The 72,089-nt window shown below is 40.2% G+C and overlaps 1 protein-coding gene and 1 pseudogene across 1 annotated transcript; both read left to right on the top strand.

Moving 5' to 3' along the window:
• Positions 1–41,276: 41,276 nt before the first annotated feature.
• Positions 41,277–43,229, top strand: LOC148014057 (uncharacterized; annotated as a pseudogene).
• A 1,021-nt stretch (positions 43,230–44,250) lies between these two features.
• Positions 44,251–50,924, top strand: LOC148014056 (uncharacterized). Its single transcript, XM_087667338.1, has 5 exons — positions 44,251–44,733; positions 44,869–44,938; positions 45,125–45,252; positions 45,461–47,612; positions 49,911–50,924. The coding sequence occupies exons 1-5, from the start codon at positions 44,631–44,633 to the stop codon at positions 50,494–50,496; spliced, it is 3,039 nt and encodes a 1,012-aa protein (XP_087523464.1). The 5' UTR covers positions 44,251–44,630; the 3' UTR covers positions 50,497–50,924.
• The last annotated feature ends 21,165 nt before the right edge of the window (positions 50,925–72,089 follow it).

Here is a 72,089-nt window from a genome sequence, read left to right as displayed (position 1 = left end):
GGTCTCACAGTTATCCACATGATGGATATAACTGTCGTCTAGCTCCAGTTTGATAATGGTCTGGGCTCTGTCATCATTTTTTTGCCAAGTAGTTGCAAGGTCCGCGTCTCGAGGTTTCTTCTCTTTGCCATTTGTGATGGCCCAGAGACCCTTTTTCATCAAGATGAGCTTGATGCGGGTTTGCCAGGTGTGAAACCTGACTCCTTTAAATCAAGCATTTGGAGAGTCTTTTCCCATGTTGAGGTTTGCAAGATTAGCAGCAAATCAACACCAGAATCTTGAGATTTTATTAGTAGAAGAGCAAAATGCAGTGTGTCAAGAGACACAGTTAGTGACAGTGTGAAAACACACTATATTAGTGTTGATGTTGAGCTTGATTCTTCTTGTTCGGGATCGTTCGGTCGTTCTTCAATCTTCTCAGGTCCTTCCCCTCCTTGATTTGATGCTAGGTCAATGGATTAGAGTGACAGAGGCTTGGGTTGAGTGTCAGGAGAAAGAAAAACTGAGGAAAAAAAAACTTGAGAAATTTTGTCTATGGTGGAATTAGGGTTTCTGAGACAGGGGCCTGGTTTTTTCTCAGATTGCAGGAGCTATACTTGATCATTTTCAAAAATTTTTACATGCCTAGGAAGCTGACTTCATGAGCTATCAAAGCCCCATGATAATTGTCAAGATCGTGGACTGTATGAAGCACGCAGGCAGCTCGAACAGATTCGGCACAGTTCAGGACATCGATGACGAATTTGTGCAATGCTGGGGTTAGGGCGCAACAATGTGATTGATTTTCATGCTAGGATGAAGCGCCTTGAGTAGAAGAACAACTCCCTAGAATAAATCAAGAGCTGAAATGGCCTGATTGAGAAGTTATTGAAGCTCCAAGTAAGGTAGGTCCTGTTTGGCTTTGAGAAGTTATTGAAGCTCCAAGTAAGGTAGGTCCTGTTTGGCTATGGCAGACACAGAGCAGAGATTGAGAATTTTCACAATGCTGAGCTCCAGATGGTCTAATGTCCTAGATTGATGTGACACAGGTAAGCTTTGTGAGTTGGGGAATACTTTTCCAGAAGGAAGCTCCAAGATATTTGACCTGTGGAGTGAGATATAAGCAGCTCAATCCGACAGGGTGCTGCTGGCTATGGCTGCCATGGAAGCTTTAGTGAGAGTAGAGTTGGGAGATGAAGTCATGAGCTGACATTGAGCTAGATTGAGGTTGAGAGGAATCAAGAAAGGCTGGAAAAGCAATGCCATGCCCAACTGGGCTCTAATACCATGTGAGAAATGCGGGATCTAGAGCATGGCAAAGGCGGAAGCTATGGAGGATGGAAGGAGAAGTGTGGACTCATGATGGAAAAGACACTGTTTGTTACACAAGTGAATTAGGTTCCAAGATTGAGGCTTGGACTCATAAACACAATCTTGTGTATGTGGACAATGACATTGACACTTTACTGAAATGAAAAGAGTACTATCATTACATTAAGAAAAGGAAGCAAGTACAATGCTTTATAGGAAAGTAGGAAACTACAGTAGGCACCATTGTGCATATGGGATAGGTTAGCCTGCATATCCTTGACCCTGAAGCTCCATACAAAGAGGCTGTTTGAGTGAGTGTGATTGCTGATTCTCAACAACCACTACCACTACCACTACCACTACCACAACAACAACAAACAAGAAAAAAAGAAAAGAAGAAATAAAACAACAACAACAATAACAATAACCTCTCCCTCCCTCTCTCCCTCCCTCCCTCCCTCCCTCTCCCTCTCTTTCTCTCTTTGCCTATTATGTTTAATGTTTTCTCCCTATCTCTCTCGTTCCTTCTTTCCTTTTCTCTCTTCCTCTCCCTCTCTCATTTCCTCTCTTTCTCTCTCAATACACATGATTTTGAACAAAAACAAGTAAAAGAAAAGAAGAAAAAATAAAAACAAGGCAAGAGGGAATAATGCACTCACCACAAAGGCCCGAGGATGGATTTGGCGGCTCCTCTTCGCGACGGCGGCTCCTCTTCACCCTTCATACACTTCCTCCTCTTCTTCATAAACGGCGGCAATGGTGGTGAGAAGCTTTCCTTCTCCCTCTTTCTCTTTTTCTCTCCCTCTCCCTCTCAAATGCAAGATGGAGTTCACTCTCCCTTTTGTTCATTCGCACAAAATAGTGCGCTCGAGTTTTGGCCCATATTTTTTCATCTGAGTACCATCGCTATTTGTGTCGTAGTGATGCCGCTAATTTGCTCGGAAAGCACCATCGCTATGCCTCCATATCCTTGTAGTGTTCGATATGGTTATGGTCAAATGCGACAAGGTTAAGAGTTGACTAGAGACAGTTATAGAAAGTGATTGTCTATTTAAGAGTCCTATAGGTCATTTCATTGAGTTATTGACACAATATATTTCTTTAAGGAATTTCGCTTATGTTGGATAAGTGAGCCCAAACGGGAAATTCATGCCTCGCTTAACATGTTATAAGAGATGTACTCAACACTTCTTTATGGAGAGGAAAATCCTCATTAGAATGTAAGATTACCTTAGGATAAGGTCTACCTTGGCTATGTGAAGATGTGAATTGCATGATGGGGTGATTGACATTGCACCATTTGATATACATTTGAAAAAACTATTTGTGTTTGCTAGAATCTAGATCTCTTATTGAAATTATTGTCAAACAGAATAAAAGAAATGATCGTGCTAGGCTACCCCCAAGCTAGCGATGAGACCCTACTCCAAGGGGGTCGTGATTATTGCTACGAGAGGCTTGGATCGGCTCCGTAGGTAAAAGGTCTCTTAATAGGGATAGTCTCGAACAGTAGGAAATATAGGTGCCAGAGGGGGCTCTGGCTGTAAATACTGCATTGTTCCAAGAATCTGACGAGCCCCTTCATGACCCAGGATGGGATCTTGGAACCCTAAATACTAATTATGAGGTTGGAATCTTAGTGGACATAATATCCTTATGGAATTTTTTGTATCTTCCGCTGGGACGGAAAGATGAAATTTGTAATAAGCTTCCAATATAATAAAGAATTTGCTTTACTGTTTGAATTATATGCATGTCGGTGAGATAAATTATGTGAAGGAACCTGTGACTTAATGGACTAATTAAGGAAGCTAGTTGTATATATTCCAATAAATGTGTTATAGGTAATTAAAAAACTAAAGATGACCCATCATCAAAGGAAAGCGGGTGGGCCTAACCCCCGACGGGTCTGTCCAATGATAGGGTGGTCACGGTTAGCTGGGAGCTTTTCTAAATCGGCAATAGAAATAGGAAGACAGTAAATTGACCAACTAGTCATTAGGTAGAATCAACTTGTATTGTTTTAGGGAGCCGAAATGGGATTTTGCCTTATGGGCAGAAGGGTTGACATACCGCACTCCCCTCCGTCTCCCATTCTCTTTAAACCAAGTGCAATGGCAAGTCCGCTTCAGATCGAATAATCCTCTAAAAGTGGGACTCCAAATTACTGACACTAGCTGGCTACTAGGAGACCCATCTGATTTTAGGAACCAAAAACTTCACGTCAATCCTAGTGGGTTCGGTCGAAACTCTCTCGTTGCGAAGTAGACTCAATAGGGCCTAAGTGACAAACCCTGTGATGTTCCAAGGGAGCACCGGGCGGCATCATTTTCAGAAAACCTTCTAATGGACTACTAAAAGGTGTGCCATGGATTGAGACTAGCGGACACCTCACAGTTGGTATCAGAGCCGCACGTTAGTATAGATTGCGACGTAAGCTTAAGAAAAATATTTTTTCTAAGCATAGCCTAGGACATGTTTTCTTCTCTTTATTAATGTATGTTTTTGAAATATGACAGAGTAACGAATCTTGGAAATAATTTTTGATCTTTCGAGTAATGTTTATGTCAGCTATGCATTCATCAAGTTTTGCCTGGAGGATTCAAATGATGCGGATACTAGATCAGATGTACAACCCCTCACCTCTATATCGTGAAAGATGGTGGATGATTAGCGGAGGATATTGCTATATCGATGCAAGCCATCTAGCTTATCTTCAAAATAATGTGAAAAGGGTTAAATTGATGGAAGATCTTAAAGTTGTCAAGATCTATCTATTTCATAAGGCCAGTGTAAACTCAATCCTGTATACTAGAGGCAAGAAGATCAAACTAAACCAGTATATCTATGAGGAAGTTACGAAGATCCTTCCAGCTAACAGAATAAAAGTCATAGGTTGCCCTAGCCACTGCAACTACAAAAAAATGGATTTCTTGAACTCCCTCAAAAATATAGATTCCTAGATATCTACTCTTCGAATCCAAGTTACTTCATAAAGGATGTATCAGAGTGTCATACTTAGATTGTAGTAGGGATTCCTTTTCTGAAAGAAAATAAGATGAGCCTGCAAGCTATCTGAATAATGTATTTATTTCCATCTAATTACCTTGTACATCCGTTGTAATAAAAGATTGATTGATACTTTATTAATCAGATAAATAATGCAACCTAATTTTTCCTTGAAACATCTGAAATTACAGTTTAACTTTAGCAAAGAGAAGAGAGTTTTATTTGAGAGTCGTTACCCTAACTATGTTTCCTATCTAATCATGATTTCGTGATTAGAAGACCCCATTCGATGGGTAAAATAGTCCCATAGTTTTAATGCGACACCTGTGCAACAAGTTGCAGTGTCGCATGATCTTGTGAGTTGATCACAAGGGAATGGCCAATTCCTCGGAATAAGATTGGCAGATTCTTACGCAAGTTTATCTTGCAAGAGGATGAATAATCGTCCTAATATAGTACCTTTCTTGGGTAAAGTAACCAAGATACGGGGATTAGATATTTACTTGGAAGAAAAAGACCAATCAGTAAATTGGAATAACATATTTACTGTTAATAGAACTTAAGGTATTGGTTAAGTTGGGTTAATAGGGTACAGCCCTAACCCAAGGATATAAGGGTTAACAAACAAACCCTTGAGGATCTTGCCAAGTCGCAATTGATCCCGGATTGAGTACTGGATACATTCGAAAAGAAGAATTCACTCCTTAGTAGTTGGCCAAAATAACGACCACTGGAAATGATTGTGCTTGTAACAGTTTAGAGAGCACTGTTTGCTTTGTTTGCCCAAAGAATTAAAGGATGAAAGGATATCTAATGCTTCAGGTTGAAGGCCTGAAGGGAGAGGCAGCCTCAGTTACCCCTGACTGCCTGCCTGACCCTAATCAAGGGGGTTGTTAACCGTGCCGGGAAGGTGAACCGAACCCCCCGCGAGAGGTCTCTCCGTTGAGCATTACTTGGAGCAGGAGGACACTTGGGTGCCAGGGGGGCTCTGGCCATAAATCCCTCACCTTTCGGGCCCTGTACAAGAGGCCAACATGACTCAGGATTGGATCTCGAGGCCCGCATACTAGTCTACGGGTGGAATCTTAGATTAGTAATCCCTGTGGATTGCTAGATAGCCTTCGGGCGGATTATGGATAAGCCTACGAGCTGGACTTTATGTATTTCAAAGATAAATATGATAACCTGTTGGAAAGGAACTTGTTTGACATTGCTTTTCTATGTCAAGTGCTATGATTATGTGAAGGAACCGGTGTCTAATGGACTAATTAAGGAAGTTGTTTGATGCATGTCCAACTAAATTTGGTAGGTAATTAGACAACTAAAACAACCTGAGGAAGGTGCGGTGGATGTGGCCATGGGTCCGTCCTATGGATGGGTGGTCCTGGTTGGCCGAGAACTTTTCTCAATCATGATGGACAGCAAGAAGATCGTTCAAAGGACTTGAACAGCAAGGGCGTTGACCTAGAGTCTAAGTTACAGTAATCCCGGTTTACGCAGTTTTAGGGGAACAGAATGGGACTATGCCTTATGGCAGAGAGGTCGAGCCTTGCATCCCTCTCGTTTCCCATTCTCCTTGAACCAAGTGCAGCGTAAATTCGCTTCGGCCCTAGCATTTTTGCGTAAAGTAGTTCGCTTGGGGTTCGTCGACGCTAGTTGCCGTTTAAGAAATGACCATTAGGAAAAAACCCTGATTCAGGTCGGTCCTAAGTGGGAACGGCCAGAATACTTCCGCTTAATCGCAAACCCCGTGGCATTCCACGGGAGTGCCGGGCGGAACTTTCTAGACATCCTTTCCGATGGACTGCTAAGACGTGTTCTAAAGATTACAGCAAACACATTACAGTTGGTATCAGAGCGAACCAACAAAGAATTTGTTTTTAAGAAATCTTAATAAGATGAAGTAAAGAAAATGTTACTATTCCGAACATTTCCTTACTTTCAATGCTGTCTTGCAGAATTACGAAGCATGGAACAAGTTCTTAGTGTTCCGACTCATGTTTATGACTGCGATACATTCCCCGGATTATTGACAAAGGGTTGAGATTATGAACATCCTAGATCATATCTATAATCCATCACCTTTGTACCTGGAATGAAGATGGACGGGTGCCTCAGGAATCTACTATATAGCTACCCACTGGTTTGCATACCTTCAAACAAACCTAAAGAGGATCAAGTGGTTGGAAGACCTGAAGATCGTGAAGCTATTCATTTTTGTGGAGGCTCATGTAAACTCAACTTTACATATCCAAGGTCGGAGGGTTGAGCTGAACTCATATGTATATGAGGAAGTGACCTGTGTAATCCCTGCCGAGACAGGATCAAAGTGTTGGGGCGCTATGAGAAGAATGGGTTCCAAGGGAAAGGATACCCTAATCTTCCAATGATTTACCGATTCCTGAAGATCCATGGCCCGAAACCATACTATTATCCAGTTCCCGTAGATAAATGTAATACAATATTATTCTCCCCAAACTAAATGTAAATAGTTTCCCTATCATCCTAAGAAATGTTGTATTCCGAAAGGGCTATGCCCATATAAATGCAATAAGACTTCTTTTTATCAATATCTGTTTTGTTCATGAGAATTGATAAGAAGTTAAGTGGTTAGATTGCTTGATTGATAGCGGAAATGGAGATGAAATATAAATCATAATCAATAACGAGTAATAATGTTAAGAAACCTTTATCCACGTACAACCCCAAGTACAGATCCCCAGTTCACCTCCTACATCAAGTACTACTGTGATCCAGGAGATTAAGTTTCTTCTCAAGCACATTAAGCCGCCCGAATTTGACAAGAAAGGTAGGACTGTCCAAGTGGATGCTGAAATTTGGATTGAATCCATGGAGGATTACTTTGAAGCAGCCGGTACTGCACCCACCAACCAGGCTATGCTCGCCAAGCTAAAGCTGGGTCAAACCCACCAGTGAATACCCATCTCGAATCTATACACCCATCAGATCTTCAGGACGCACTCATTCAAGCTCCGCCTATAATTAAGGAGGTGCAGGCTAGGCCAAGGGGTAATAAAACTTGGTCTTTTAATGACCCGAACAGAGGGGCATTTAGGCCTCAAATGAAGAGAGTTCAAGGTCAGAATTGGGGACAAAGAAAGAAAGAAAGGACTAATAATGTCAACAACTTTGTCCCTACTCAAAGCAATGGCCGAAACTTTCGTTGTTTCCACTGCAACGAGCCTAGACATTTCAAAAGGCAATGTCCCAAGCTTGGAGGAGGACATCGCCAAGCACCTTTTTAAGGAATGGGCTGTGGCCAGGGAGCCGCTACCTGAGGCAGAGGAAGAACCACCTATGTTGCCAACAGGGAAATGTGCGAGGAAGAAGATCCAACCATGGAAGTAGAGTTTGAAAGGGCGACAGTCCATGCCGCTCTTCACAAGAAAGGCCTGAATCACCAGTTCTCGATGATTCAAACTATCAAGGTAAAGGTTTCAAGACCTTGATTGATTGTGGCAGTACACATTCCTTTATCTCACCAGTTTGTGCAAAAATATTAGGAATAGCCACAGTAGAAGCACCTACCTTGCTTCTGGAATTAGCAAATGGTCATGAGGTCACTTGTACCAGGAAAACTTCTAAGGTGGAATTCTTTCTGGGAGGAAAGGCGACTTCGGTCAAATTTAGAGTCATGAGTCTAGGTATCCATAAGTGTCTACTCGGAATGGATTGGCTTAAACCTAATTACGCCCACATTCATTGTGGAAAGGGCCAAATTTCCTTTCGAAACTCTGAAGGGGAATTGGTCATGACTCAAGGAGAGGCTGGGAAGCCAAAAGTTCAATTGGCCAAAGCATCTCGGATTATAAAGGGAGTCAAAAAAGGACTACCTGTCTACTTGATTAAGCTCAACAAGTTAGATCAGAAGCAGGAGTCTAGTGAAGGACCTTCTTGGCTAAAGGGATACGCAGACGTATTTCTTGAAGAGTTGACAGAACTCCCGCCTCAAAGAGAAGTGGACCATGAGATCAAGCTAGTGCCAAGAGCTGCGCCAATTGAGCTGAAGGAACAACTCAAGCAATTGCTAGATCATGGCTACATCCGTCCTAGCAGTTCGCCATGGGGAGCTCCAGTACTGTTCTAGAAAACGAAAGATGGAACGCTTTGACTATGTATTGATTACACAGGGTTGAATCAATCAAGTGTCAAGAACAAGTACCCTATTCCTAGAATAGATGAGCTTCTTGATCGCCTTCAGGGTGCGAAGATCTTCTCCAAGATTGATCTCAGGTCTGGTTACTATCAGATAAGAATCAAGGAAGAAGATATCCCAAAGACGACATTCAACACAAGATATGGACACTTTGAGTTTTTAGTTATGTCATTCGGGCTTACGAATGCGCTTGCCACCTTCAACAAGTTAATGCAGGATACCTTTAGGCCATATCTTGACGACTTCATACTTGTCTTCTTCGACGACACTCTAGTCTATTCCAAATAGGAAGAAGATCATGAACCCCAACTTCGGATTGTCCTTGAGACAATGAGGTCACACAAGCTGTATGCTAAGATGAAGAAATGTGCATTCTTCAAGCATCAGATTGAATATCTGGGATTCATCGTATCAGCGGAAGGAATCTCAGTGGACCCAGCCAAAGCCAGAGATGTGCTAGAATGGCCAATACCAACAACTGTCAAAGAAATACACAATTTTCTTGGATTGACAGGATGGTATAGGATCTTCATAAAAAACTATGCTTTGATTGCATCATCTCTGACGGATCTACTGAAGAAGCAAACATCCATTGCATGGTCAACTGTGCCGAACAAGCCAGTTTGATAAATTGAAGCAAAGTTTGGTATTAGCACCTATCCTAAAACTTCCAAACCTCAGTAAGGAGTTTGAGGTAGTAACTGATGCTAGCGCACTTGTCTTAGGATGTGTGCTCATGCAGGAAGGTCATCCTGTAGCATACTCTTCAAGGAAACTGAAGAGCCATGAGAAGAATTATGCTACCCATGATCTAGAATTGCTAGCTCTCATCCATGCCCTAAAGCTTTGGAGACACTATCTGTTGGGTAACAAGTTTACACTAGTGACTGATCATAAAAGTATCAAGTGGATCTTTACCCAGAACGAGCTCAACATGAGGCAACGTCGGTGGATTGAAGTGCTGGAGGAGTATGATTTTGAAATCAAGTACCGACTTGGAAAGGAGAATGTAGTTGCCGATGCACTCAGTCGCAAGGCATTCCTTAATTCACTAATCTTGCAAAATCCATCAATAGCTAGATCTCTAGCTACAAAGGTATCCATGCCAAGCAACCCAATACTTGAGCTAGCTAGAAAGGAAGCATGCCATGATTCTTCCTATCAAAAGATGCTAAGGGAGATTTGTATCAAGGATCAGGACCAAAAGCTACAGGCTAAGTATCATGAATTCTCTACCAATAGTGGACTTGTCTACTATAGAACGAGGCTAAGTATACCGGCAAGCCAGTCACTTAAGCAGAAGATATTGTGAGAAGCTCATGATTCCCCTTTCTCAGGACACCCTGGCTATGCTAAGACTCTCAATGCGGTTAGGAAGAGCTACTATTGGGAGAGGCTTAAAGGTGACGTTCTCAAATATGTCACTAAGTGTTTGTCTTGTCAACGTATCAAAGCCAAACATGTCAAAATGCTAGGGAAGTTGCAACCACTTGACATTCCCCAAATGAAATGGGAATTCATTAGTATGGACTTTGTTGTTGGCCTACCCCAAGTTCAGGGAGGATACAACTCCATTATGGTTGTGGTTGACATGATGACTAAGGTTGCACACCTTATTCTAGTAAAGACAAACTATAAAGCCTCAGAAATTGCAAGGTTGTTGATTAAGGAGATATTCAAGCTACATGGGCTACCCAAAAGAATCATTAGTGATCGTGATTCCCTCTTCACATCACACTTCTAGAGATCTATCTTTGAAGCCATTGGAACTCAACTCTGTTTTAGTAAAGCTTACCAACCCCAAACTGATGGCCAAACGGAGCGGTTCAATCAAGTTATCAAGGATATGCTTAGGGCACACTGCTGTCGTGAGCCAAAAAGGTGGATTCAATACTTGCCTTTGGTTGAATTTGCCTACAATGCTTCTTACCAACAAAGCATTCAGATGACCCCTTTCCAAGCATTGTATGGTCATGACTGTCGAAGTCCCCTAAACTTCTCAGATCCAACCTTGAGGGTTGAAGCTTCAAGGCAGATGTTGGAAGAGATGGATGACCAAATAAAGTCAATAAGACAGGACATCCAAGCTGCCAAGGATAGACAGAAGGCATATACGGATTTGAAGCATCAAGATAGAATCTTCGAGGAAGGAGACATGGTTTTCATTCGCGTACGCCCAAAGAAGAGTTTCTTATCCTTAGGAGATTGCAAGAAGCTAAGTCCAAGGTATTGTGGACCATACAAGATCCTCAAGTCCCTAGGACCTAATGCTTATAGACTACAACTCCCTAAAAACCTAAAGGTTCATAATGTATTCCATATCAGCCTATTGAAGGAGTATGTACCAAATCCTAGTCATGTACTTGATGACCAACAAGTTGTAATGCCTAGTTAGGGAGTCCTTGAACTAAGGCCTGACATGATCTTAGATGTTAGGGAGAGACAACTATGATCCAGAACCTTAAGAGAATGCCTCCACCAGTGGAAAGATTATCCCGAGGAGGATGCCACTTGGGTAGATGAAAGCACTCTCAACCATCAATATCCCCAGTTTATCTCGAGATGAGGGCATCTTGATTCCTCCAAGGGGGAGAGAATGTAATATTTCCGATTCCTAACCCGCATTCTTCATAAGAACCTCCTCTTGATAGGAGACCAAAAGGATAATATTGCAATAATGGGAAAAAAATTTAACTATCCCCTCTTTCCCCCAGCCGACAGTCATGCTGGAGGAGAGGGAGGGGAGGAACGATGACTGAGCACCGCAGAAGATGCCATGGGGGGGTTGAATGCCATGCAAAAGGCCACGTGGGGGGAGGGAGGTCCTCCTCCCTTCACCCTATAAAAACCCCCTATGGGGGGGGTGAGTGGAGGAGGAAGGGTGATAATCGGACATTGCCGTGAGAAAGGAGAGTGTGGTGTATGGTTGTGAGGAGGGAGGAGGTGCTACATAAAGCTTCCGTAGCTAGGCAGAGCGCCGCCTCTCTTTCCCTTTTATCGTCGACTGCGCCAGGCCGTGAGGTCAGGAGCCGAACGACTTTGATCTGCTGTGCCAACATCTGAAGCCATCGTCAAATCGTCTTCTTCCTCCACGTTGAGTGGCCACACCCACATAAGCTTCTCAGAAGCTTCTTGAGAAGCTTCTAAAGGCCTTTGGAAAGCCCCCCTTCTTGTGGGCTTCCATAAGGGCCTTTCAAGTGGGTTTAATATCCCCCCGGGATCCAAAGCCCCCTTCCCATGGGCCTTTCCTATTGCCCTCTCAAGTGGGTTTAAAAGTCTATTTACCCCGAGAATTAAGCCCTTTTTCCCCTTTTTCTTTCATTCCATTAGCCCGGGTTTTAAACCCCCTTTCCGTGGACCCTTTTCCCTTTACCTCTACAAAGCGGTTTTTACAAACCGAGGACTTAAGCATCCTTTCACCTTGCATCCTCGAAAATTGAGTACTTTCCCTAACAATTTCACAAAGCTCTTTTTTTTTACAACCCCGGTTTCCTTTTAAAAGCCTTCCATTTTCAAGTCTTTTTCCTACTTTGAGGAGGCAGCTTTAAGGCCTTCTAAGGCTCGATTCTGAAAGATGGTGGAATCAATCAAGAAAGCTGAATCACAAAGGGAGTTTTGCATGCGAAGGAGATGGCCAAGATCATAAATCTGCGTCCAAGGCGAAAAGGTTGAATTCGCAATGGCCCCTAAGAAGGCACAAGGCGCAACCACAGGAGGATCATCTCCTAACATCGATGTGGACATTTCACCGAATCCACAAGTCCAGGTTTTCTTCCTCATTTTGATTTAGATCATAATATTTCAAATTCTGCATGGATCATTTATGGAATTAGGATGCGCCTTTCAGTTGAAATACTTTGGCTAAAAACAGCTTACGATCAAAGAATCGTTCATTTGTATTTTCAAATAAACGAATAAGATCTCTATGCATTCCTAGCAAGTGGTTTTTATGCATTACAAGTAACGAATTTAGATCAACTAAAGATCATCTTTATAAAGTCAAAATTATTCGATTAGGCATGGAAAGAATAAATCGCATGTCACATTATTAAGCATCTTTCCTTCGAAATGATTCATTAAAAGAAGATTGCTAATAATCTGTAGGAACCTGCAAGGCATGGAAATGGTTCTTAAGCTGCGTGAAGTAGATTAAACTCTAGTCAATTGGCTCAAATCTCAATCAACTATGTAAATAGTTACGAAAGGTTGTGTAATGCTCATTTAGCATACGAATATCTCATTTAGAAAAGAAGTTAGGAAAAGGTTGCATGGTTCACATAAAACCCTAACGCTTAGTACCATGAATCTTGAATGCATGTTCTAGAAGAATCAATAGAAGTTATGCCGTAACTTAGCATATGCTTTGATTTTAACCACAAAAGTAGGGTTTGTAAATCTACTCAAATGTAGGCAATGAATCATGTGGTTACGAAAATGGTATCATAAATATCTTCAAGGATAGACAAGTAAATTGGTTTAACCTAAACACCTAAACCGCGAGGGACTTGTTCAAGAATGGTTAAAGCGATGCAACATATCCCAAGTGTTAACTGGGATTTAGCACGTTGAGGACATGAGCTAATCGCTCTTATTGCCAAAGTTGAAACTCTTAAACCTAAAGACTTGCCCACATTCATGGAATATAGGGACAATAGGACGTACTTGCAAGAGACGATCTAGGGTTTTTACCCTAAGGATCACTCGCTAAAAGGATGAAACTCGATTTGAATTTGGAACCTTAGGACTGACAATGTCTACCTAGTGCAATCGGGAACGGATTGTTATGAAGACACCCTAACCCTGTTTCCTATCTAATCATGACTTTGTGATTAGAAGACCCCATTTGATGGGTAAAATAGTCCCATAGTTTTGATGTGACACCTGTGCAACAAGTTGCAGTGTCGCATGATCTTGTGAGTTGATCACAAGGGAATGGCCAATTCCTCGGAATGAGGTTGGCAGATTCTTACGCAAGTTATCTTGCAAGAGGATGAATAATCGTCCTGATATAGTACCTTTCTTGGGTAAAGTAACCAAGATATGGGGATTAGATATTTGCTTGGAAGCAAAAGACCAATCAGTAAATTGGAATAGCATATTTACTGCTAATAGAACTTAAGGTATTGGTTAAGTTGGGTTAATAGGGTACGGCCCTAACCCAAGGATATAAGGGTTAAAAAATAAACCCTTGAGGATCTTGCCAAGTCGCAATTGATCCCGGATCGAGTGCTGGATACATTCGGAAAGAAGAATTCACTCCTTAGCAGTTGGCCAAAATAACAACCACTAGAAATGATTGTGCTTGTAATAGTTTAGAGAGTACTATTTGCTTTGTTTGCTCAATGAATTAAAGGATGAAAGGATATCTAATGCTTCAAGTTGAAGGCTTGAAGGGAGAAGCAGCCTCAGTTACCCCCGACTGCCTGCGTGACCCTAACCAAGGGGGTTGTTAACCGTGTCGAGAAGGTGGACCGAACCTGCCGCGAGAGGTCTCTCCGTTGAGCGCTACTTGGAGCAGGAGGACTCTTGGGTGCCAGGGGGGCTCTGGCCACACCATAAATCCCTCGCCTTCCGGGCCCTACACAAGAGGCCAATGTGACTCGAGATTGGATCTCGAGGCCCGCATACTAGTCTACGGGCAGAATCTTTGATTAGTAATCCCTGTGGATTGCTAGATAGCCTTCGGGCAGATTATGGATAACCCTACAGGCTGGACTTTATGTATTTCAAAGATAAATATGATAACCTGTTGGAAAGGAACTTGTTTGACATTGCTTTTGTATGCCAAGTGCTATGATTACGTGAAGGAACCAATGCCTAATGGACTAATTAAGGAAGCTATTTGATGCATGTCCAACTAAATTTGGTAGGTAATTAGACAACTAAAACAACCTGAGGAAAGTGCGTGGATGTGGCCATGGGTTCGTCTTATAGATGGGTGATCCCGGTTGGCTGGGAACTTTTCTCAATCATGATGGACAGCAAGAAGATCGTTCAAAGGACACGAACAGCAAGGGCGTTGACCTAAAGTCTAAGTTGCAATAATCCCCGTTTACGCTATTTTAGGGGAACGAAATGGGACTATGCCTTATGCAGAGAGGTTGAGCCTTGTATCCCTCTCATTTCCCATTCTCCTTGAACCAAGTGCAGCGTAAATCCGCTTCGATCCTGGCGTTTCTACGTAAAGTAGTTTGCTTGGGGTTCGACGCTAGTTGTCGTTTAGGAAATGATCATTAGGGAAAAACCCTGATTCAGGTTGGTCCTAAGTGGGAACGACCAGAATACTTCCGCTGCTGGTAGACGCGGAAAGTCCTAGATCGTAAACCCCGTGGCATTCCATGGGAGTGTCGGGCGGAGCTTTCTAGGCATCCTTTCCGATGGACTGCTAAGACGTGCCTGAAGATTATAGCAGACACATTACACGTAGTTAACCCAAACTTAGTGAAATTTGTAAATTTCAACCTATACAGACATCTAATTTCCTAGTAGGATAGCTTTTAATCCATTTGGAATTTGAGTATACTCCCAAAAGAAAATATTTTGGCTTGTAAAAAGATCTAAAACTTATATTAGACATGGTTTTGTCTAAAGATGTATATATTAAAAGATAATCATATCTAAATATGCCATAGAACTTGAATATTACTATTTTTTACCAAGAGACTAGTATTTTATCCAACTTTAGTCTGATCTTTAATATGTTTCTTTTTAAATTTTAGTCTTAATCATAAGTAAATGTTTTGTAAAATTCCTTATAAGCTCCAACTCTCTAGTTATAGACTAACTTGATTCACAAGAAGATATAAGTTCTTTTTTAAATTCAAAGTAGGCTTTCAATATGATTCTCACTCTAATTTTTTATGATTACAGTATACCTTTAATGTTGTTATCTTTTGATTTAATAAACATTGAGACTAACAATTTTTTCTTAAAAGTACTTTGGAAATTTCTCCAACTTCCTAATTCTGTTGCAAATTCACTCTTTTTAGTAAAGATAGAGATCTCCAATCAATGTAAGATAGGTAAGTCTTTTACCACTTTTTTAAAAAGAATTTTTAGTTAAATTTTTACTTACTATTGAACTAGAATAACAATTTTATTTGTTATTTTCGATACTTTGAGTATGAGATCTAGCTTTCATAATATTTCTATCTTATCTTTTGACTCTCTTACTCCCATGAAGGACATCTATGGCACTAACACTAGTTTTTAATCTTATTAGAATCAAATTTTTGCTAATAATTAGACTCCGATTGATTGATTATCCTATACTAGATACTTGGTAAATTTCAAAAAAAACAAAACTCATTCGGTTGAAGACATACACAATGGATGACTGCTCACGCCCTTAGTGCTTACGCTAGCTCCACATTGAGCAACAAATAACAATTGTGGACAATTGCTATCCTACCCCAGGGGTATGATGCTAAAAGGCATATTCCACGATGGATTCCGTGAGGTTTTTTGGTGGATTTCCTAAAACTAGAGATGTATTCCACAGTGAATTCTATAAAACTATATGTATTTGTCGAGGCTCGTACATAAGGTAGATTTCTTGTGCAAGAAGTTGATTTGTAGCTGAAGACTGCTAGGTATTCACTATTGTTTGTTTATTTTATTTATAAAAATTTGTGAATGCTTCAATTGATGTGTAAAGCAAGTAGTAGTAGCTTTGGATAGCACTGGGTGTTAGCATAAGTCCAAGCGTAAATTTCATAATTATGATTAGTTATCTTAAGTATAATATATAATATTATGTATTTATATAATATTGTATTATTAAAATTATTACTCTATTTGTAAGTTATAAGTTTAAACTTCTTTAGTAATAATTAGATCATTGTCCTTGGTACTATTAATTTATTTATTTTTAATATAAATTATTTTAAAATATGAGATTTAAGATATGCTTTTATTGAAATAAGCTTTCTTTATGGAATACCTTGTTATTTTCTTAATGTGGTTAAGTTTAGAAGGCTTTTCTAGCTTTCCTTATAAAAGCAACAGGATCGCACACAAAACAAGATAACATGGTGAAAACTGAGTTTTTTCGTTTCTCCCTCATCCGGAATTGGAATTCGGAGCTTCAAGAGTTGTTTTGGGGGTTTTGGCATGCTTTGGACGCGATGGTGATGTTAAAACGTCAAGATTCAGAGCATAGAATTTTCTACAGCAACTACAGCATGTTACAAGATACATCTTAACTCTTAGAACTTTGTATTTCAATTGATATTTGTACTTTCTTTGTAATTATATGTAATATATGAATACAAATATCCATGTAAAACTATAAGATAATTAAGAATGTCAAACCATGGCTTTTGCCATGGGGGAGGTTGGAGCTAATTGTGTGTTTTTCTCTTGTCTTTCTCAATCTATCGAGTTACTCAAATCCTCTTATGTATTATAATGTTGTTTGTATTTAATAGTTGAGATGTTTGATTTGTTAGATTTTTCCACTAAGTTCTATTATGTGTGTCATAAAGTTGTTTATGATTGAGATTTACTTTTCTAGATTTGCCACATGTTCCGCTTCGTACCATGCTACCCACACTATAGACTATGATGATGGTGATAATAGTGACATCAGACTGTTGCCACTCTAGTGATGATTTTGACCATCAGGATGCATATGCTATTGTGATCCTTGTAAGTCATGCCATTGGTGAAGATGATGATCATGATGAAGAGATACTAATATTTCTCTAAATCTCACATGCCATACTGCAAGAAAGATGAGGATGATGATGATGATGATGATGATGATGATGATGGCGCCTCAGTAGGACAGTAAGAAACTTGTATCACCATGTTATCTTGTTTTGTAGCAAGCACAAGTATTAGAATATGAAAAATGATGAAGATGAGATGTTGCTATCCATGTTGTTAGTTGCTAGGAAGACGATGGCGATAATGATGAAGACAAAAAAGAATATGCAAACAAGATGAAGAGAAAGGTGTTAAAATGGGAGAGAGGTTGTTAAATTTAGCAATGCTATTTTTTTCTGTTTTAATTAAAAAATAATCAAAAATCAATTCAAAATGGAAACCTAAGGCTCTTAAGCCCTATTCCACATATGACAGGTGTCTTCTTATCTCAACTTTAGTAAATGACACCCTTGCAACACAATGCCTCTTGCTTTCATAATATTCTCAAATGTCTTTGGCTACTTGTTTATTAACTCGATGTTGACATAAACACATGGACTTCTTCATACTACCAAGAAAATGGTCCCTAATGCACCATCCACCATGGGGCTTCAGGTTATGACAAAAATTACACTCTCACTGCATATGCATAAGTCCACCTAAAAGACTTTTGGCAAATTGCCAGTTTGTCCCTGATGACCTTTTTTGTGAGCTAGGACCTAACTTTGCATTAGTCTAGTTAGAGAAAGAAGCATTGGTTGTCCTTGAAACATCGGGAATTGGTGCCCTCATATTCTTGAATACTATAGCACATGGAGGTAACAAGTAAGTGATCAATTACAACAAACTAGTAATACATGAAACTATCCTCGAAGTAAATAATCAAATAACTAGACAAATGAACTATATAACAACTCATGAAATAATAAATCATTTAAATTCTTAATCTTCAATATAAAAATGAAGTACAATTAAAACTAAGAAGCTTACACTCATGCGAATGACATTCATATATCATTTTGAGTGACTATACACATGATAAAGTGAAAACTTGTGATAAATTTTTGTACACTAATTATAAACACATAATGCATGTGTTATGATATGAAAATTTTGTGAAAAAATAAGTAAACGTGTAGTAAAAATGTGAACATTGAATACTTTCACACCTAAGGAATAGGCATAGATAAGTAAATATGTAAACTAATGATAAACAAAGCTAATGAATTAATATTTGCTTGGTTAGGGATAACATAGTCTAAATAACATCAAATAGCAACCATACCATGAACTAGCATTGCCCTATAGGGGGTAAAGGCACCTATGCCTAGCCACCTATGTATTAGTTACACTGATAATGCCCACACACCTATACACTATAAGTGGCGATCGCCTATCACTATCACTTTATTCTTTATTCTTTCATTGATATTTGAATAAGGGAAGGCTAATCACACATTATGACCATTGGAGTTTTCACATCTTCTCTCTCTCTCTCTCTCTCTCTCTCTCTCTCCAGTATGGCTTTTGCTTCTACTCAAGTGCTTCCACTCTGGCCTCACTCCCTTCAACTGATATCAGATCCATTGCATCATCATTGAGGAGCTCAATCCAACATTAATTCATCTTGTGGAGAATACCTATAGTTTACAGGTTTCATGGCATCCATGTTCTCAGCTTGAAGTGATATGTATTGTTATTCACTTGCTTTCCTACTTGTTTTGGCATGTTTCACAGCTTCATTGAGATCCCCTTGTGCCGCATTGACCTTAGCATAACCAGCAATAGGCCCAACGAACCAAGCATGATTTGCACCTGCAACAAGCAGTTGCCCTATATATGACATTATCATTGGTCTCTCTACCTCATGTGGTTCTTGGATACTTGCTCCAATCATTGGGAACCATTAGGCATCCTCCTAGCATTGGTCATGGGTCATTAACATTGAGCATTGGTTTTGAGTCACTAAGCTTTAGCTATTGATTGTGCAAACGGGATAGCATGCTACAATACAATTTAGGACGACACTTACCTCATTGTCTAGAGGTCACTTATGCTTCCCCAAATGTCTATTTGATGCTAGATCATTAGGGGATGCTATATCAATGTTATGAGATGTCTTTGGGATGATTTGAGCACACATTTTCTTAGCTTGTGCAAAGATTTCATCACTAGAATAAATAGGACATCAAGCACTTTTTATCGTAAAAGTCTATGCCTATTGTCATTTGATGATATCTGGGATATCTATTAGATACACTAATGTATATCATTGATGCCACATACTTGATTATACTCTTGATATGCTATTGAGCTAACATATTGAAGTGGTCTTTTTGACAATGTCTATCATTTCATTGAGCATTCATTTGAGATAGTTTATGCCTATTATTAATGGATGATGCTCAGACTATCCATTGGATGTATTGATGTCTTACATGGATGCTACATGTTTGGCTATGCTATGATAGACATTGAGCTTCAAATTTGACTTGCACTTGAATTATTTTTTAGCTTGGCTACTTGACATAGGCCATCCATGTGTGTCTTTGGGTGCTACTTGGATGCTACAGTAAGACTCTTGCAGACTACTTAGGTTCGATGCTTCCGAATGTTTGTCACTTGGATCTTGGATATATGGATGCCATTCACATGATGTTTTGAGCTTTATATGCTCATATGGCATTCAACTTTTGCTTCACTAGAAGCTATTTGGCTTTATGTATTGAGCCACTTACTTGACATTGGATGTTAAATTGTGCATTGGATTGCTGTTGAGCTTGAGCTCATTATAGTGAGACAGTGGTATCTTCACTTCATGTCTATTCTCTCTATATATGTATGCAATGGATGCCTAGTGGACTGATGTGACATTTATCTTTGGGCCGATACCTAACTCTATCAAATCATTATCAATGATTTTGCATACACCTGACATGCTATGTATTGAGCTTCTATTACTATTGCTCGATCAACTGTATCTTTAGCAAGTCTCTTTTATTGCATGTGAGACCTACTACATGCATGATTGTTATGCCATTGGATGTATTCCACTTTGACACTCTGAGGTTGATAGCTTTGCGTACTCATCACGTGTTTACTGAGTGCTAGTTGTTCGTACATACCCTACATTGTGCAAGATATCCCTAGCAATTATAGTTTGTACTTTATCAATGATAGCTCATACTTGGCTTTGATTTCTTACTATTGAACTCTATTTACAATATGCTGTAATTACAATTCTCTGCACTATTTATGAGAGTAATTACCTTTGTCTTGATAGTTTCTTGACTATAGTTTGTGGATAACTCATTATTTGTCAATATCTCTTATTTCCAGCTTGATTTAATAGTGGTTTTGAGATTAATTTGCAAAAATACAGCAACATGTTTGGCCCTTCTCTATACTTGCTTCGTCTCATTATGGTTGGTGATTCTCATGAAAATGCTATCTTCAATATTGAGAAACTAGATGGGACCAACTATAGCTATTGAAAGACTTAGATATGACAGTTTTAGTGCAAAAAGTGCATGTTAGACCACTCAAAAATGAGAGTGCCAAACCTAAAAACATTGCGGCCAAGAATTGGGATGAACTAGATGAGCTATACAAGTTCACAATCATTTTATCATTCTCTAAGTAGGTTCACTATCATGTTGGCTGAAAAAATAGTTGATACTACAATAGAAGTGAAACCACTCTCTATGAGGAGTCATATGAAAGCAAACCCCTGAATCTATCAACCTACATGCTAGACTTGCTAGGCACAATGCTGCATTCTTCATCCTTTTCCTACACTTTATTCTTTCCCTTTCCCTTGTGCTTATCTTTGTGCATTTTATGGCACTATGGCTGAATATGACTTGCAATTTCAAAATAATAACAAGTAAGACCAGACTTACGGCCACATGACTTACTGTGAGATTGTCCACGTGTCCTAGACTAATACTTTTGAGAGTCTCTACATGACCGTTTCCATCCTTTCAGCCTCACATAGTCAATGCATGTGATGTATGGAAAACATCTACATTCTTTCTATTTACCACTTCTATCAAGAGGGCACTCTCAACATCCTACAATTTCAGCCCTTCCTTAGCACATAGAGCCATACAAAGGGTATCCCATAACTCAAGCAATAGGTTACCAAGCAGAAATAAAGAATGTAAAGGATCCTTCAATGAACTCAATCTCCTACGAAGCTAAATGGTCGATATTGGAGTGAAACCCATTCAAATGTGCAGACATAAAAGTCTCTTCCTTCATATAAAGGTGACTAGATCTATCCATTTAAATAATAAACTGGCATTGGAGGTAGTTGGTATTGGTGATGTCCAGCTATGTTTTGGTTCATGCAGCATATTCACTCTTCATGATGTATATCATGTACTAGCTCTCACGAAGAGCCTTATCTCTACTGGTACCTTGGATGATGCAAGTTATGTTATCTCTTTTGGTGATTCCTCATGGAAGATTAGATGTGGGAATCTTATTATTACATATGGTGCTAAATCTAGTACCCTCTATCTCTTGCTTGTATCTAGGTCAATTAACCATGTTTTGGCTGTGACTACAACTCCATACGTATCTCTTTGGCATCATCGCCTTGGGTATATATCTTTGAAAGAAATGAAAATCCTTTCCAATTTGTAGTATATTATGTCCCCTAGACTAAGTGTTTTGAGTCTTATGATCATTGTTTATATGGTAGGCAAACACGTAGTATGCATAAGAAGTTTAGCATGAAGCACATGGGTAATCCTTTGGCTCTTGTTTATTCAGATGTATGTGGCATTTTCTCTATTAAGCAAAAATGGAATGTCTTGTCTACCTTTTAGCATTGGCTTGCTCTTGTTGACAACCAGTCTCGGTATAGGTTGAAATGCCTAAGGTCAGATAATAGAGGTGAGTATGTCTCGAAAGCTTTTGAGTAGCTTTGTGATGAGTGGGCTATTAAGCATTAGCTGACTACCCCTTACACCCCTCCCTAGAATGGTATTGCCAAACGCATGAACACAATGATTCAAGAGTGAGTCCACTGTATGCTTAGCCAGGTAGGCTTACCACAACACTTTTGGACTGAGATAGTTATTACTACCGTACATAGGTCGCCTTATACTACTATTGATTACCATGTTGTAGAGAAGGTATGGATTGAGAAACCTCTATCATATGCTCATTTACATGTCTTTAGTTGTGAGGCATTCTACCATGGTCCCAAGGACAAGTGCAATAAGTTGGATTCTAATTCCATGTAATGTATCTTTCTTTGTTATGGGGATGTATATGAGATGGGCTATCACCTATGGAATCCACAAGCTCACATGGTTTTCTGCAGCCATGATGTCGTTTTCCATGAGAAAAAGATGCATAGGTAGCCTAAGCAGGTAGTTGAGGTATGCATGGTGATTTAGAAGGAGTCTCCTACTTTCGTACAACCAACTAGATAGCTTGCAACAATGGATGCTCCCGTGGCCCAAGATCTGTATGCTATGTAAGATCAATCTATTTTGAGATACTCTACTAGAGCTAAATATCAACCTAACCACTTTACACCCTCCATGGACTATGTTATGGTGACACATGTAGGTGAGTCTCTCTCTTATGATGAGGTTATGTACAGAGATGATAGTGACTCATGGGACAAGGCTATGCAGTTGGAGTTTGACTCCTTACAAACAAACCATACCTAAGATTTGGTTCCTTTGCCTAGTGGCAAGAAAGCATTGCCATGAAAGTGGGTATACAAGTTGAAAAGTATCCTTGGACACCCCAAGCCCACTTATAAGGCTAGATTGGTAGCTAAGGGTTTCAAGTAGGAACATGGTGTTGGCTTCAATGAAGTATTTTCTTCTATCCTCAAAATAATGACCCTACACTTGGTACTATCATTGGTTGTTCAACTAAAATTTGACATTTATCAAATGGATGTAAACACAACTTTTCTACATGGGGACTTATATGATGAGATTTATATGTAGTAGCCTAAGGGCTTTGAGAAAAAAACGTAGGGAACACTTAGTATACAACTTGAGAAAGAGCCTTTATGGCCTTAAGCAGGCACCTAGGAAATGATACCACAAGTTTAATGATTTTATGCATTCATAGGGATATAGTTCTAGTTCTATGGATCCATGTTATATATGAAGAAGGGTCATGATAGTAGCCTTATGATTTTGGTACTCTATGTGAATGATGTGCTTATTGCAAGGATAGCTTATGATGAGTTGGATACCTTGAAAAATCTGCTCAAAAAGAGCTTTGAGATTACGAACATGGGATCAGTCTCACATATTCTTGGGATGCACATCACGCGTAATCGCTTATAAGGGACTCTTTTATCTATCCACTAGAGTATTTCTAGAAATTTCTTGAGTGGTTTCATATGTAGGATGGTAAGCCAATTGGTTATCCTCTACCTTCTCATGTGAAGGTTAGTTAGGCTAATTGTCCTCAGTCAAATGAGAAAAATACCATGATGGCCAAGATCCATTATGCATCTAGAGTGGACAATTTGATGTATGCTATGATAGCCACATGTCCTGACATCACATTTGCTATGAGAGTTGTGGCATGCCATATGGCTACACTTGGCAAACGACATTGGTATGTTGTGAAGACTACCATGAGATACTTGAAGGGCATAAGAGCTATGCACATATGTTATGGTAGCAAGGATACTAGAGTCATGGAATACATTGACTCTGATTATGCAAGACATGCAAATAGTAGGAAGTTCACCTCTAGCTATGCCTTCACCTTTGCTAGAGATGATGTTTCTTGGATGTTCATGGTGCATAAATGCACAACTCTCTCTACTACCTGAGGCCAAGTATGTTGCAGCCACCACCTAAGGCTTGCAAGGAGGCTCTTTGGTTAGCCGTTTGGTGATAGGCCTTGGCATTACTAATAAGGTCCTTATACTGTATTTGGATTCTATGAGTGTTATTCAATTAGCCAAGAATCTGGTCTTCCATGGGAAGACGAAACACATTGAGTTGCATAACCACTTTATCAGAGAGGTTGTTGAGAACAGGTTTGTTGACCTTGTCAAGATCCCAAAAACTAACAAAAATCCTACAAATCTGCTTATGAAAAGTCTCTCACCGAAGCATTTTGCCTTCCTTAGAAAGTTGATAGGCATTGGATGAGATGATGTCTTTCCTCATCCTGTTGTATTTATGTACATTTATACTTTTTCACTATTTTTTCATTTTCTCCCCCCTAGGGGTACATTTTCCTTTAAGTGGGAGGTTTTTGGGAGTAAAGACGCATGTGCCTAGCTAGCCATGTATTAGTTGTGCTAATAGTACTTACACACATATATACTATTAGTGACGGATACTTATCACAATCACTTCATTCTTTATTCTTTCAGTGATATTTGAATAAGGGAAAGCCAATCACACCTTGTGATTGTTGGGGTTCCCACATCTTCTCTCTCTCTCTCTCTCTCTCTCTCTCTCTCTCTCTCTCTCCTTCTACTATAGCTCTTGCTTTCACTCATGTATTTTCACTCGAGACTTACTCTCTCTATGCCCAATATGGGAGTTAGTCTGACTAAAAAAATTCATATCCAATATGGGGATATACATTCCGACTAACTTCCTTCTCTCTCTAATCCCCGATGGATATGACCTTTCGACTAAGACCCCTCCAACATTGGTAAACCCAACATGAAAGGTCATTGGAAGGAAAGACAAGATGGAGAACCTTCAAGCACAATTTCTAGTGATGTTTTTCAGCATAACTAGTGTAGAATATGAATATGCTTATGCAGGAATAACAGCAACAACATGTAATGCAAATTTTTGCTCAAATAGAAACTATTGTGTTGAATGCTTTGCAAGAAGTAGAGTGTGAGATGAAGTTGTTTAATGGTAGGAATGTATCTGCATATTTACATACCTATACTAAAAAGATGGATTTCTTTGGGGTAGCTCAACTTGCATGGAGCAAGTATTTTTTACGGGTCACTAAACATACATGATATTGAAAGCTCGAGTTACTGAATTGTACATGCAGAATGCTAACTAGGTAGCTTTCAAGAAGACACTTTGGGAAGGATTTTACATTCAAGACACCAGTTTGATTACTCACAAGACTTTCCAAGAGTGGGTTCTAAAACCCAATAAGGGTCTTGTGGCTATATAGTTATTAAGAGAATTTGAAAGTCAATTTGAGCAGTTAGATCTTGTAGAACAGCAAGCTCCTGCAAGTCAAAAAATTAAATTGTTTCTACAAGCAACAGATCTTGAGCTTCAAGAGAAGCTTGATGATTTATTAGAGTATCACACTACAGAGATAGGGGTTAAATCAAAGTGAAGGCATGCTAAGGAATTTGTTACTACATTGGTAAAAAAGCATAGAGGGAGAGAAAGATTGCATGTATCTAGCATGCCCACTGTTGTGGAAAAAATAGTTTGATATATACAGTACGCCACCCACTTATGTGGCTAACCCTATGATTGCACCTACTGTTTCCACTATTAGGGAAGATGTATTAGATGAATTGGTTAAAGGCATGCGGGATCTTCCATTGAAGGTTGCAAAATTGGATGAAAAAGTACAAGAGGAAAGGGGACGCACATAGCAGCCCCTAAACCAAGGAAAATATGTATATGGTATGATAGTTTGTAGCATGAAAGGAAGGATTGTGTTGCTTATCAAGAGGCATTGGCATAACATCTCATCTTTTGGAAAGATGGCAAGATCCATGCGCAAGAAACAATATTGCCTCTTGCTTTGAATTTTTGAAAGGGAGGTACGCAAAATATATTGGAAGACTTGGTATTCCGAAATGCTTATGCAGATATACATGTTGTTACTTTTGATTTGCAATTGGATAGAATGCATGGTCAAGTGATGGTTGGTCCGAAGGCTGCAATAAGGACACATGCTTTGTCAGCTGAAAAGAGAAAAGATATTGATAGTGAAATGTGTCATGCAAGGCAAGACATTCGTGACATAACTAGCTGGGAATCACCAATAGATGCATATTCAGTGGATGCATATTTAGCAAAAGGGAAAAACATAGATGTACTTGTGGAAGAGAAACAAAAGAGAGATGTAGATAATGTCAGGATATCTAAGAGAGTTACAAGAAGAAGTGTGGATTGTTAAAATATTGAGAATGCATGCTATGGAGAATCACTGATGAGCAAATAGAAAATCATAATGATGCAGAAGCATTGACAAGGAAGTTCAACTAATATTATCCAAGCATAATGCAAGTGCAACTGATTGATAATGACTGATTGAATGTGTGGGGATGAGTGCCTTTTATAGGCTTACACTATGTGGTATTGGTAGGTGGAGATAGGTGGAAAGGGACCATGGTATTCAACAACCGTGGTTTTAATAAATCGTGCATGCATGACCTAGTCTAAAGTTTTATTTGCAGTCTGTTTTTTTACCTTGCTTGTCCCATACAAAGAGGCTGTGGTGGATGTGATTGCACATTTCTCACACCCCTCCTCAATCACAACCAAAAAAGACAGTGAGTATACAGAGGCTGTTGTGAGTAGAACCTTGATAAGTGTAGACATGGAAGAAAAAAAAAACCATACAAAACTAGAGGTTGTTACAAGGGCTCATTAAGTGTGTAGAGGCTGTAGTGTGTAAAGGCTACATGAGGAGTTTTAGGAGCTTATGGTGGGAACATAAGGCAAGTCCACATGTTGAACTTTAAAATATTCTATCATCAAAAAATGAGCTACAAAAGAGGGACCGGTGAGTCTTATCCTTTTGATCTTGGGTTTCCTCTTCTCCTTCTTCTTTAATGTTGTCTTCTTCTTCTTTGACTGTAGAAAGATATGCTCTTTGAGACTTCTTCCTAGCATAGCAAAATTTCTCAATATGCCCAAGTTTCTTACAAAAGTAATAGACTATGCTCTTCTTCCCTTTCACATAGAGGAGTTGTTTGTCTCCTCTTGGGATGCTTGTTTCTCCTTTGTTATTGATCTTCTTTTCCTCTTCTAGGAGAGAGGCTTTGATGTCCACAAGTTTTGGATTTGGCATGTTGATTAATGTGGTAGACACATTGTCAAACTAAGGTGGAAAACTTTTGAGAAGCACTCCAATGCAAATGTCCTCAGCAATCTTCAAGTTGATTCCTGCAAGTTGTGTCAACAAGATTTCCATATAATTCAAATGAGTTGCAAGTCAGGTATTACTTTGCATGTCAAGCCTAAAATTTTCAATTAGTAAACCATATTTTCAGGATTTGGAATGAGCTCCAAATAAGGTTTCTAATCGATCCCATGTTGTGTAAGAGGTTTCACAATCATCAACATGATGAATGTAGTTGTCATCAAGTTCGAGCTTGATAATAGCTTGAGCCTTAACATCATTTTTATCCCATACAAATGAAAGTGCAGCTTCCCTTGGTTTCTTCTCTTGACCACTTGTGATTGACCACAAGCATTTCTTCATTAGGATCAATTTGATCCTAGTTTTCCATGTATGGAATCCAACATCATTGAATCAGGATGTCGATGAATCCTTGCCCATTTTGAGATTGCAAGATCAGAAGCAAATCAGCTCCAAACAATTCCAATTTCAGTTAAGAACAAGTGCTAAGAATCACTAGGTGATTTGTATCAAGAGATACTAGGCAATTTAGTGACTATCATGCCCTTGAAGTTGGAATCTTCAAGATCTGATGCAAGTCTGAGCAAGTCCGAGTCTTCCCCTCCTTAATTTGATGCTGGAGTTGCAAAAAAAAAAAGTTTTGATTAGAGGCAAAGCTGATTGTGTTAACTGACATTAATGCTAAAAGCACTAGATGAGTGTCAATGGGCAATGTTTCTTGAAATTCTTGAGAATCTTGTTGTTGAGAAACTTGTTAAGATCTCCTCTCGTTACTAGTAAATAACTTGAATGCTTGCTGAAGACTGAGTGCTAGAGAAGATTAGAGAGTCAGTGACACGATTTGAGCCACAGAAGTGAGAGAAGGAAGTAAAACAAGAGCTTGAAGCTTGATAGCTATGCAGACTGCATTAGGCCAAGCGGGAGGGTGAAAAATGGGTTGGGGGGGTAGATGGCAGGTGGTTGAGATGGGCATGAGGAGGTGGGAAGGAGGTAAGAGTGGGCGGCAAGGTGTTGAGGGATTGGGTAGCAAGGCACTAATATCCTAGGACAAGGCGAAGGTGGTGATGGCAACGAGGGCATGGCATGGTGTGAGGTGATCGCTCTAGGGCTAGGCAAAGGTGGTGGCCATGAGGGAGGTGTGGAAGGGGTGGCGGCTGCGAGGGAGGTGTGAAAGGGGTGGTGTGGGGGGTGGAGGAGAGGAGTGGGAGAAGAGAAGAGGGGAGAGAGGGAAATGAGAAAGATGAAGGGAGGGAGAAGAGGGATGGCAAGGAGAGAGAGTGAGGAGAGAAGGAGAGAGAAGAAAACAAGAAGAGAGAGAAAGAAAGAAAGAGAAAGGGAGCCAAAAATTCAAACTGGAATGACTAAATTAGTGGCATGATGACTCATTAACTTAACACCTGCTCTGATACCATGTGAAAATGCAAATCAGTCACCTTCCAAGCATGTTATGGAAGAGGTTGGGCAGAGTTAGAAACAACATAGCAAACAAAAGGGCAAACAATTGGAATATAAGTTGCAATTTGATATTAAGATAGCCATGGATGCCTTGGAAGATCTTGTAGTGGAAGAGTCAGCCATTACATATGTAGATTTTCTTAATGCATCTAAAGAGGTTTACGAAGCTCATGTTTTACTTGATGCAGAGACTCAGAGGAAGATTGGTGAAGTGTTGGATGCACATGATTTGCAAGATACGGTTACCATTTTTTAGACATTTTATGAGCTCAAGGATATGCCTTTAGAGGATGTTAGCTATAATGCTTCACAATTGGAAACTGTATCGGATGCTTTGTTAAAGGCCTTCATCGGTAATTCAAAGATACTTCAAAATAAGGATTGTTTCACTATTTTCAATAATGGCCAACATGTGTTGGATGCAAGTGAGGCTCAGCTTATATTTGATGTGGTACACAGTTATTGGTATAAGAAAACTTCCATGCATTGGACTCTACCAGAGTAAGCATGTTGCTATGTATTTATTGATGGGTGCATCTATAGCATGTATATGGAGATTCAACAACCTTTAGTATATGGTGCACATTCAAGGCCTGATGACCTTGTGGATGCTTCATATGGTGTTAGAGTTGTGAAAATGCTAGTCATTTTGATCTATGATCTAGGGGGATGCCTTCTTATATGCATGATGAGCGATAAGTTGATGCTATGGGTGTTTGACCCGAGTGGTACATCGGTGGCACATACCGTAGGATGTGTAGGTTCAGAGGGAATGGATATCATGTTGCTACATGGACACAATGTGAAAAAACTTAGAGTGCATCATCATCTAGCTTTCTTACAAATCTGGCGAGTCAATGTCATCTAAGTCATTAGTGTTAGTGTCAATAGTATGGATAGTTCCAAAATACTATATTTTTTGACAAGTTTATCCTATTTTTTATATTTTTAATATTATTTCTTATAAATATCCTAAAAAGATATAGAAAACTTCTAGAATAGGGTGACATGTAAAAAGTAAGTAGCTTTTAAGCCATTTTTGGGAGATCTCATGCAAAAAGAAGGGGCTTCCAAAATCACGTGGCGTACGTGATCATAGTTTACAGGCAGCAAATAACACTTCGAAAGAATGGGGAGAAGAAGGAGTGCTCCAGGAGAATTTTGAGTAGGCGTCCTAGGGTTTTACCCCCCTTTCGGAGCTAATAGAACCATCATATTTTTTGTCTGAGTAGCAGAGAAGAAGCTAGTTTTTTGTGTGTGTATGTTTTGTCTACCAGGGAGCTCTAGGAGATCTAATGCTTAGAGATTGCTTCCAAGAAGTCCCACATAAGGATTTTATTTACCTACTTAGTCTATCAATACATAGTGCTTTGATTCATTGAGATTTATATTTGTCTTGTGTACATCTTGTCTATTCTTTTTCTTCTCTTATATCTCCTATTCTCTACTTCGGTCTCTCTCTGATCCCCGATGGATATGACCTTTCAATTAAAACCCCTCCCACAAGGTGTGTTCAAGGCCTATTTATAAATATCATTATTTATGAATTTTTCTTAATAAAACACAATCCTTTTCTATTTCATCTATAAGTAACCCTTTATATAGAACCCTTTTATATGTGAAAAATGTGTAAAAATTCTACTTTAAAAATGCCTTATATCGAACCCATGTGATACATACATACATATATTTATGACTGACCCCTTGAGAGTAAAATTTAAAAAAAATCCTATACTCACTAGAAGGGTACATAGGTATAGCGACAGGCCTTTGCAAGCATGGTATTTTGCTTCAAAGAGTTTGAGAGAGAGCAAAAGAGAGAGCGAAAGAGATCGTGGCTTTGGGAGAGAGAGGAAGAGAAAGAGAGAAAGAGAGAGAAGAAGAGCTTCTCACTGATGCCGCCCCATCACCACCATTTACGAAGAAGAGAAGGAAGTGCACGAAGGAAGAAGAGGGGCCGTCGCAAAGAGGAGATGAAAAATCCATCCTCGGGCCTTTGCGGTGAGTACATTGCCTCCTCTTGGTTTGCTCTTGTTCTTTCTTCTTCTTTTGTTTGTTTTTCATGAGAATAAGGTGCATTGAGGGAGAAAGACAGGAAATGAGAGAGGAAGAAGAAGAAAGGAAAAGGAAAAGGAACGAGAGAGAGAGAGAGAGAGAGAGAGAGAGAGAGAGAGAGAGAGAGAGAGAGAGAGAGAGAGAGAGAGAGAGAGAGAGAGAGAGAGAGAGAGAGAGAGAGAGAAAGAGAGAATAAACATGAAAGATAACAAAGAAACAAAGAGAGAAAGGGAGGGTGAGAGAAGAATAAGTGAGAAAACACAAGGGAGTGGAGAGAAACAAAGAGAGGGGCAACAAAGAAACAGATAGAGAGAGAGAGACAGAGAGAGAGAGAGAGAGAGAGAGAAAGAAAGAGAAGGGAGAGAGAATATGAAACAAAGAGCGCAAAGAGAGGTGGATCAATTGTGTTAGGTTAGTTAGAAAACTAAAGCCACTCTTCAAGGGAAGGGGGTGTTTAAATTGCCCATGGATTTTTTATACACCAAAGTGGTCTTGGTTAGCCAAGAGAATTCCATTAAAAATCTGAAATGCTAGATTAGGTCAAGTTAGGAATGATTGAATGTCAACTATCCTTGTGTGTCATCCTAGATCCAAATCAATGTAATTTTAGGGGGTTCGACTTGAGACTATACCTTATTAATAAAGTGGTTGATGCATATTACTCCCCCTAATTTCTCACTCTCTTTAAACCAATGCAATGTTCTACTTAAGTTTGAGAGATGATAGCAAAGTAGTTATCTTAAGCTAATATTAGATAACCATGGTAGGAGACTATAGTCACGATTAAGGCTTGCTTTAGGTTGAACATTATGGGATTGAGGTGAACTTTCCTTATAAGGTAGACTTAAGTAGTTTGAGATAATGCAATTTAATTATTACAAGGGAGTTTTGAGCAGAAGTTACATTGATTACCTCTTGATAAATTTGTGCCATTAGGATTTGGTGGATAGACATATTACAAATATAGATATGCACCTAGATATGACTATAGTCTCTAGATTTGTAAGGCCATGCACTCTCTAGAATTTGGATGAAAGAAGATCAATTTGTGTACACCTTAGATTGACTTTGTGATCTTTCTACATTATGAAAGGTATTGGATATGGAATGACATGTATTGCTTTATCAATGCCAATTATCTTCCCTGTATTAGAACTAACCTTAAGTAGATATAGTGGATGGAAAATCTAAAAGTTGTTTAATGTTTAGTTTGAAGAAATCTATGGTTAACCATACTATTAATGTATCTAATTTCCATGGGTAAATCTTTATAATAGGATTCTTATCATGATGTAATGTCTCTTAGCTATTGGAAAAATGTAAATAAAAGATGACTCTTTTCCTTCTACTTGTGTAAGCTCAATATCTTCTAAAAATTTATGTTAAATTATAATAAGTTTTATATGGAATCTTTATAATGTATATTAAACTAGTTCGTTATGTATTGTAAACCAAGATGTTTCGATTGACGTTAATTCTATTAAGTTATAAGGGAAGAAATCCCTTCTCAAACAAATTAAAAAAGAAAAAGAAAATGAGAACAAAAACCAGTTGTTTGTCATAATGTAGACAAAATGGAAAACGATGATGGTCGTGATGCTCAATATTGCAATGCATATCTTCAGTGTATATCCTGTGTTCTTGCTCTCAATGCAAGCTGAAAATCAAACTAAAGCGTCGCTTGTCTATAGAACACGTACGACACTAAATCGGAGATCATTGATCATGCAATCTTAGACTTTGGGCAAACGGTAAGAAAAGTGTGTATCAATCATGTCTTACATTCGCAAACTAATTAAGTATCATATATAAAAACATTAGATGTGGCCATAAAATTTATACAGGGAGCTGACATCTTGTCCCAAGGAGGAATGCACCTATTGTAGCCAGTTAAAAGAGTTCATGGGCATGTGATGGATGAAGTGCCTAAGCCAATCTGCCACTTGGAAGGCATGATCAGTCTATACCATCAATACCGGAGGAGACATTCAACCTTTCAGACCTTTCTCCAATCTTGGAGCCTGAGATGGAGGCAATGATCAATGCATTGGTGCCCATGGATGTTGAGACATCTGATCCGCTAAAAGAGGAAGCATCCATACCATTAAATAATGGGTGCCAAGTATCTCACTTGAAGATGTTGCTTACACTCCTAAGTGTGCAAGCAAAATACAGGTGGAACAATGCGAGTGTGATCGAGTTATTTAGGTACATTCTACGTATGCTTCGTGGATATTTCACATTGGCTACCAACAGTGGATTCAGACAATAGTATGCTATGGTCGCTAAAGGATGATGATAGAGTGACCGGAGATGTGGTGGTTGAAAATGGAGTAGAAAAAATGATGGACGCTACAATGGAGGAGAAGTGAATCGTTTTGGTATGTGGCACAATGCATGCATAGAGACATGGCTTGCTAGGCACAAGAAAGCCAGGAAAGATTGGTAATAAGTGCGATCAAAATTTTGACGCACTATGTGCCATCGACTCATTCAATATCCTGATGGCATAGAGGAGATGTCGTGGTTTATGTCTATGCGATGGTAACATGGAGCTTTGATCACAGCCTCTCGTGAAGGGATGGAGGTCTCTACTGAGAAGTGGAAATTATCGAGGGGATATAGTCCAAAGATGACCACATGTTTTATAAGCTGTCGTATCTAGATTTTATATGTGATAACTAATCTAACCGTTTCAAAATACAATACAAAATATACAGTGCGGTGTGGTCATGTGGGCAATATTTTCATGTCAAGTGTATCAACAAAATGTACTCCACAACGGATTGTGGTGTAATGGCAAAGTTCAAGCAAGAGAGCTGACGGCGAGCCATGGATCCAAATACCGTTATAGATGAGATGGAGTATTTTGGAAACTTGCAAAGTTTTATCTCAGTAGATTACCATCCATGATCATATTCAATGTGCAGTGGTTCAAAGTGGTATCGGAAGGAGCCAGGGCAACCGTTTGACAGGGTCCATCTGGATTTCTCAAAATAGATTCCGAGAAAATATGGATAGATCTATGTGATACGTTTGTCTTGCCGGCCCAATGTCACAAATGTTGAATCTCTCTTATATAAGATTTTGAACATGTAATCTTCTATCCAAACCCCCGACAACCTCGATAGTGGTATGTTGTGTCTTCAGCTCCCCAGAGTGCAAGAGTGTATGACGAAAACAATGTTCCCAGCGTAGATGAGGATAGTATGCAGATGGAGGGGTTGATATTGCAAGGGGTGGAGGTCAAAGATGGCTTGGAGCGTGTAGAGGAGGCAAAATTAGGTAACAATGATGGAAAGACAGGAGGCCAAGAATTCTTTGAGAACAAAGTGGACTCATTCTTCTATGGTGACCTGTGTATCGACCTTCTAGTGTATGCGGAGTTGTGCCAGGAGATTGACATGGGACCATAGGCTACATCATACTTGCAGTATCTACCTACTCAATTCGTTGATAAATCGCTCATAAGGGTACTCTAGAATATGCATTTTAAGTAATATCATTTTTTTCAAAGTTATATTCCCGTGCTTTGCTTGAATCTTTATATTGATTATGCTAACATCACTTTTTGTTTGTGCAGGTGACCTTTGACGATATTTGGGGAGCAGGATGAGCCGAGGGATGAGCAACGAGGAGTTGTAGGGGATATTCACATATATGTCTCCAGATCAGATGGCTCGATTCAGAGATATGGCAGACCAGGAGCTACCTCACACACCATCAAGTCATTTTGTTATATTTACTTCAGAACGCTTTGATACTTCAGTTTCCAGTAAAACGAGGTCGGCGCTCTAGATAGGGCCCGGACAGAGGGAGTGGTTCTGCGGGGGTGCTGTGAAGACGTGGATATATGTGCGTCTGTGGTTGGCTCGAGATACATGTGCTACTCCTCGCTCTCATGCAGATTCGAGAGAGGGTGGCTCAAGTAGTTGTTGTGGAGGCACCAATGCAGTGTCTTCGTCTCGTCGTTCTAGTGGAATTGCGCCACCTATAGGATTTGTCACACTTGTGGGGACATCTACTCCAGTGACTCCAACTTTCAGCCGTCCACAAGTGGTGCCCCTATGGGTGCTACTCCGAGAGATACCACCCCCGTGGGTACACCAGATGTACAGGGGTCTCCTAGTTCACTACAACAGAAACGAGACATAGACGTGCATGTTAGACGCGCAAAGTCGGGCGCATCTAGCACAGCGTCTATAGGCGCGTCTAAACGTGCGTGTAAATAGACGCGACTTTCGCGTATATATATCCGCGCAAATAGACGCGCTTATACACGCAAAAATAGACGCACACATCAAAATTCAAATCATACTAAATAATTTATTTTCAAACTACGCCTTTCCTTTCCTACGTTTTTTGCGGTTATGAAGCTTGAGTTTAGCTGACATGCAGTCTCTTCATGCCTCACCTAGTCTTTTCATGCCTCACTTCCTCATGACTCACCTCTTCTTTCATTTCAAACACACAAGAAGGGAAAAAGGAAAGCCAAGGAGAGGAAGAAAGAGAGATAAAGAGAGAGGAGAACAAGAAGAAGAAGCAAGCAAGCAAGCAAGCATCAAGGGACGGTAACTTACCAAGGAGAGGAAGAAGGAGAAGGAAGAAGCGCCACCACCCGCCACACCAAACACCCAAGGTAACTCTCTCTCTCTCTCTCTCTCTCTCTCTCTCTCTCTCTCTATCTTCCTCTCTCTGCTCTATCTATGTATTTAGGATTTGTGATTCCATTATGTATTGCATTTTGTAAATCAATAATGGTGGTCGTCTGCTAAAATCAGCTGACCAAGCGCATCTGATAGCGCATCTACATCTCAGTGTAGACGCATATGTAGACGCGGAAAACATTTCTCTGGGGGCGTGTCTTTGAGTGCGTGTGCGGGCGCATGTGCTCTGCAGTGTACACACGAGGATACACGCGCTGACAGACGCCCACAGAGACGCAGGTATAGACGTGCACAGAGACGCAGGTATAGACGCTGTATGTAATATGTTTTATCCACATAGGGTAATATGATTTTTCTTGTGTAGATGTGGAATCCTGGATCCTCCAGTACCACATTCAACAAGGAGCAATTCATGGGGGATATGACCAATCATCTTGATCGCCCTCCCACTGCAGATGAGGTTTTCAGTGTGATGTCTGGGACACCTATCACATCTTTGCCTACACAAGGATCAGCTGAGGTACATGGATCGACCGAAGCACGTACATCTGTAGAGGCACGTGTATCGAGTGAGGTAGAGGGTAATGCACGTCGAGGGAGGAGGGAGAGTGGTGCGGGAGGACGAGGAGGTCGAGGGCTTTGTGGGGGTTGCCTAGGTGGTGGCTCTCAATCACCCTCACCGGAAAATGAGAGAGGTGAGCCTCCACAAATGTACTACTCTATCACTGATGTTGGTGGTATCTTGCATGACTTCGAGGGGAGGGAAGTGATAGCCTACTTGAGGAGTGTCATGCATGCCACATACAAAGATTACATGAATCCCTTCAAGCACCAAAAAAATGGTTTGTGGCAAGAGGTGTTGCGGGCAGTACATAAAAGGTACCCTAATCCCGAGAATTCACGATTCTCAGATGATTGGGGACGGTCAAAGGTGAGAGACGCACTTCATAACAAGAGGTCTCACCTTATGACGCGTGCCAAGGAGTCATTGCGAAGACAAGAGCAGGGGCGCCCTGGATATGGCCAACCACCCAATTGCCACCGCAAGGAGTGGAAAGAGGCCAAGAAGAGAGCAACGGAGAAAATGACAAGTCGCCAGCATGCAGAGGCGCGAAATATCCAGATGGCAACCATGGGATCGTCGCATTATGGATCGGGTGGCAGGGAGTCATGGGAGGCTGAGTTTGTAAGTATTATTTGATTTCTTTTTTTAAATTAAATTTTGTAATTTATTTCACTTCATTATGCAGTGTGTTTTAATACGTTGTATGTTCAAATTATTTTGTAGTTCCATATTGTTGGTAGGATACCTACTCCTAGAGAGGTAGGCTACCATCGAGGTCATAATCGGGCGTCCACTTGGCAGCATTTCTACGAGGAGGGACTCATCACTGAGGAGTAATATAATTGCGCCATGAGGATTCCACCACCAGAAGAGGTATGTTTTATTTTTTACATGAAAAGTATAGATCAATATGATTTATTGTTTGTAATGGTATTTATATACTTTAATCCTTTGTGTAGGCAAACCCTGATGCAGTTGAGGATAGCAAAGGAGGGACTAGCAGTAGCGGTGGCGGCAACGGTAGCGGCATAGGCAGCGGTGGTGGTAGCGATGATGATGCCTCTTCTGAGGAGATATAGAGGAGCCCCATGCATGCATGCCTCCCCTTGGCTTGTAATTTTCATTTTTGATATGTATTACTTTCAGCTAGTGCTTGCGATCATGACGTCACAAGCACTAGAACTCATAATGTAAAAACGTTTCATCTATATATATGAAATTTCGTGTGCTACATACATTGTTTTGTTTTCAGTATCCAATCTTCAAAATAATCTTTCTCTGTTTTCCCTAAGTATGCAATTTGATGTTGATGGGGGGGAAAAAACCAGAGACATGCTCTCTGGTTTTTTTTTTCATACCTATATTCTGCGCGTCTATCAGCGCGTCTAAATTGCAAGATAAATGTGTGTCTATTATCGTCAAAAAAATTTCAGAGTAAACGCGGTTTTAGACATGTAGATACACGCGTGTATAGACGCACAATATGAATATATCCACTTTTTTATAAATATGATTATATATTTACGTAGCGCGTTTATACCTGCGTCTATAGGCGCGTCTAAGTGTGCGTCTACTTCTGCCTATAAGCGCACTTTTAGAAGCGATTTTGTAGACGCAAAAATAGACGCGTTAATAAACGCGCTCGACTTTTTTTTTCACAATTCAAATATTGCATCTACAAGCGTGTCTATGGAGTCTTTTTGTTGTAGTGGTTATGCCCGGGAGCGTGGTTATAGGTGGGAGAAGACACATCTTACACATACCCCAAAGGGTATAGATACCTTGTAGATGACAGGACAGGAGCCGTGATCATGAATGATGAGGGGAGGAGGGTGATGTCTCATATGAGAGAGTTGTGCCAACAAGTTTTTCGGCACAACATCTTGAACCATTGAAAGAACATACCTGAGGGGAGCAAAGACTACGTAGTAGCATCCTTGCATGAGAAGTTTCTGGTACCAGTGTGGAAGAGAGGTTTTCCATAGGCTGGATGATGGAGTGCATGTGTGCATACATGTCACACAAACAATCGGATACACATAAGGCACTCAAGAGTGGCACCTCACAGCCCAAGTAGCTAGACGCAAATGACTGGTAAAGACTTAAGGAGGAGACTACAGATTCTCCAAGACATTAGTGACAGCAGCGGGAGGCAGTGAGGGCACAATTGGAGGCAACAACTGGAGACATGGGTGGTTTGTCATCTTGGGAGTGGCGGCCACATGATTTATCTAGAGAACTTTGTAAGTTTTATTTTGTTCTTCTCACTTTCTTATTTGCAATATCGCTTGTACTAACAATCATGTTTCTAACAATTGTATTATATTTTCTTTGCAGCATTCCATTACAAACCGCAATCCCACCGGCTTGGAGACTTGATATGCAGAGAGATATGGTCTCATTGCATTGATTGATAGACTGTATTCACATGGGAGCCCAATAAGTCACTCATCTTTCTTGACCATAGTTACTATTTTTATTAAAATGCATTATGTATGGTGGACAAATGTGTAGTTGTTCATTTTGCAGACTCCATTCCATGCTTCTTTGCGTCGGGATGAGCTTTCAGATGGCGAGGATCTATAGCTCGCACTTGGATTCATGGAGCGCACATCCTCTTCCTTCTTGGTCATGTGATTAATGCAGGCATCTTTTATATACTATATTATTATCATCCTTTGTATCTTGCCATAATTACATGAGTTTTCATCAATGATCTTCTATTTATTCTATGTATCAGTCTTGTGGGTTCAAGCACATTTTGCGCTCATTTTGACAACCATTGCACACTTAACATGTAATCCATTTGTAGGATATAAATACATCACATAGTGCTAGCTGCCATGCCATAGATTTTTTTTTTCCTCTATAACCATCACTATTAGCATCGCAAATTTACTGCACACGCTGCTATTGGCATCGCAATTTATGTCAGTATTTGTATCGCAAATACTGACGGTAATTATGATAGTTTCATGGAGACGCTAATAGCGATGCCTTTAGCAACGACCGGGGTAATATTTTTTATGAACATTTTCATGGCTTTAAATGTCGATATGAGGCTTGTATCTTGTAGTGACTTCTAATAGGATGATACTTCCACTTGGCTTCATAGATCTGGGCATCGCAATTTGCGTCATTATTTGTGTCACAAATACCAACACTAATTACGACGATTTCATGGAGACGCTAATACCGATGCGTTTACTGACAACCGGAGTAATTTTTTTATGAACATTTTCGTCGCTTTGAACATCGGTATGAGGCCTATATCTTGTAGTGACTTCTAATTGAATGATACTCCCACTTGGCTTCATAGCTGTGGAATGAAAATAGTCAATAAGAGGATATATTTAGATGTATCAGTGATCCTCCAGAGCTTAGTATCTCTTCAAGTCAACGATTTAAGTAGTTGAAGGATGAAATCATGGAAAATTTGCAAAGGTGGAAGACTTTATGTGGTCCAAGAATGATAGCCAAGCAAGCCACACAATGTCATGGGATGTGATAACAATAGACATGAATGAAGGAGGCTATGGATTTGAGCCTTTCAAAGATAAAGATGATAGATTATTATTGAGATTAATAGAAAAAATGAATTCTAACCAGCCTTGGGCCAAGATAAGCATGCATGCAATCACCCATAGCCCCATACAAGGAGGAGTATGGTGTGGTCTTGCATGGGAGGACCTGGCTATTATCAGTAAAGTTGCAAGGATCGACATACTTCTTAATGAAGGATCCCTCAAGATATGTAGTGTAATTAGAGTAGCGGTCATAAGGTGTTTATGGAAACATAGAAATTCGATCATTTTTGGCAGGACTTCTAAGCTCACTCCTTTGAAGAGATTTTGATTGTGCCTTTAAAGGAATAGGAAAGAAAGACTCGATATTTAAGGCTATTTTTAAAGCCTTAAAGAGGAAATAGTCAACATGATTATGTAGCATTACCATCAAGGTTAAGATATATATTCTCTATATCAATATAACTGCATTATAAGAAAAGAAGCCTTGGGGCTACAACATGTGACTAAAGTGTTTAGTCCAAGAGTAATGAGGTGGTTTAGAAACATAATGGCTAGAAAGTTAAGAGTTCTTTGTAAGGGTTGTGAGATAGTCTCCCTCTTTGGAAAGCTTAAGTCCAAGAGACTTAAGAGAAACTTTTAAATGCTCAAATATTAGCTTGTCTACTTTTTGGGTATATCCACCCTCGAGTAATGGAAGAATGCCGATGCAGGTATGCCTTTTGGCGTTATGAATATTAATACATCTATTTAAATTTTACCCCTCGCATTGAGAAGAATTCGTTAGCAATAGGTAATAGGTATAAGGTAAATCAAATGGATCCTAGTGGTAGATCTAATCTTCACGTTAGTCATCGATCCCATATCCCAAGCTATACAGCCCAGGAAAAAAAACACACACACACACACACACACTCTCTCTCTCTCTCTCTCTCTCTCTCATATCAAACTTGGGAGTTGCATATAAGAGATCGACCGTGAGATATCGGCAAACTTTGCTGCAGTATTGCGCGAACTTCCAAAATGCTTACAAACTTCAAACCACCGCATCTATGGTTTTCCCATCGAAGTCAGCCCAGAATTGAAATCCGATCGTTTGTTGCATATTTAATGGAACTAGCAATTGTTAATCAATGCTCACTGCAGGGTAAGCTTGTTGCGTGTGCTGGAAGCTCAATATTGCAAGCCTCGAGAATCCACGTTGACAAACAAGGCAGATTTTTAAGGCCTTTAAGAACATTTGCTGGCCCGATTACGTCCAAATTGTGATTTTCTCATTCCTGATTGATGCTTCGGTCTCAATTTCCGTTAAATACGTAAAAAAGTACGATTGGGAGCGAGGCAAAATTAATGTACTTGGATTTAGTAATTATGCTTTATTAACCTTTAGGCCGTGTGATTAATTATTTAATGATTAGCCCGGGAATTGCATGACGCCGTTGTGCGACCTTTGTGTCCATAACACGACAACCATAAAAACTAGAATGATTGCCCCTGGCATTCCTTTTCCTTTCGGCTAATCTCTATTATTGCCATTAAGCCATCACCACAAGAGAGTACGCTTTACTTAGTGGATTGTTTAATTCTAGCTAAGGTTAATAACCTATGATAATTAGACTAAAGTGTAGAGTAAGCTGAGATCATCGCAAGTTGATTAGTGTACTGTCTTCTAGCTAAAGTTAATTATCTGTGCACCACAAAGCTCTTCCATATTCCATTAATACCGGCATCATTAAGCTCCTTCACAAGAGAGGGCCCAAGGATGTCCTTGCCAACTGGAGGCGAGGCCTTTGACGATGTTGACTACTTGTTATAAAATCTTTGCTAAGGTGGTTGCTCTGAGGATCACACCTATGTTAATGCAATGGATCAGCTCAGAACAAAAGGGTTTCATTAAAGGGAGGAGGATCCTCGAGGCGGTTATTGCTTTGTGGGAAGGGATTGAACATGCTGAAGAAAAGGGCATGGACTATGTATTCATTAAAATTGATTTTGATAAAGCATATGACTGCCTCGAGTGGTCCTTTATTCTGTTGTCTCTGGAAAAGATGGGATTTGGACCTGGGCTAATCTCCTTTGTTGCCACTCTATTCGGGCATGCGAGAGCCAAAGTCGCTCTCAATGGAGAACTATCACTACACTTTGAGCTCAATAGGTCTATTCGGCAAGGATGCCCCTTGGCCCCTCTCTTGTTTGCAATCAGTGCTGACAGTCTTAATTGTTTGATCAAAGGTAGAATACAGGAAAATGCCATTAAAGCCATCCCACTCCCAAGGGGCTCTAGTCAGCAATGTTTATCACAGTTTGCTGATGACACCAATGCCCTAATGCTTAATGACGAGGACACGCTCCAAGCCTTCTGGGATGCTATGGAAACCTTTTGCCAGGCATCAGGGTCACGTATCAACCACACGAAAACTGGGATTAGGGCGGCTTCCCACTCTCTCCCAGACTGGCTCCTTCAACACAGTTGCAAAGAACTCAAAGATGGAGAAATTTTCAGACTCCTGGGTATTCCGTTTGGGTTCAAGGTCACACTTAAGCAAAGATGGAACTGGATTTTGGAAAGATTCAAAGTCAAGCTTGAAAGATGGCAGGGTTTCCAGGGTTCCCTGGCTGGGAGAGTCCTGGTTATTAATCACTTCTTGACTGCCTATGTCCTTTTTTTTTTAAGTTGTTGGCAACCAACAAATGCACATCTAGCTGAAATAGAGAAAATATGCAGAAATTTTCTTTGGTCGGGTAATCTCTTTTAAAAATCCACTTCTAAGGTAAAATGGGATATCTGCTGTCGATAAAGGGGTGAGGGAGGTCTAGGGGTCAAAAACCTCAAATCTTGGGCTGACAAATTGGCTGTTAAGTTGCTAGTAAGGGCACCGGAGTGGCCTGATGAGGAGTGGGCTGTCCTGCTATTTCGTAACCTTGACAAATTCTCCCTGGAAAGGAACAAGGGGTGGACCAACCTCCCTTGGATTACTATATTTTTCAGCCCATTCCCCATTCATCCCAGAGGGTCTGACCTACTCAAAAGTATTTGGAGAGCATGGAACAAAAACCGCCCGAACCTCAGGGTGTTCTGGCAAAATAACTACTCCTGGGCTGTTTGGAGAGAAGACTCAATTTGGTGGCCGGTAGTTACGCAAATAGAGGCAATCAATATGAGAAGCCAAAGGTTAGCACTCAGGTGCCACAAAAAGGGCCTTTCCGGATGGAAAGACTTGTGGGGCCCCACTTGTTCAGATTGGAAATCAAATGACCAGCTGATCCTGCAATACGCCCTAAGACCTTGGGAACTAGCTTTAATCAACTTAAGGATTAGATCATTTCCAGAAGACCACAAGTGGAAACTGGATCTCCGACAGCAGGTCCTGTTAAGAGCCTTCGGCTGGATGGGGGGGTTTAAGATCTGTCACCCTCATATGATTATTCCTCCGTTGAATCCCCCTCTGCATATTGTGTTGAACAGGAGATGGTGTGTTTCTCTTGACAGGCGTCAATGGAAATTTAAATTCATCAAAGTATGGGACCGGGCCATAGAACCAAAAATGTCGGTACTCTTGTGGTTGATTCTTCATAAAGCCATCTAGACCGGGGAAAATTCCTATCAAGCAGGACTGTCGACAGGTGTATGTTCTAGGTGCATGCAAGGGGTGGAAACTATCCATCACCTCTTTCTGCTATGTCCGCTATCCAAGGCTGTTCTTAGCCCTCTCGTTGGTGCAATGGGGAGGACTCCCTCCTGGAAGTAGCTACTATTAGGGGACTCTGGGGGGTTTCTGTCTTCTGTCTGGAACTTCATAAGAGTTCAATTCTTTTGGATCATATAGAAAATGAGAAACAAGGTTTTTTTTAAAGGTGCTTGCCAGGTCCCAAGCCTGAACATACTGTTTGCTTATATTAATTTTTAGGAAATCAATCGCAAAAAAGCATCTAAATACTCTACTGATGCTGACAAGGATTCTGAATGACGCTGAATTGGCTCACTTGGACAAACCTGAGGATGTGCGCCAACTACCCCTCAACCGCCACCAGCTAGCGAAACTGAAAAGGATGCAGTCTCTCAACAAGGATGAATTTGATGCTACCCACCTCATTTTATCTAGATCGGGTGACCTAGTTGATAACATCAAGGAAAATATTAACTCTATTCGAGCCCTGAATCAACCTGCAATCTAATCTGTTGGACAGCCTTCGATTGTATCTTGTAATGATGTCATTATCAGTCCCTCGGCGGTTCACCCCCCCCCCTTTTTGTTTTGTATAAACTTTTTGCTCTTCACTAATATAATCTGATGCCCCACCCTCCCCCCCCAATTTGGATGGGAAAAAAAAAAAGTTAATTATCTATGATAAGACTACATCCATTATTAAGCTTAATGAAACCCATTAGTCCTTCGGCTATTATAATGAATACTAAGTACTGTACTGCCGTCCACTTAACATCTATCACCCACAAGCTTGAACCAAGGTGTAACGAAGGGTATGGCCTGTAACGTGTATCCGTACACTTGCAAAAATTAGTTGCCGGCCGTGGTTGACACTAGTTAAATATAGCCGGTTAATTAGCTGATGCACACCCAATATGTGAGTATTAAACCAGCGGCAAAATCTCTATATTCGAAAGACTACAATCAAAAGTACAAGCCAGATGAAGATTACGCCTTTTGTGGGTTCCAAGGGTTGACGTTCACACAAGAGGATTTTATACCTTCTTTCATTTTATGATCATTCTATGTAGTCCTTATCTTATAGTCTCTTGGCTCACAGTTATATTAATAATATACGCCATGATTGCTTGTAAAAGACGGCTCTTTGTGGTTGCCGTCTCTAGTTCCCAATTGCATCTTTCTCTTCTGTATGTCCTCTCGTTACCACCTATTTGATTAGCTTGAATAGCTCGATTAACTTCCGGATTAGAGATCAGTTAATGAGCCACTGCGCCCGCTGAAACAGCTTGAACTGATCATTTCTTTCTAGTATTCGTCTTTGTATTGCAGCATCCATAATCACGGCAGGAGCATGGCATCCATAACTATAGCTCTATCCAGCTCCGGAATTCCGCGATCATGCTTTGATTCTGATAATTAGTGATCGCAGTACGTGTACGTGATCAGATAATAATTGCCGGAGCTCCACCATTGTAGATTACCATGCACATCGTGTACTATCTCAGCAGAGAAGGCCAGCTAGAGCAGCCCCATCTGCTGGAAGTGCCCGTCTCTACTAATTCTGACGAAGGGCTTTACCTCCGAGGTGAGGTGCAGACACTTATTTCATCAGCATCACAGCTCCTAATTATATATGGATAGATCTTGTATTACCCAGCAGACTTGACATCAAGCTAACTAGAAAACTTGCTATCTCCTGCAATTCATGATGATTATATAGATGTGAAGAAGAGACTCGCATTGGTACGTGGGAGCTTCATGCCAGCATCTTTCTCTTGGTCTTACAAAAGGTAATTGCAACGCTAATATTCCTCCTAATTCTTAGATGTGTGGTGCACCTGCGTTAATACAGAATAATTTTGCAGGCATGAAAGGTGATGATGTGCGCCTTGATTAATGAATTAATTATGGTTTAGGGTTACAAGAGTCCTTTTTATCACTGGTGATGCAATATGCGTTTGCTTTGTATAATTAAGGTACTACAAGGATGGATTGTACGTGTGGCAAGACATATCGGACAATGATTTGATCATGCCTGGACGAGAGGGAGAGTACGTTCTCAAAGGCTCGAGGATAGTACTGGACAACCTTGGTACCTCTCCGGGTAAATTACAATAAATGGGTTCTATCTGAAAACTAAGCTCACATTATCTCATCATAAGCATAAAGGTAATTGAGCTGGCCATTGACATGTAAATTCCTCTAAGCTCACAATAAATGGGTTCTATCTGAAAACTAAGCTCACATTATCTCATCATAAGCATAAAGGTAATTGAGCTGGCCATTGACATGTAAATTCCTCTATTTTCCAGATAACAACGCATGGATCCATGCTATGCCTCCTGTGAAAAACTCGTGTACTCTTGTAGATGATCATAAGCACCTGCATGAGCTGCAGCTGCAGGCTGCACCGAGGCAAGCTGCTGTACTTGATGATAATGTTACCAGTCTTGACATTCCAAAGAACGATCTTGATGATCTCGATAGCTTGAAGAGCAGTGATAGTACTACTGTGCATGAAGGCCTGGCAGCTGCAGCAGATTTTGGTGCTGATCACGAGGATTTGATGATAAATAGTGACAAAAGGAAGTCTGAGATTAGTCCTGGCACTGTTGGGGCTGATATGATTGACGCAAGTACAAATTCCAACTGTCAGATTGATCCAGCTCAATCCAAGCAAACGGACATAATCCTGAGTAGTCAGGATATTCAGAACGAATACTGCAAGACAAACCTACCATCAGAAGATCATACTCATGGCCAAGGCACAGTTAGCTCGAGCTATAGCAGAGCAGTTGCTGAAAGTATCACGGCTAATAGTGTTGAGGCATTAGGAAAGCTATGCTTGTGCGATCATCCTGGTGAGGTAAGAGCTCATGAATATGATCATGTGGAGAAGGACCTCATAGGGTGCAATAATCCAGTTGAGAGGCTAAGGGCTGATGATTTAATTGTTCAAGGCATGGCTAACCGTACTGAGAAAGGTCCAATTCATAACGAACAACGAGAGAGGGATGAGCTTGGGAATATGGCAGAAAAGCCAGACGAGTTGGTACTCTTGAATATTACTAACTCTGCTAGTGTAAGTTCACCACCAGGCTGCACCTCTAATGACTCCAATTTGAGTGCAAGTACCATAAGCAGTACTGACAGTTCTGGTTCTGGCCTTAATAGTATGTCCAACGTGGATATAAGGCCTGATCGGGAATCAGACATCTGTCAGGATTATCATGATCAGCAACCGGACACCAATAGTACTGATAACACGTCTGAGAAATTGTTTCAGGAAACAAACCTGTACCAGGATTATCATGATCAGCAACTGGACACCACCAATATGACCAGGTGTGAGGAATTGGTACAGGCCAAATCAGAACGCCTGTACCAAGATTATGATGATCAGCACCTGGACACAAAGAACATCAGGTCTGATCCATTGCTTATCAGGAAGCTGGAATCAGACTTGCACCCAGATCATCATGATCAGGATCAGCAGTTGGAGACTAATAATATGGTTGGTAGCAGCTATGGCACTGGTGATGATCAGCAGGTGAAGGCCATGATCAAGCCTGGTGACACTATTGTGGAGCTCATGTCTAGTCATATTTCCAGTATGCCCGATCCCTCAATTAGGTGCAATGATTCATATCGTCAACATCATCAAGATCAGCTGCAGCAAAAGTACTTTGATTATGATGCAGTCATAAGATCATCTCATAGAGGGCCGGTTGCACTATATCCTACCAGGATGATACACCATGCTGATGATCGTAATAATTGTACTAGTTATGCTAAGAAGATCGGTTCCTTTAAGCCTAGTTTTTCTGCTTCTTCTTCTTCTACCTCCTCCTCCTCCTCAAAGAGGAAGCCTAAACGCTTGGGCCTTCTACAGCACGCATCATGTAAGGGGAGTTCCTCTATCGATGTGATGATGCAAGGCGATGATCGACCTCATATGATGAAAGAAATGAGGCAGAGGAATCCCATCAATGGCGATGCAGTAGTGCCGCCGGTAGCAGGATGCAAACCCCGTATGATCAAGCCCTGGGCTACCAGAATTACTCATGATCATCGTCATCATGCGCCACTGACGAGTACTAATATGTTCAGCAATAAAGATCAGGTGCTGAATGAACGCCATATTGACAGAATTTACAATCTAGATCATCCAAATTATACTCCAGCTGCTGATCAAGATCAGGGTCAGCTTCTGATTTCTATTAATCCTCTTACTAAAGCTAATTACAATCAACGGGCTGCAACGGCGACTGACAATTACAGATTAATGGTGAAGGGCGCAAATCCTGCTGCTAGCAATGATATTATAGGTAATGATGACATGGAACTGATCAGCAGGAGGAAGGGGAGAAGGAGGAGAAAGGAAGGCTACTCGGACCAGCTCGGAGTGGCATTGCCAGACAGCAGAGCCATGAGCTCCATGGCCGGCCACCTCATGATGCTCGGGTACATTCCTAATGTCTCTTGTGTCTACTTATCGTGTGCGCATGCTGCAATATCGGTTAGAATTTTTGTTATCCTCGGATTTCTTTAGTATTTTATTAAAAAAGTTAGCATTTCATATAGATTGTGCATTATAAGCTGGGTTCAAACAGAGGTAGTGGCAGTGTAAATCATGACGAGATCCTTTCCCCTCTTTTGAATGAACTATGAAGCCGGAGACAATGTGTGATAAGAGAGCTTTTTTCTTAGTGCCATGGCTCTTTCGGGGGGGGGGGGGGGGGGTAGAAAGAGGGTAGGTTCAAAAGAAAGAGGAAGGAGGTCTTAGCCACTTGGGGTTTACCATGTTAAAAGCACACCCCTTTGATATATCTTTGCCACTATTCATCTTTATGAACATAGCCTTAGTTTAAATATAGATTGTGGACATCAAAATGGTTGCTTTGGGAACTTGCCTTTATTTTTACTAGTTGAGAAAGAAATTTTTATGAGTATTAGTTTGAGTCGAGAGAGAGAGAGAGAGAGAGAGAGAGAGCATGGTAGAAACTATCCCAATATTGATTCCTCAAAGGACACAAGTCAAGAATCCAAGTTTTGATTGCATGTTGGATACCTTGAAAATCATCGGGTCTTGGACTCTTCCACTATCCACTCTACCCTTACAATAAAGATGATAAAATGGTTAGTAGAAAATCTTCTTTTGTTTAGACACCTCCTATTTTCTATTTTTTATTTGCTTTGTGGAGGTGCTGCCCATACATCCTTTTTCAACAAATTAGCTTCATGGTAGGAACAATCTAAAGATACCCCAAAGGCATATCCAAACTCACACTCCCTCACTTCTCAAAGTATCTCAATCAATAGGTTGAATTCTTGCACCTTCCAATTCATCTAAAAAAAGGATTAACAAGAAAAAAGTGAACCTAGTTCTACACGTCCATGCCACATGAAGACCTGATAGATTGAGAAAATTCAACACTTACATTGCAAACATGGTTTGTTGAGATAAATGTTGACCATTTAAAGTTTTTCAAGTCCTTTTCTTTTTTGAAAAGATTCCTATTTTCCTTTTCTAAGGAGCGAGTATCAATATAATGCACTACTCAAAATTGAAAGCACCATCTAAGTTAACAGAGCATCATCATGCATACATCCAATTGCAGCTAATAATTGTCCATATATGGATGCTTATAAAATTCACTTTAGTCTAGCTCTTGACTTGTTTGCTTTTAAAGCTAGAAATGGGTTACCCAGCTTTTCAAGTAACTTTTGATCAAGTGAAGCATAGCTCAACACATTAGTCAACATCTACAATTTTTTCACCAACCTTAGATAATTCTACTTCTAGCTTCTTAGACATGCCTTAGCATTTCTTAGTTGAGAGCTCAAAAAATGCCTTTTACAACACGACTCTCCAAAAAGACATGATTGCTTATTACACATTTTACTTCCTTCGAGGGGTCAACACAACTCCTTGTAGTAGCTTTTTGGCACATGATTGGTTATTGAACCTGAAATAGCATTATAAATAATTAGATCCTTATATATAAGAATAATTTAAGTTGACTAAACATATGTGGAGAAAGAGTGCTCAATAACCACCACTCTCTAATTTTGTAATGTTCGGCCATTAGTTTATTAATCCTAGAATGTTGAAAGTTTTGGCCTCTTTTCCAACTTGTTGGAGAACAAAAGGCACCTCTAATTTGAGTTCCTCAAAAACCATTTGGAGACTAGAGTTAGCATACCTAGAAATCTATAGAAAAGTATGGATATGGACATCCAATATCCCTCTCAAAGTAAATTTTGTATGCTCCAACCGAGTCAAGTATCCCCTTCTAGTTATGCGTGTCTTTGTTCTAGTTCTCTAGAAACCATGTTAATGACATGACGTACTACATCATGAAAATGTGGCATGTTAATTGGTGGTATATGATACCAAAGTATTATGATTAAAGACATGAAATTTGACAAGAAGAGAAGGTACGAGCACAACATTGCACTAAGTAATGGTCATAACATAATTAAAAACACATTAGATTATGAAAGGCAATAGTGCAACTGCTACCCTTTGATTGCGAAGATGCGAAGCGAGCAAGGTGAAGCCTCGCGAGCTTCATAATGATGCCAAAGACATGAAAATTGGCAAGAAGAGAATGTGGGAACACAGTGTTGCACTAAGTAATTACAATAAGATAATTATAAACATGGTACTGAGATCAAAGGCGCATGTGAGTTGTTTGCTACTACTATAATTTGATTATTAATCTGAGATGTGCTGGGATTAATATGTTGGCTATGCAGACCAAAGGTGGAGGATCATATGCAGGAGGAGGAGGGCGAGGAGACATTAACGATCATGCCAAGGTCGAGAGATGAATCAAGTACACAGTCTCAATGTATTGCTTATGAGGCTAAGAGGCCGATTAGCAGGACTGATCATGAATATCGGATCAAGCATCGACTGAGTGTCAGTCCATCAGTGAATTATCCCACGAATTATAAGGCCGGCGGGCCTTACCCCATTTTTGGGTCAGAGCGATTCTCAGATCGTTCAATATTGCCGCCTTTGACAGACCAGATCAGAAGGAGCAGCAGATCCTCATCGTGGTCTCACCATCCGGCCAGCTGTGATATTGATCAGAGCAGCAACGCCAACTCCCAAGCATATATTATTCCATTACCCAATTATAATACCAATAACGTCATTCCTGCAGTACCCTCCCACATGGATGCTGATCACAATCGCGTCAGTATTCTTCCAGCTCTCGTACAGCCTGCACATGGCGAATCATATTCCAGCTCCAATACTCTCTCGCTCTGGGATGAGCTCCTAGAGACCACTCAGAAAATCTTTCACCCACCTGCAGCCTCATTGTCTAATTGTTGATTATGATCATATTCCGGGCCTCCTGCAGCTTGCATTATTGATTACACGCCTCCCTCGATGTCTGATTGGATTTCAAAATTACAAGAAGACACCCATTTCAATGGCACAATTGCATGCATGCTCATGACAGGTTTTGTGCAGATAGTGCAGCTGCAGCATCAGCTGCCTTTCAGTGTCATTGGTTGCTTCTGATCACCCTGAAAGATTAGACATCTCTACTTTTGCTCAAACACGTGCACAAGTAATTTGTGCTCACGTAATTAAATTTGATCAAAATGATATAGATGCTACTCAAGTTTCTAAGGTGTGAATTATTGGACGCTACTCAAGTTTCTAAGGTGTGAATTTTATTGGGCGCGCATGAGATGCTTGAAGCTTATGCCAAATACCCACTTGGAAGTTGTGAATTGGCAATGTGACTACCACACTAGCACTTTCAAGAAATACTTTGTAATCAATTATATATGTGATTCATGTGTTATCAATTATATATATTTTGCAATCAATGCAAATGCATTTACGAATATCGTTACTCCCACTCACGTGCATGTGCGTGCGAGCACACACACATACACATTCTCTCTCTCTCTCTCTCTCTCTCTCTCTCTCTCTCTCTCTCTCTCTCTCTCTCTCTCTCTCTCTCTCTCTCAATCAATCAATCAATCAATCAACCAATCACTCAGTCAATCAAAATGGAGCACCAATCAAATTGGATGTGCTAAGCATTGATAAATTCAATAACCAAGAGTGATACACAACGCAAATATGGAGTATGTAATTGTGGGTTAAACAAGAAAACTATTATCAAGGATTATGAGGCAAGTTGGAGGAGTCACAATTATCATCAAAAGAAGAAGCAAGGAGGAAGCAATGGTTGACTTATAGTTATCACCTAGGTTGAGCGATCTAGAATGTCAAGATATTTTAGACACGAATAGATTTGATGTATTAAATAATAATCACTACAAATACAAAATTGTGCCATATAAATGGTTGCACTCAACTTATCTAGTTCCTTTTCTCCTAGATGATTGAGCTTATAAGGAGCATCAAACAAAGTCTACAAAAAAAAAACAACGTCTACACATCAGTCCACCATATATAATGCATTTTAATAAAAATAGTATCTACAGATAAGAAAGATGAGTGACTTACTAGGCCGCCGCATGCATACAGTCTATCAATCAATATAGTGAAACCGTGTCTCTCTGCATATCAAGTCTCTGGGCTGGTGGGATCGTGGTTTGTAATGGAGTGCTGCAAAGAAAAACAAAATACAACTATTAGAAACGCGATTGTCAGTACAAGCGATATTGTAAAAAAGAAAGTGACAATAACAAAAGAAAAACTTGCAAAATCCTCCAAATAAGTCTTGTGGCCGTGCCACTCCCAAGATGATGGATCACCCCTGCCTCCAGTCATGCCCTCGCTGCCTCGCGCTCCTATCTTCAACATCCCCTGGAGAATCTATAGCCTCCTCCTTGAGTCTCCACCAATCATTTGCATCTAGCCACTCGGGCTTTGAGGGGCCACTCTTCATTGCTGCCTTGTGTGTATCCAATCATATGTGTGACATGTACACACACATGCACTCCATCATCCAGCCTATGGAAAACCTCTATGCCGCGGTGGGTACCGGAAACTCCTTATCCAAGGATGCTACTATGTAGTTCTTTCTCCCCTCGAGTATGTTCTTCTAATAGTCCAAGATGTGCTGTTGAAAAACTTGTTGGTACAACTCTCTCATACGAGCCATCACCCTCCTCCCCTCATCATTCATGATCACGCCTCTTATCTTGTCATCTACAAGGCATCCATATCCCTTTGAGGTATGTCTAAGATGTGTCCTCTCCTACCTACGCCCACTCTCCTAGGCATAACCAGGAGACCCTTGTACATCTAGTGTACCCATGAGGGTGGCATCTCTCAGAGTAGCACCCATAGGGGTACCACCTATAAAAGACTGCTGGAGTCACTGGATCCCCACATGTGTAACAAATCCTATGGGTGACACAACTCCACCAAAACGATAAGACAAAGATATTGTATCAGTGCCTCCACAACAACCACGAGAGCCAACCCTCTCTCGAACCTATACGAGAGCGGGGAGTAGAACATATATCTCAAGCCGACCGCGGGCTCACCGCATCCACGTCTACGTAACATCCCCTAGAACCACTCCCTCCGTCTGGAGAGTCGACCTCGTCCTATTAGAAACTAAAGCATTAGAGTGTGCCAATGTAGGTCTAATGGAACAACCTGGTGGTGTCCGAGACAGCTCTTGGTCTGCTATATCTCACTACAAGGATATGAAGGTATAGTGACGGCGCTTTGTGACGCAAAATAGTGGCGTCGCTATTTGTGACGCTATTAGCGTCGCAAATGCAATGCTAATAGCGATGCAAATAGCAACGCAAATAGCGACCACTACAACAAAAAGGCCTCTTAGATGCACTCTTAGACGCAATTTTTGAATTGAGAGAAAATCTTACAGGCGCTTCTGTAAGCCCGTCTAAATGCGTGTGTACCATTTTGCGTCTATAGTCGCGTGTATAAGGAAATCCATACGCACCAATAGACGTGCTTTAGACGTGCATATACACGCATAAATAAACTTGCAGACGAAAATAAAATTAATTATTTATTTAATTTCTTTTGTGCGTCTACAAGCGCGTCTACGTGGAAGATTAGATGGGCACATAGACGCACTTTTACATGCGCCAGTAGACGTGACTGCAAAACAAAAAATCTCTTTTTTTAAAAAAAAAATATTTAAATTATTTTTATTATTTTGAATTATATAGCGTGTATATGGGCGCGTATACTCTGCATTCTAGACGCAAGTATAGACGCGCATTTTCTGCAATGTAGACGCGCAAATAGACGCGAAGCACAAAATTGGAAAAAAAAAACTAGATAGCATCTCTGGTGTTTTTTTCTCTCTCCCATCAATCAAATCGTGCATTTGGAAAAAACACAATAGATCTGAAGGCACGAGAATTGAAAACAAAAATCCATGTATTCATTATATATAAAACGCATTTACATGAGGAGTTTAAGTGCTTGCGACCTAAAGTGTGGCCACAAGCAGCACTACACGAGAAAGGCCCTATAGACACGCACTATACACACGAAAAAGCGGATGCGTGTATCAACGCGTCTATTCACGCTAGTATAAAGAACGCATCTATATATCCATATTTATAAATGCGCTTATAGATGCGAAAATAAACGCACATATTTTTCATTTCTCATAAAGTCCCTCAATATGACCAAACCTCTTAACAGCTAGTATTTGTTTGAATAGGGCATGACTGGATAGAGCATGATTGGATGTATATACAACATAATTACGCCTGGATCATAAGCTAGGACATGATATACATGTATAGGATCATACAGACATGATATACATATATATACGACATGATATACATGTATAGGGCATATATATATATAAGACATGATATATATTACTAACTTTACTTCTTTCTGAGTATTACAAATATACATCCAATCATTCAAAGCTAATTATATATATGTGATTTCATGCCCTATATACATCCAATCATGCCATATACAAATGTGATTGGATAGGCCATGATGATTGGATGTATATACGACATAATTATCAGAGAAGTGATTGATATATGCACATGTTGCATCTATTGTGCACTTAACCTAGCCATGGCTAAAACTTATAGATCAAAGGTTGACTTGTGCATTTGCAATATATATATATATATATATATATATATAGAGAGAGAGAGAGAGAGAGAGAGAGACAGAACTGATCAATATACTCACATGTCTCATTTGTTGTGCACTTAACCTAGCCATGCATGCCAATTCATAGCATGAGTAGATTGATGTAAATCACTTAGCTTGTGCATGTGCAAGCTATTCCAATCATGTCAAGGTGCACTTATAGCTCACATATAATTTTAGATAAGGTGGACCACATGTAGCCAATGTGAACATGTCATCTTTTCATCATCTTTAGCCAGTGTGTCCACTTGTTGGTGACTAAAATAGATCACTGTAAGGATACTTTGCAATACCAACAAGCCAACTACAAATCTCTTATCTATGAAATGTATAAGTAAATTAACTTGGTTAATTTGATGAGGTCAAGTTTTCCTTCCATGGACAGTGTGGTTGGCTATATTCTACTTCAAGGTTATAGGAACTTACAGAAGTCAATGGAGCATCCTAAAAATGACGATACTCTAATTACTATATCAAGTCACTTCATGTACATATCTTTGATTGATTGATGGATAATATGCCTTTCTCTATCTCTTTCGTATACACCTTCATTGCAATATCTCTCTCTAGCTAAAAACCATTCGTGCTTTATCCACCTATTGATACTTGCATGCAATTGTAAGTGGAATTGTCTAGTAAATAACCAGATATGTGCCAATTGACTTGCCAATGTGTTATCCACCACATAAATGAAATTGTATGAATAGCAATGTAGATCAAGATCTTAGCTTAAATCAATGACACCTTTTTGCACAATATAAACTGTTAGAGTTTAACTACAATATATAGTGCCTGCAAATAAGAAAGAGGCTTGATTTGTTGGACCACTATGCACATACAATCTATATATGTCATATTCCCTAAATGCATGCATTGATACTTACAACATGGAGGCAAACATTTTGATATTGAAAGACTAGGAAATTCATGTCATGTTGATCCAAAATAACCAAAAGCTAGCATTTAATCAGTTTAATTGTTCCTGCGCGTCTGTAAGCACGTATAATAGATATTATCTGCGCATATACACGCGCAATTACACGCGCTTACAGACGCGCCACGCAGATATTGAAAAAATTTTAACATTTTTGTGGCTTTCTTTTCAAACCTATGCTTTCCTGCGTTTTTTGCGTGTTTTCTGTTGTTTGAGCTCGACATCACTACTCATGTCTATCTATCACTTTATGAAGACAATGAGGCAAGGAAATAAGAGTAAAAAGGAGGACAAGAGGAAAGAAGAGCCAAAGAGTAAAGAACAAGAGCCAAACAACAAGGAAGAGAAGAAGATTCAAGCAACTTACCAAGGGAAGGGAGAAGGAGGACAAGGAGCTTGCAACCTAGCCGCCACCCGTTGGAACAAGCAAAGAAGGTGAGTTCTTATTCTCTCTCTCAATCTTGTTTGCTTTCTCTGTCTGTTTGTCTCTCTCTTCTCTCTCTTTACATGCTATAATCTATCATCTATGGAGGTTTTTTTTCACGTTTTTTAACCAAGTTTGAAAAGAAATGGTTTGATTGTGCGCGTCTGTCTGTGCGTCCAGATGACAGTCTAGACGCAGGTATAGACACGGAAATAGACGCGCTGACAGACGCACACAGAGACACAGATATAGACGCAGGATGTAATATGTTTTATCTGCACATGGTAATATGATTTTTCTTGTGTAGATGTGGAATCCTGGATCCTCCAGCACTAATCCAAACAAGGAGCTCATGGGGGAGATAACCAATTAACTTGGTCGCCCTCCCACTGCAGAGGAGGTTTTCAGTGTGATGTCTGGGACACCTATCACATCTTTGCCTAGCACTGCCGCACAAACACCAAACCTTGGCACACCTCTACTAACAGGTACTCCACGCACTATGTATACACATAGATCAGATGATGCACAATGATCAGCTGAGGTACATGGATCGACCGAAGCACATGCATCTGCAGAAGCACGTGTATCGAGTGAGGTAGAGGGTAGTGCCTGTCGAGGGAGGAGGGAGAGTCGTTTGGGAGGATGAGGAGGTCGAGGGCTTTGTGGGGGTTGCCTACGAGGTGGCTCTCGATCACCCTCACCGGAAAATGAGATAGGTGAGCCTCCACAAATGTACTACTCTGTCACTGATGTTGGTGGTATCTTGCATGACTCTGAGGGGAGGGAAGTGATAGCCTACTTGAGAAGTATCGTGCATGTCACATACAAAGATTGCATGATTCCCTTCAAGCACCAAAAAAATGGTTTGTGGCAAGAGGTGTTGTGGGCAGTACATAGAAGGTACCCTAATCCCGAGAATTCACGATTCTCAAATGATTGGAGACGGTCAAAGGTGAGAGATGCGCTTCATAACAAGAGGTCTCACCTTATGATGCATGCCAAGGAGTCACTATGGAGACAAGAGCAGGGGCGCCCTGGGTATGGCCAACGTGAAAAGAGGACAAGAAGAGAGCAACGGAGAAAATAACAAGTCGCCAGCATGCAGAGGTACGACGTATCTAGATGGCAACCATGGGGTCGTCACATTATGGATCGGGTGGTAGGGAGTCATGGGAGGCTGAGTTTGCAAGTATTATTTGATTTCTTTTTTTAAATTAAATTTTGTAATTTGTTTCACTTCATTATGTAGTGTGTTCTAATAAGAAAGTCATGTTCAAATTATTTCACTTCATTATGTAGTGTGTTCTAATACGTTGTATGTTCAAATTGTTTTGTAGTATCATATCGTTGGTAGGATGCCTACTCCTAGAGAGGTAGGCTACCATCGAGGTCATAACCGGGCATCCACTTGGCAGCATTTCTACGAGGAGGGACTCATCACGGAGGAGCAATATAATCGTGCCATGAGGATTCCGCCACCAGAAGAGGTATCTTTTATTTTTTACATGAAAAGTATAGATAACTCTAATTTATTGTTTGTAATGGTATTTATATACTTTAATCCTTTGCGTAGGCAAACCCTGACCTGATGCAGTTGAGGATAGCGAAGGGGGGACTAGCAGTAGCGATGGTAGCAACGGCAACGGCACAAGCAGCGGTGGTGATAGCGATGATGATGTCTCTTCTGAGGAGATATAGAGGAGCCCCATGCATGCATGCCTCCCCTTGGCTTGTAATTTTCATTTTTGATATGTATTACTTTCAGCTAGTGCTTGCGACCATGACCATGCTTGAGGTCACAAGCACTAGAACTCATCATGTAAAAACGTTTCATCTATATATATGAAATTTCGTGTTCTACATACATTGTTTTGTTTTCAGTATCCAATCTTCGAAATAATCTTTTTCTGTTTTCCCTAAGCATACAATTTGATATTGATGGGGGAAAAAAAACTAGAGAGCATGTGGCTTGCAAAGCCACATGCTTTGTTTTTTTTTCATACCTCTATTTTGTGCATCTATCAGCGCGTCTAAATTGCAAGATAAATGCGCATCTATTCTCGTCAAAAACTTGCAGAGTAAACGCTTTTTTAGACGCTTAGATACACGCGCGTATAGACACACAATATGAATATATCCACTTTTTTATAAATTTGATTATATATTTATGTAGCGTGTCAATACGCGTGTCTATATGCGCATCTACATGGGCGTGTAACTCTGACTATAAGCGCGCTTTTAGACGTGATATTGTAGACACAGCAGTAGACGCGGTAATAAACACGTCCGATATTTTTTAATCACAGTTCAAATATTGCATCTACAAGCACGTCTATGGAGCCTTTTTTTTATAGTGCAGTAGGCTCAAAGATGGATAATAGAAAAACAAGGAAACAAGGCCATAGAGGAGGCATGGTGCTCCTTTACGAATCTGAAGAAGAAACATCTTTGTTAGCACTACCATCCCTATTGGCATCGCTATCCCTCTCCTCGCTATGCTCCACATCGGGGTTCGCCTACACACACAAAAGATCAAGGTTGCTTACGTACAATTACAAAGAAAAAGTTATAATTAGCCATACTTTTAATAGGAAAATTAAAAAAAAACATACCTCCTCTGGCTGTCGAATCCTCATAGCCCAGTTGTATTGCTCCTCAATGATGAGACCCTCCTCATAGAAGTGAAGCCATGTGGCTGTGCGGTTATGGTCTCAATGGTAACCTACCTCTCTAGGAGTAGGCACCCTACCAATGATAGTAGTCTGCAAAACAATTATGATATACAAACAATTATGAGACACAATGTATTAGAACAAATTATATAAAGAATTGAAAAGAATATAAATTTAAAAAAACTAGAAATCAAAATATACTTACAAACTCTGCCTCCCACAACTCTCTACCACCCGATCCATAATGAGACGATCCCATAGTTTCCATTTGGATGCGTCGCGCCTCTGCGTGCTGGCGACTCTTCACTTTCTCTGCTGCTTTCTTCTTGGCTTTCTTCCACTCTATGCGGTGGCACATAGGTGATTGGCTATAGGCTCCACGCCCCTCCTCTTGTCTCTGCGCAGTGACTCCTTGGCACGTGTCATGAGGTGGGATCTTTTGTTGTGAAGGAAATCCCTCACTTTTGTGCGTCCCCAATCATCCGAGAATCGCTGACCCTCAGGATTTGGGTACCTCCTATGGACTGCCCTCAGCACCTCCTACTACAAGCCGCTTTTCTGATTCTTGAAGTAAATGAAACAATCTTTATACGTCGCATGCATGACGCTCCTCATATACGCCATTACATCCCTTCCTTCATCATCATGGAAGATGCCACCAGTATCTGTAACTCTATAGTACTGGCATACTGGCTCCTCTACGTGATCTTCTGGTGAGGGTAATTGCTCGCTACCTCCTAGGCAACCCCCACACAAGCCTGTCCTCCCCCTCGACTCTCCCTCCTCCCTCTCTGTCTACTACACTCTACCTCACTAGATGCACGTGCTTCCACAAATGCACGTACGTCGACTGACGCTTGTGCTTCAGTCGATGCATGTACAGGCGCTGCACATAGAGTACTTGCAATTAGGGTTTGGACATTTGGTGTTTGGGAAGCAGTGCCACGTAAAGACGTCAGAGGCGTTCCAGACATGACGCTGAACACCTCGTCTGCTGTGGGAGAGCGGCCAAGGTGTCTACTCATCTCTCCCATGAAGTCTTTCTTACTAGGAAAACCTCCAAAAAAAGCATTGATCTCTCTGCTGAACAAGACCAATGTATTATTCATGCACTTCAAATCTGGGTCATTGCTAAATGAACCAGGATGCGACATCTGCAAACAAAACACAAGAATAAGATAAATTTGCTAAACTGCAATATTGTGTAAACTGAACTATTGTGTAACATGTTTGTACAATTCCAGAAATAAAAGCTTGTCTTTTTTATCAAACCTGGCACGTATATATTCGCGTCTAAGATGCAGAATAGATGTGCTCTCAGACACTTTTCCAAAGTCAAAGCCTTTTTTTTCTGAGCAAATCGTGTGTATTCTTGCATCTAGTATGCAGAATAGACGCGCTCAGAGACGCAGTACCACCATGGAAAAAAAAAAGCTTTTTTCTGAGCATGGCACGTGTATACTCACGTCTATCATTCAGAATAGACGTGCTTAGAGATGCACCTGCAGACGCAATAACAAAAAACACAACTACGCGTCTATATCTGCGTCTACTCTGGAAACTACACGTACTCTCAGACGCGCTAAGTCGGCCGCTCTCAAGCCGACAACCGCCATGGTTTTTTTGTGATATAAAAGCTTCAAATTCATAGAAAGATCCTAATACAGAAAGAGAGAGAGAGAGGGAGGGAGGGGGAAAGAGAGAGAGAGAGAGAGAGAGAGAGAGAGAGAGAGGACTCACCTTGGGTCTTTGGTGTGGATGGGTGGTGGCGCTGCTTCCTTCCCCTTCTTCCTCTCCTTGGTGAGTTGTTCTTCCTTGATGCTTACTGCTTGTTGTCCCCTCTTTTTGCCTCTTGTTCCTCTTGTTCTCCTCTCTTTTGTTCTCTCTTTCTTCCTCTCCTTGGCTTTCTTCTCTTTAGTTGTCTTCTTTCCCTTCTTGTCTCTTTGAAGTGAAAGAAGAGATGAGTCATGAGGAGATGAGTCATGAAGAGATTAGTGGAGGTAGACTGCATGTCGGCTGAACTCGAGCTCCAGAATGCGCAAAAAAATAGAAAATGCGCATTTTGAAAAGAAATCGCTTGTATCTTTTGAATTTTGACATTTTCGTCTATTTCTGTGTGTATATGCACATCTAATTTTACGTAAACGCGCTAATAGACGTGTATTTAGACGTGCAAATAGACATAGGCATAGACGTGCATTTAGCGCACTTGCATTTTTATCATAAGTTTTTGTATTTAAGATAAGTTTTGATAATAAGTTTTTAGCATAAGTTTTTATGTATTTATGATAAATTTTGTGTATTTAAAATTGAATATCTTAGAATAATTAATACACCTTGAAGTTTTTATGTAAACATATCAATAACAAATTTGATGTTGTCATGAATTAGGTTTAATCCTGTCGTTGTCATCACCTAGTGCGGTGCATGTTGATGAGTCAACGAGCACATCCTCAAGTGAGGATGAAACATTATGTCTTCATAATCGAGATGCATGGCTATGATGAAAAATTAAATGCATGTGTGATCATTGTCGAGGGTGCATTTTTCGAGCACGTCGAGTTGCAATGTCACACCTCAGCATGTATGGAGAATGGGACCGAGAAAAATCACTAGTATTCATTGTTTTTAACACTAAGATTGCTAGTCTATGTTTGAAATATATATCAATATACATGTAACTTCCTTTTGTGGTTGAACAGGATGCAGTGCCACATCCTCAGATGCTCCCTCTCGGGCGTCGAGAGGCTGCAAAACATCGACGAGAGGAGCCAAAGTCTTCACAAAGAGTGGAGACTGACGACCATGAAAGTAGCCCTCATGAAATGCCCCGTCAACTTGTAGAGGATGAGATTTTTGACAAAATGGTACACGATCTATTTTCGCAACCGGTTCGGGGAGAAGGTCACTCGACGAAGCCAGAGGACCCACTATATGTAGCGTCATCTACTCCGTTGTATGAAGGTTGTACGTACTCTGTTCTTCGTGCGTCCCTCAAGATACTTAACTTGCAAACAATTTATGGATGGAGTAATGTCAGTTTGAATGCATTATTGAAGTAGGTATTACTTTAGTTTGGCTTACGAATCATAATATTAATTTTTCTATTTTGAAATCAGATCGCACAAATATATGTTGGTAGTTTTTTAACTCACTTTTAAAAATATATGTAGGTTATTATCACAAATGCTTTCAAAAGGAAACAAATTTCCAACTAAGAGAGAGCAAGCAAGACATTACTTGACATCTCTGGGAGGCTTTGATTATGTCAAAATCCATACATGTGTCAATGATTGTATCTTATTTCGTGGGATTCACGAGTTTGCACGAGAGTGCCCTGTTTGTGGTGAATCAAGATACGAAGTGGAGATGAAGTCAATGGATATGTCTCGTAAGGTTTTGCGACATTTTTTGATTATTCCACGTATTTAACTTATGTTCAAGTGTAAGTCTATTGAAAAGCTCATGTCATGGCATGCTAGTCATCGTTCAAGTGATGGAAAATGGAGGATCCCTGCAGACACACCAACATGGCAACATATAGATAATTTGTGGCCCATTTTCAAAGAAGAGCCAAGAAATTTGAGATTTGGTTTAGGTATGGATGGAATCAATCCATTTGGCATCAAAAACACATCATACAGTGTATAGCCAGTGGTATTGGTGAACTATAATATTCCTCCATCCATGGCAATTAAAAAGGGACATGTAATGTTGTCCCTTCTTATTCCTAGAAAGCACAAGGTAAAAAACATGGACATTTACTTAGAGTCTTTGATTGAAGAGTTAGAAATGTTATGGGAAGGTATTGAGGTGCAAGATACAAGCGCATCTGTATCCTCTAGTAGAGATTTCACTTTGAAGGCCATGTTGTTGTGGACCATGCATGACTTTCTAGGATATGGAGAGTGTTTAGGTACATGTATATAACTCTATATTTGAAATTTAAGACTTGAATCAATTGCATGTTATTAATTCACTTGTTTGTTCAGGTTTAATCACATTAGGATATCGTGCATGTCCTATTTGCGGTCCCTCTCTAGTTTCCTCTAGGCCGGCACGTTTAAATAAGGTTATCTATGACAATCATCATCAATTTCTTACTATTGACCATCTCAAATAAGTTCTCCCTACTAATGGAATGACTCCACAATCTCTAACCATTCGAGATTGGAAGGAGAGATGGATTAATGCCAACAGCCACCCTCCACTCGGCATAAGTCGGTAAGAAGTATATTTCTCTCGATTGACTTTAAAGTATTTAGCATGATGAACACCATATTAGGGAATATGGGAATTTTTCATAAGTTTGGGACACATGGTCAAATATTTGGATTTGTCATAACTTGTATAATATAACTTCAAAATCAAGCGCTCTATAGCTCAATAGATTCCATTTTTCAAGTGCTTTTCAATGATAGGTCATATCATATGGTTTTGAGAAACTTATAGGCATGTTATTTGGGTGCCACCTTTTTAGTATTCAAATAATGGGAATTAGGAGATTCCCAAACTCACTAATATTGTGTTGATGAATTGTTTACATAATATATTGTTTGTTTGTTAGGTTCTCTATATTTTTTCATCTTTCGTATTGGACTAAACTCAAGATCAATCACCTATTGGACCCCATGCACATATTCAAAAATGTTGTATCTACATTATGGGATCACTTGATAGGGGCTCGTGATTCAGTCAATGTAAGGGAGGATTTACGTAACATTGGTCGCATGAAACGAGCATGGCCATGCATTAGACCCACAGGAAAGATTGAGCTACCCCATACACCTTGGATGCTATCAAAGAACAAGGAAAAAATAGTGAAGGAACATATATGTAGCTTTCGAACACCCACAGGATATATGAGATGTCTCAAGGGAGCCTTCATAAAGAAAAAGAAAAGAGGTGTGGAGCAACTATCTGGTTTACAGTCCCACTATTGGCACAAAATAATTCAAGTAAGGGTATCTCTAACCATGAATATAGTAATTAGTGGAGTAACTATGTGTAAACTTTGGGGTATAATGAATTTTTTCTCAACTAATCATTTGATCTATGAATATTATTTACATTCAGTTCGTACTTCCTACTAGCATATCCCATTGTGTATCCAAAGATGTACGTGATATCATTTACAAGATGGAAGAGCTTGTGAGGTATGTATACATTGTATTTTTTCATTATATATTGCATACATCATGTAGTGAACCTCTTTGAATTTCTATACAAAAATAAACAATTGTCAAATACATCTTGACAGATACGTAAGCTCGAAGGAAATTGATCCAAACACATTGCAAGATGCTCGAGTATTATCTGTTGAGGTGGTTTGTTTAGTGGAGGAAATTTTTCCTCGCTCCATTTTGACTACTCAATTACATTTACTCGTACATTTGATTGATGAGATCGCACTTTGTGGGGCAGTTCATGCAAGATGGATGTTTTTTCTTGAGCACTTCATGAAAACCTTGAAAGATTTTGTGAGGAAAAAAGCACGGCCCGAGGGAAGCATGGCTGAGGATTGGTTAGTGCAAACATCACTTGTTTATATCTCTGAATATCTTGCTGAAGTGGACCCCTCTCAACCACGAGTATGGAAAGACGATGAAGACTTGAGGATGACCTCTATAATACCTCAAGGAAAAGGAAGGAGTAAAGTGCTAACAAAAGAAGAACTTCGTAAGTTAAATAGTTTTTGTGTGCTCAATAGTGATATAATGAGCAAATGGGTGATACTATATAATGAAGCAAGGGCAAGAAGAAAAAGCAAAAGACAAGCATATGGACGTAATGTCTCATTTTCAGATCATCTAAATGCACTCCCATGGCATATTGATATAGATTGGTTACATGAGGAAATGGAGAGAACGAAAAAAGAGGAGGGAATTAATATATCTCAAGAATAGTGGGAATTATACACACGAGGTTGCTTATCAAAGGTGAGACATACTATCAATTAATTTATTTCTAGTTATATTTTATATAATAAATTGACATATTTGATCTTAATCTTTTACTACTAGTGCATATTATTCAATGCTATTTGGTGTGAGGGTAAACATCTTCAAACTCAATGTATAGATTAAAAGAGAAATACCCAAGATTGTGGTGTCCTTGCTCACTTCGAGGATGCCAATGGTACCATGGAAGGTTATTGTGGCTTGATCCAAGATATTCTAAAGCTTGACTTCAAACGATTCTTTATATATGTACTAGATGTGAAGTGGTTTAAAGAAGTGATAACAAATAGTGAGCATTAGAGCAAGTATATATGTAAAAGCTAATTTTTTTATATGTATGCATGTGATACATATACACAATATAATAAGTATTTAAGTTTCTTGCTTTTATTTTTCAAATATAGGTTGCATATCATCCAATGGTAAACAATAACCGATGGTGGTATGTCATCCCTATATCTAATCGTTCAAAACCAATATATAGTAATATTACCGACATAGAGATAGCAGATGGAAATCTAACAATTAATGATGATGTACATGATGATACCATAATGGATGATATACGTGATATAGTACAAAATGAACCTCGCGAGGATGTTCAAGGAAACGCAGAAGAGGATAATAATGTGGTTGATGATGATGAAGTTATTGAGCAATATAGCAATACATCTGATAGTGGGATAGACTTATTTGTTTCATTACCTCTTGGTAACATAGACCTAGAAGTAGATAGTTTAGCAAGGGCTGATCTCATTGAAGATGAGATGGATCATTTACTCTAACATACTTAATTCGCTTAATGATTCAATGTGTATTCTTAATTCTATGGAAAATATCATACGCACGTGTGCATACTCAAGAATCAATAATCAAGTTTAAAGCTAAATTGAACTTTCCATAATAAAAAGGAAGTATTTTTTATCTTCTTCAAGTAGAGAAATTACGAGATACATGCAATGCTTGCTACTAATTGTATAATAAGGTTTGTGTCGCTTGCCGCTAATTAATTATATCAGGCTTGTCAACTGGAGGAACTACCATTCATTAGAGAGCAATGCAAAAATAATTATTAACTCTAGTTTTCTTATTATATTAAGTCCAATTTCAAGTAGTTTAATAATTATGCATGTGAAATCGTGTCTATATCCGCGTCTATGTTTGCATTTATCTGCGCGGATATATAGACGCAAAATTCGTGTCTATTTGCATGCTCTTTTACATGCGCATATAGGCGCAATAATAGACGCGCCCAACTTTGCACATCTAACGTGCGCGTCTATGACTCATTTCTGTTGTGGTGGACAGTACTCCAATGAAAAAAATATGGGCCGAAACCTGAGCACATTATTTTGCGCGCATACACGAAAGAGAGAGCGAAAGGGAGAGAGAGAATATCTTGCATTTGAGAGGGAGAGGGAGAGAAAGAGAGAAAGAGGGAGAAGGAAAGCTTCTCACCACCGCCGCCACCGTTCACAAAGAAGAGGAGGAAGTGTACGGAGAGCGAAGAGAAGCCGCCGTTACGAAGAGTCGCCAAACCCTTGTTCAAGCCTTTACGGTGAGTGCATTGTTCCTTCTTGTTTTGTTTTTGTATTTTCTCTTTCTCTTTTACTTGTTTTTGTCAAAATTCATGTATATTGAGAGAGGAGAGGAAATGAGAGAGAAAGAGAGGGAGAGGGCGAGGGAGAGGGAGAGGGAGAGGGAGGGAGAGAAAATGAGAGAGGGAGAAAGAGGAAGAGGGAGAGTGAGAGGGAGGGAGAGGAAAGAGAGGGAAATATTAAACATAATAGGGAAAGAGAGAAAGAGAGGGAGAGGAAGGGAGAGGAAATGAGAGAGGGAGAGGAAGAGGAAGAGAGGAAAAACAGGGAGAGGAAGAGGGAGGGAGAGGAAATGAGAGAGAGAGAGAGAGAGAGAGAGAGAGAGAGAGAGAGAGAGAGAAAACATTAAACATAATAGGGAAAAACATTAAACATAATAGGGAAAGGGAGAGGGAGAGGGAGAGGGAGAGGGAGAGGGAGAGGGAGAGAGAGGAAGAGGAAATGAGAGAGGGAGAGGGAGGAAGAGGAAATGAGAGAGGGAGAGGAAGAGAGAAAAAACATTAAACATAATAGGGAAAGAGAGAAAGAGAGGGTGAGGGTGAGGAAGGGAGAGGAAGAGAGAAAAGGAAAGAAGGAACGAGAGAAAGAGGGAAAAAAGATTAAACATAATAGGGAAAGAGAAAGAGAGGGACAGGGACAGGGAGGGAGAGAAAATGAGAGAGGGAGAGGAAGAGAAAATGAAATGCGAGAGAGAGAGAGGAGAGAGAAAAAACATTAAACATAATAGGGAAATGAGAGAAAGAGAGGGTGAGGGTGAGCGAGGGAGAGGAGAGAGAAAAAACATTAAACATAATAGGGAGAGAGAGAGAGAGAGAGGGAGAGGGAGGGAGGGAGAGGAAATAAGAGAGGGAGAGAAAAGGAAATGAGAGAGGGAGAGGAGATACGAGAAAAAACATTAAATATAATAGGGAAAGAGAAAAAGAGAGGGAAAGGGTGAGGGAGGGTGAGGAAATAAGAGAGGGAGAGGGAAACAAGAAAAGAAAAGAGAGGGAGAGAAAGAGAGGGAGAGGGAGAGGGAGAGGGAGAGGGAGAGGGAGAGGGAGGGAGAGGAAATGAGAAAGGGAGAGGAAGAGAGAAAAGGAAATGTGAGAGGGAGAGGAGAGAGAAAAAACATTAAACCGGTTTAGGGAAAGAGAGGGAGAGGGAGGGAGAGGAAATGAGAGAGGGAGAGAAAGAGGGAGAGGGAGGGAAAGGAAAGAGAGGAAAACATTAAGTATAATAGGGAAAGAGAGAAATAGAGGGTGAGGGTGAGGGTGAGGGAGGGAGAGGGAGAGGGAGGGAGAGAAAAGAGAGGGAAACATTAAACATAATAGGGAAAGAGAGAGGGAGAGGTGGAAAGAAAAAACATTAAACATAATAGGGAAAGAGAGAAAGAGAGGGAGAGGAAATGAGAGAGCGAGAGGAAGAGAGAAAAGGAAAAGAGAGAGGGAGGGAAAGGTTGTTGTTTTCTTGTTTGTAGTAGTAGTAGTAGTAGTAGTAGTAGTAGTAGTAGTTTTATTTCTTTTCTTGTTTATTGTTGTTTAGTTTTCTTCTTTTCTTGTTTATTGTTATTGTAGTAGTTGTTGTTGTTTTTGTTGTTTTTGTTGTTGTTGTTGTTTTTTCTTCTTTTTCTTATTTATTATAGTGGTAGTCGTAGTCGTAGTCGTAGTCGTAGTCGTAGTCGTAGACATAGTCTTAGTCGTAGACATAGTCATGGTCATGGTCGTAGTCCTAGTCGTCGTAGTTGTGGTTGTAGTAGTAGTGGTGGTTTTCTTGTTTTTTGTTGTTATTATTGTTGTTGTTGTTATTATATTAGTAATAGTTTTTTTTGTTTTCTTATTTTTTGTTGTCTAGTTTTCTTATTTGGTGATGTTGTTGTAGTAGTGATAATAGTAGTAGTTTTTTTTTCTTTTCTTGTTTATTATAGTCGTAGTCGTAGTCGTAGTCGTGGTTGTGATCATGGTCATGGTCATAGTCGTAGTCGTCGTCGTCGTCGTACTCGTAGTCATAGTCATGGTCGTGGTCGTAGTCGTAGTCATGGTTGTAGTAGTAGTAGCGGTTTTCTTGTTTGTTGTTGTTGTTATTATTATTGTTGTTGTAGTAGTAGTAACAGTTTTTCTTTTCTTGTTTATTATTCTCTAGTTTTCTTATTTGTTGTTGTTGTAGTAGTGGTAGTAATAGTTTTTTTTCTTTTCTTTTCTTGTTTGTTGTTGTAGTGGTAGTAGTAGTAGTAGTAGTAGTAGTAGTAGTAGTAGTAGTAGTAGTAGTAGTAGTAGTAGTAGTAGTAGTAGTAGTGGTAGTAGTGGTAGTAGTAGAGAGATATATATGTTTTGTTAAAGAAAACGAGAGAGGGGGAGGAAGAGAAAAAGAAAGAAGGAACGAGAGAGACAGAATAAACATATAGCATAATAAAGAAAGAGAAAAGGAGAGAGAGATGGAAGGAGAGGAGATAATAAATGGATAACAAACAAAGAGAAAGTGGTGGCGAGGTCCGGTGAGGTCCGGTGTAACACCACGAGATGGAAAACACTCCGACATATGTTAATTTGTGGGTGGGTGGGTGGAGACTTTACATATGTTAATTTTTGCTGAGTTACAAGAGAAGAAATCCCTTCTCAAAGAATTTAAGAAAGAAAAAAAGAATGATAACAAAAAAAATTTGTTTGTTGTAACGTAAACAAAATGGAAAATGATGAAGGTCTTGATGTTCAAGATCGCGAGGCGTATCTTAATCAGCATGTCCCATGTCCTTGCTCTCAATGTAAGCTGGCAATTAGACAAAACGTCGATTGTCTATAGAACACGTACGACGCTTCAGTGAGTTTCAATGTGAGATCATTGATCAAGCGATCTTGGATTTTCAGCAAACAGTAAGAAAAGTTAATATCAATCATTCATTGTTAACGCAAGCTAATTGAATACCATATACAAAAAGCTTAGGTGTGGCTGGCAAATTTTCTATCCAGGGAGGTGACGTCTCATCCCAAGGAGGAGTGCACCCTTTGCAGCCAATTAGAAGAGTTCGTGGGCATGCAATGTGGATGGAGTACCTGAACCAATCCACCACTTGGAAGGTACTACCCAATCTATACCGTCAATACCAGAGGAGACAAACAGCCTTCGCGAGACTTACCTATAATCTTGGAGCCTGAGATGGCAGCAATGATCGATGCATTGATTCCCATGGATGTCAAGACTTCTGATCCACTTAGAGAGGAAGTATCCATACCATTATATGATGGGTACCGAGTATCTCACTTGAAGACACTGCTTGCACTCCTAAGTGTGCAAGCAAAATACGGGTGGAGCGATGCGAGTGTGACCAAGTTGATCAGGTACCTCGTACGTACGCTGTACGTACGCTTCATTGATTTCTTTTCGGCACTATCATTATAAATATTTATTCTTTTTCAAGGTATTTTATGATTTTTTTCAGATTACTAAAGCATCATATATTACCACTTGCAAATACCATGCATGAGTCTCGTAATGATGCACGACATATTTTATGAAAGCTTAGAGCATGTAGAGGAGCCAGCATCGGGTAACAATGATGGAAATACAGGAGTCCAAGAATTCTTTGAGAACGAGGTGGACTCATCCTTTTGTAGTGACATGTCTATCGACCTTCCAATTTATGAATGCTGCAATGGAGGACAAAGTGAATCACTTTTGTATATTACACCATGCCTCTATGGAGACGTGGCTCACCAGGTACCAACAAGGTAGGCAAAATCGAGAGGAAGCACGATCTAAATTTTGACGTAGTATGCACCATTGACCGATTCGATATCCCAAGGACATGGAGGAGATGCCGCGGTTTGTGTCAATGCGATGGTGGTTGCATGGAGCTTTGACCGTAGCGTCTCGCGAAGGGATGGAGGTCTCAATCGAGGGGTGGAAATTCTCGAGGGGATGTAGTCCAAAGGAGATGATGTATTTAGAGTTTGTCGTATCTCTATTTTATATGCGATAACTAATTGAGTGTTTCAATGTACAGTACAAAATATATAGTGCAGCGTGGTCACACGAACGACATTTCCGCGTGGAGCTATTGACAAAATACACTCCACAAAAAACTGTGGTATCATGGCAAGGTTTGAGTAAGAGAGCCGATGACGAGCTACAGATCCAAACACGGTTATAGATGAGATGGAGTATTTTGGGAACTTGGAAAGTATTGTTACGGTGGATTACCGTAGCTTCTCCATGATACTATTCGATGTGCAGTAGTTGAAAGTGGTACTTGAAGGAGCTAGAGCAACAGTTCGACGAGGTCCATCTGGATTTCTCAAAATAGATTTCGAAAAAAAATGGACAGATTTGCGTGACACCTTTGTATTGCTAGCCCATTGTGAACAAGTGCATGAATTCATTTTGTTTGTTAATTGTATTATGACATGGTACATGTCACAATAGTTAAATCTCTCTTGTACGTATTTGTGAACATATAATCTTTTATCCAAACCCCCGACAACCTCGATGGTGGTATGTTATACCTTCAGCTCCCTGAAGTGCGAGAGTATATGATCAAAGCAATGTTCTGAGCATAGATAAGGACAATATGCAAATAGAGAGGTCGATATTGCAAGGGGTGGAGCCCACCGAAAGCTTAGAGCATGTAGAGGAGCTTGCATCGGGTAACAATGATGGAAATACAGGAGTCCAAGAATTCTTTGAGAATGAGGTGGACTCATCCTTTTGTGGTGACATGTCTATCGACCTTCCAATTTATGCCGAGTTATGTCAGGAGATTGACATGGGACCATAGGATACTTCATACTTGGAGCATCCACTTACTCAATTCGTTGACTAATCGCTTATAACAGTACATAAGATATATATTTTAAGTAAGATCGTTTTTTTAAGATTTATATTACCATGCTTTGTATGATTTAAATTGATTATGCTAACATCATTTTTTGTCTGTGCAGGTGACCTTTGTGGATTCTTAGATCATCAGGATGAGTCGAGGGATGAGCGATGAGGAGTTGCAAGATATCTTCACGCTCATGTCTCTAGATCAAATGGCGAAATTCAGAGACATGGCAGACCAAGAACTTAGACATCGTCAGGTCGCTCTATTAAATCTACTTCAGCACGATTAGATGCTTCAGTTTCGAGCAGACGAGGTTGATGCTCCAGACTTGGGCCAGACAGAGGGAGTGCTTCAGGGTCAGGGGGTGCTGCAGAGATACGGATGCTGTGAGCCCGCGGTTGGCTCAGGATACAAGTGCTACTCCTCGCTCTTGTGGCGGTTTCAGAGAGTGTGACTCAAGTGGTTGATGTGGAGACACAGACGCAGTATCTCCGTGTCATCGTTCTGCTGAAGTTGCGTCACCTCCGGGATTTGTCACACCTGTGGGAACGTCTACTCCAGTCACTCCAGCTTTTACTTAGTCATCCGCAGGTGGCACCCCTATGGGTGCTACTCTGATAGATACTACCCCGGTTGGTACACCAGATATACAAGGGTCTCCTGCATATGCCCAAGAGTGTGATCGCATGTGAAAGAGGACCCATCTTAGGCATATCCCAAAGGGATATACCTACCTTGTAGATGATAGATCAGGAGCCATCATCATGAATGATGAGGGGAGGAGGATGATGGCTCACATGAGAAAGACGTGCCAACAATTTTTTCGACACAATGTCTTGGATCATTGGAAAAACATAGCAGAGGGGAACAAGGACTACATAGTAGCATCCTTGCATGAGAAGCTTCCAGTACCAGCCGCAGCAGATAGGTTTTCTACGGGCTGGATGATGGAGTGCACGGGTGTATATATGTCACACAGACGATCAGACACACGCAATGCACTCAAGAGTAGGGCTACAAAGCCCAAGTGGCTAGACGCAGACGATTGGCGCCAACTGAGGGAGGAGGCTACAGATTCTCCAGGACGTTGAAGATAGCAACGCGAGGTGGACATTGCATGACTAGAGGCTAGATTGGTCCACCATCTTGGGAGTGGCGGCCACATGACATATCTGGAGGACTTTTTAAGTTTTTCTTTTGTTTTGCTCGCTTATTTTTTTGCAATATCCTTTGTACTGATAATCGTGTTTCTAACATTTAGTATTTTGTTTCCTTTGCACCACTCCATTACAAATCGCGATCTGACCAGCCTTGAGACTCGATATACAGAGAGGCACGATCTCACTGTATTGATCGACCGATTGTATGGACACGATGGCCCTATAAGTCACTCATCTTTCTTATCCGTAGTTACCATGTTTAATTAAAATGCATTA

This window comes from Lygodium microphyllum, chromosome 25 (assembly GCF_053477565.2).
Source record: "Lygodium microphyllum isolate KBCC chromosome 25, Lygodium_microphyllum_v1.1.10, whole genome shotgun sequence".
In the NCBI taxonomy this organism is placed as follows: domain Eukaryota; kingdom Viridiplantae; phylum Streptophyta; class Polypodiopsida; order Schizaeales; family Lygodiaceae; genus Lygodium; species Lygodium microphyllum.
The sequence above is the reverse complement of the archived record's forward strand: the minus strand, read 5'-3'. Positions and strand labels throughout refer to the sequence as shown.

Bases quoted from the DNA above. Each gene is read 5' to 3' on its own strand.
- LOC148014056 (XM_087667338.1), top strand. From the start codon at position 44,631: ATGCACATCGTGTACTATCTCAGCAGAGAAGGCCAGCTAGAGCAGCCC. The intron at 44,734-44,868 runs GTGAGGTGCAGA...ATGATTATATAG, and splicing joins CGAAGGGCTTTACCTCCGAG to ATGTGAAGAAGAGACTCGCA. The intron at 47,613-49,910 runs GTACATTCCTAA...TTGGCTATGCAG, and splicing joins GGCCACCTCATGATGCTCGG to ACCAAAGGTGGAGGATCATA.